This window comes from Pleurodeles waltl, chromosome 12 (assembly GCF_031143425.1).
Source record: "Pleurodeles waltl isolate 20211129_DDA chromosome 12, aPleWal1.hap1.20221129, whole genome shotgun sequence".
Lineage (NCBI taxonomy): Eukaryota > Metazoa > Chordata > Amphibia > Caudata > Salamandridae > Pleurodeles > Pleurodeles waltl.
The window spans coordinates 253,322,265-253,394,353 of NC_090451.1; positions in this window are offsets into that span (position 1 = coordinate 253,322,265).

Sequence of the window (72,089 nt, forward strand, 5' to 3'; positions counted from 1 at the left end):
CCTGTGTCCTCTCCCAGTGTGTCTGTCACCCCTCCTTCCAAAGTACACAAACACAAGCACCCACCCACCCAACAGCCATCCACCTCACAACAGCATCCAGCCCATGCACCTTCACCCAAACTCAGCAGACAGACACCTCCTACAGCCACTCCCTCTTCCTCCACTCCCAAACCCTCTCCCTCTTCCCACCCCAGTATGTCTAAAAAGCTTTTCCTGGCAAACATTGACCTGTTCCCTACGCCCCCCCTCCAGCATTCAACTCAGGCCAGGGTGTCCAGAACCCAGGACAGCACCTCAGCCACCAAGTCGCCGTCTGCTGTGGAACCCACAACTCCCAGAGGCTCAAAGGGGGCACCCGTCAGGACAGCCAGTGTGCCACCAACCCCTGCAAAGGACCAAACCATTCCGCCACCTGCCAAGGTGAAGAAGGGGACAGCATGCAGCAAGGGCAAGGAGCACGACCCACCCAGCAAGGCCTCCTCCAAAACCACAGCTGACAGAGCCAAAGTCACAACAGCATCTGCCAAGGTGAGGAAGGGGCAGAAAACTGAAGGCAAGGCACTTCAGCTGACGGAGGCTGCAGGTGAAGCCCTGGTGCCCACCAGCAGAACCGCAAGCCCCGCCACCGGCACCTCATGCAGCACCAACAGCAGCCTCGCCACAAGCACCGCCACCTGCACCGCCACCTGCACCGCCGCTGCCACCACTAATGTCAGTAGCAGTATCCCCACTGGACAGCCGTCCGAGGCTGCAGGCGAAGGGCTGAAATCTCCATCCACCACTGGCAGCACCGGCACCTGCACCCCGGCCAGCATCTCCAGCAACCCCGACCGCAAGCACTGCCACCCGCACCGCTGACAGTAGGACCACTACCAGCACCAGCAGCCCCATTGGGTGGACGTCCGAGGCTGCAGGAGACGGGCTGGAGCCTACCATCACCACTGGCAGCACCCCCACCAGCACCGGCAGTACCACCACTTAGTAGCCTTAGGTGCTGCAGGAGTCTAGCCCTGCCTCCATGAACTATCATGCTACCTGTTCCCTGCAAATCTTGTGCCTCAGACACCAAGGTGAGGGAATGTGAGCTAGCACAACCCAAGTGCTGCATCACTGAGCAACAAGCCCCCTCCAGAACCAGTGGAGAAAGGCATCCACTCACCCTATCCTTGGCAGGATGAAGCACTCTGGGCACAAATCCCCCTCCAGAACCAGTGGGGAAAGGCATCCACTCACCCTATCCTTGGCAGGATGAAGCACTCTGGGCACAAAGCCCCCTCCAGAACCAGTGGGGAAAGGCATCCACTCACCCTACCCTTGGCAGGATAAAACTGACTGGGCACAAAACCCCCTCCATAACCAGTGAAGAAAGGCATATTCTCACCCTATCCTTGGCAGGATGAAGCACTCTGGGCACAAAGCCCCCTCCAGAACAAGTGGAGATATGCATCCACTCACCCTATCCTTGGCAGGAGGAAGCTGACTGGGCACAAAGCCCCCTCCAGAACCAGTGGAGAAAGGCATCCACTCACCCTATCCTTGGCAGGATGAAGCACACTGGGCACAAAGGCTCCTCCAGAATCAGTGGAGAAAGGCATCCACTCACCCTATCCTTTGGCAGGATGAAGCTGACTGGGCACAAAGCCCCCTCCAGAACCAGTGGAGAAAGGCATCCACTCACCCTATCCTTGGCAGGATGACGCACTCTAAGCACAAAGCCCCCTCCAGAACAAGTGGAGATATGCATCCACTCACCCTATCCTTGGCAGGATGATGCTGACTGGTCACAAAGCCCCCTCCAGAACCAGAGGAGAAAGAAAGGCATTCACTCACCCTATCCTTGGCAGGATGAGGCACACTGGGCACAAGGCCCCCTCCTGAACTGGTGGAAGTAGGCATCCACTTGAGAGGCTGTGGCTTTGCACACCCCAGGACCAAACAGTGGGCAACCCACCCACTAGAGAGACTGTTGCTTTGCACACCCCAGGACCATGAAGTGGGCAACCTACCACTAGAGAGACTGTGGCTCTGCCTCCCCAGGACCAAGCAGTGGGCAACCTACCCACTAGAAAGTCCGTGGCTTTGCACTCCCCAGGACCAAGCAGTGGGTAACCCACCCACTAGAGAGACCATGGCTTTGCACTCCCCAGGACATCGCTGTGGGCATGTAGCCCCCTCCAGGAGCAGTGGCGTAGTACCATCTTCCGGATGAGGTGCCCCCCTTCCCCCTGAGGTGCCTGTGTGTTTTCGACCTGATGCCCCTACAGTGTTCTGTCTGTATTGAGGCAGGAGTCAAGTGTGGGCTTGGCCAATGATTTTTGGCCCAGAGGCCCACGAACATTTGTGAAGGACAATGTGCAGCCTCCTGTACATATTGTATATTTTTGGAAATACTGTTTTTCAAATTCTATAGTATATCTGCCTATTTCTAAAATATCACTGGTTTGACTCAATTCCTTTTGTCCTTGCATTCTTCCAGGGGGTTACGGGGTGAATATGTAATGTTGGTGGATCTGTTTGTGTGTATGGTGTTGGGGGTGGGGGTGTTGCGTGTTGCGTGTGTGTGTCACTCTATTTTTCCTCCCCCCTTCCCTCCTCCCCTGTGTACTATCTGCAGTACTCACCGTTGTCATCACCGCCATCTTTGGTGTTCCTGGTAGATGAGGAGATAGACCAGCATCAGCAGGACCTGCAGCTCGGGTTCCATAGCGTCCTGGTTCTTCGTAGAGTGTCAAGAGGATAGTGGTTTCCCTTCCAAACACTGTTTCCGCCGTGCTTTTGATGGCGTTGGTACCACCCCGGAAAAGCTGGTGGATAGGCGGGTTTTGATGGGGTGGGCGGTACATTGTGTTCCGTCTGTCTGTTGGCGGTGACCACCGCGGTGTTTGTTGCTATCGCCGTGGTGGTCAGAGTGTTAAAGTAGCTGTCTGTGTTGACGGTTTCCACCGTGGTCGTGATCCCATTTTTTTTTCCTCCGGCCTGTTGGCAGTATTACTGCCGCTTTAACACTGACCGCCAGGGTTGTAATGAGGGCCTTAATATCTTATTTTTATTGCAGTATGGTGGGGGTTTTCATATCCAAAACACTCATTGTCACAATTTTGCTTTTATTATCACTCATTATTCTGATCATTGCAATTCATGGATTTAACCGTAGATTGCAGTCTTTTCAATAAATATATTGAAAACTCTCCTGCATCTCCTTCATTGTCTATGTGTGTATGAGGCTTATTGCTAATGAGAGAAAAGGGTCATTTCTGTTCCACCACGACTCCCCTGAGAAATCTCATCTAGAGTCCATTAATAAGGCTGCCAGAAATCACAGTTACTGTCTTAATTTTGGTGAGGTAGTGCTTGTAAGCTTGAAGGGTTGGGCCAACAGTTCTGACTTGTTGTAGGAGTGACTAAGTCACCTACAAACATAAGTGCTTCTGCCCCTAAACCAGCAGTCTTGCTAAGGAGCAAGAGTCCAACTACGACAGTGGATATCTGTGTGCATGTTGGGGTAGTGTCTGCAGGTATGGTGGATGTGGTGGGGTCTGTGTGTCTGTTGTGGTGGTGTCTGTAGGTATGGTGAGTATAGTTGGTATGTCACTGACTGTTGTGATGTTGCCTATGGGTATGTTTGATGTGGTGTGTGGGCCCGTGGGGGGGTGAAGGTGTCTGGGGAAGTGGTGGCTGATGTGTTTGTGGGTGTATGTTGAGTACTTACTTGCTGGTGTGTTTTGTGGTGTTTGTGTAAATGTGTGCTGCTGTTGTGTGTTGAGGTGGGTGTGTGCAGATCTGTCTGTGTGCTTGGGATAGGTAGGGGAATGGGGGATTTGGATTGTGAAGATGGAGGTAGAGGGGGGCCGAAGGTGGGGGGTCAATGGCTGCCATCAGTGAGGAGGCCAGAGCCTTAAAAGATCTCTATAGGCGATACATGACACTATGAATTCCTTCCAGGATAGCATTAGTCTGCTGAAGTTGGCAGGCCAATCCCTGGATGGCATTCACAATGGTAGTCTGACCAGCAGAGATACTCCTTAGCAGTCAATAGCCTCCTCACACTAGGGCAGCAGGGGTAACAGCGGCTGTGGTGAAGGTGCTTGTGGCGAAGGAGACACCAACCCTCTTGGGTGAGTGGGTGTGGCCAACTGGGTGGGGAGCAACAGGGAGGGTGGCAATAGAACTGGGGGTGGCAGACAAAGATGGTAAAGGAGTACGTACCGATGGGTTCGCCACTACTAGGGAGTGGCCACTGGAGGTAGAATCTGATGGTGAGGATGTTGATTCCTTCTCCTAGGTGGCACTCCCTTCACCCTCCAGGCCACTGGGTCCCCCTGTGTCGGTGGTGTCTTGACCCAAGGTCCCAGGGGCAGATGCTTCCCCTCTTGGCTGTGTCCTGCCTTCTTCCTTTCCCTCGATGGATGCTGCAAAATAGGGTCATCCCAATGTCCATGATCACACTTGAACAACAGCTCTGATTAGCAAACATTACCATGATGTCAAGTAGGCCCCAGCAAAAAACCCCACCTAAGTGACCCTTACGTGTACCATACCATATGCATGCGTGCCATCTGAACTGTCAGCAGTTGCCCACTGAAAATCAGGATCTCAAACAACTACAATTGCATGGGTGAAGTTGTGCAATCACAGTAACCATTGAACAAGTAGGATACCACATCACTTTCAGTGCGTTGCCTCATGGAGCATACCTCAGTTACCTGTTGTCATACAATAGCAGGCCAATGCCAATGCATTCCCCAGATCCCACACAAGGGCCTGTAACACTGCAGAGTAGTGGTCTGTTGCATAGAATTTACACCCAGTACAACAGACAGGAATTGATTGATCAGTGTACACAGCCATATGATGTTCCTGGAGACAAACATGTTTGTGGATTGTACACAGTTATAGCCTAGGTCCCTGGGCCAATAGACAAGGCACATCAGTATGCACCACATGACATATCCACATAAACAATCACTCATCTGTTGTGTTACACATGGCTCCTCCCTAATCGTCAGGGGGAACTGTCAGAACTTAACACATTCACTTGGCAATGTGAAAGGCAGGAATATGTCCTGTACTCAACCCCTTGTGGCTCCTGTGCTGTCCTCAAATGCCAATTTAGGTATTGGTAAGCCACAGCCAGAATGCGGGCCATTAGGAGGGTCATGGTCTGACGTGCGCCCCGTCCATGTTGGAAGTACATCTCCAGCTTGACATCTGCGATCTTCCAGGCTCAGCGTCTCAGGTCCTCCCATCTTTTCCTACAGTGGGCACTCTGCCAGCTGTGGACCACCCAGGGTTCAAACCTTCCAGGCTACGGCTCTCCACATCTCCTTCTTCTGATGGGCATTAACCTGCATGGATGCAAAAGCCAGATCAAGAGAATACAATCACACTTTTTTAACCAAATGGTTGAGTCACATACTTGTCAGAAACACCAACCTAGAACTTTTCAATTTGTGAACACTCCACAAGTGTGAAACATACAAGCCAAATAAGTACAAGGGCACAACTACACACTTTTGGAGTCATCTGCAGACTAATTCACTACCCTGCTCATGGCCTATAATGACTAAGCAAGCTTTCTGGTATCAGGTAGCCCATGCTCCAGCAACATGTACTGTGATGTGAGCCACAATGAAATATTACAGACATAGGTGGTAAACTGCTTAGGCCTGAGTGGACAAACACATTCACACTCTTCTAGATTGACTCACTAAATAGAATCCCTACAGGCAACTGCCATAGAACAGACTTCACCATTACACTTGAGTGACAATGAAGGGGCTGGCATGGTGGGAACAGAAAGTGTATTTTTTGTGAATGTGTCGACATGTGGCCTACCAAATGCAGACCCATGCCCCTTCAGGGCGTGGGTTCTGTGGTATGTACCTGTACCACAAAACACTTGTTTAGATATATGTGTCTATCGTACAGAGATAGCATCCAACATACAAAGGTATGCATTGTACAATTTCTGCTATGTAACCAAGGTACTGACTCACATACCAGGGCCTCCAAGGAATCAACACACTGTCTGCTCTGTGGGACTGTCCTTTGTGCAATAAGCCAGCACAGGACACATATGACCTATGTGAAGGTGACAACAGAGCTGTGAGAGTAAGGGACCTGCCATAAGACAAGAACACACATTGACAACGGTGCTAAATGCACATATGGACTAGTTTAGAGATTTACCTCAGTACCCAATTCTAATCTAGGCAATGGATTGTGGCATTCAGGGCACGTTTTGCCACTAGAGCATCATATTGTCCACAAGCTAGAATCTGCTGGTGTACAGGAGTGGGCAAAGTGCCACAGCTGCATATCCCACAGCCTAGACTCAGCCCCATACTGGGAGATTCATTTGACAGGCTCTGGTCTCTGCAGGCTGAGCATACAGAACCTACATGACACTCCTTTTCCATCACTTCCATGCATGGCAGTATATCATGTGGCCATCAGCAATTTGGCATGTGATGTGTGTGGCAATCTAAAGAGCAGAGTGAGTCAGGATATGGATTTCAGACTACAGTTTGGCAAGGCAAGATGTGGGGTGAAAGACCTGTGGTACTATACAGATTGCATACAAGATTCTCAAATGGCTCAAACAAGATGCATGCACAGCTCATGTTGTAATGCACATACATTTTGTCCAACATTTACAACAATCAGGAAGAAAAAGATGTCATTGGATGACAGTAAAGTCTCCTTACCTAGTTATTTGCAACCAACACAAGGAGGATCTAGGACCTCAAAAACATCACACAACACAATGTGACTGAACTTACATATAGTACTGACCACCAACACCTGCCCATTATACATTCCATTAATGCCACATAGACTGCAACTACAGGCACACAAGAAGTCACATTGTAAATTGTAGCCTGTGAAAAGGAAAAGTATGGTGATGTACAGAGAAAATGGTGCACATGAGGTGTTTTCCTGCTTCTCCGCTGAGCCATAGAGCAGTTCATACAGGGGAGGACCTCATTGACAAGCCTCTACAGCTCCTCTGGAGAGAAAGCATGGGCCCCATCACCTGCTGGAGATGGCATGATTGCTCCCAGAGGTGGCACACAGCAGGTTGGGTCATAGAGGTGTTTCTGATAGCAGTGCCAGGAGTCAAGTGAGTGAATGTGCACAATGTGGCAGTCACGTCCACCATGTATGTGGTTGTCCCCACCAGCAACAACATTAGCCTATAGCTGTGTCTGCTGTGGTTGCAACTGCCTACTGCCGTGACGACTTCCTCCGATGTTCAAGGGAAGTTCACTTGTACTAATGGGTTTGTGTGTAATGGTTGCAATCCTGAGCTCAACACTGTCTACTTGTAACGTATCCCTCCTTGCACAAGTAGCTTGTGTCTTCATCATATGGTTCACATGGTCTCACATTTCAACTTAGAACAAATTTGAAAAATAAGCATCAACAGGTCGAGCTGCCACAGAGCACACACAGGCCACAGAAGAGACTTCCACTCTGGATGAAGCCCTCAGTGAAGAAGACGCTCCTGGACATCTGGACCTGCAGGATGGTTCTGACCCATCTGGGGAACCTGGTCAGACACCATCAGTGAGTCTCACTGTTCCCACATCAACACCTCCCAGCCCGGTTGTTGATGTAAAACATACAGGGGGTCATTCTGACCCTGGCGGTCATTGACCGCCAGGGTCAACGACCGCGGGAGCACCGCCAACAGGCTGGCGATGCTCCCAAGGGCATTCTGACCGCAGACGTATGGCCGCGGTCAGAAAGGGAAAACCGGCGGTGTACTGCCGGTTTTCCGCTGCCCTCAGGAATCCTCCATGGCGGCGCAGCTTGCTGCGCCGCCATGGGGATTCCGACCCCCTCACCGCCATCCTGTTCCTGGCGGTTTTGACCGCCAGGAACAGGATGGCGGTGAGGGGTGTCGTGGGGCCCCTGGGGGCCCCAAAAAGATTTTCAGTGTCTGCCATGCAGACACTGAAAATCGCGACAGGTGCTACTGCACCCGTCGCACCCTTCCCACTCCGCTGGCTCTATTCGGAGCCGGCTTCCTCGTGGGAAGGGGTTTCCCGCTGGGCTGGCGGGCGGCCTTCTGGCGGTCGCCCGCCAGCCCAGCGGGAAACACAGAATAACCGCGGCGGTCTTCTGACCGCGTAGCGGTATTCTGTTGGGTGAACTTTGGCGGGCGGCCTCCGCCTCCCGTCAAGGTTGGAATGACCCCCACAATGTTATTGGCTGTATTGTGACGTCTAACTCCTACAGTTTAGTGTTACAGTAAGCAAAGACCTTGAACAACGTTAAGTTGCAGTTAATCCTATTGTGACAAGTACTAAGGTATTAGTTGTATTGACATGAGATTTGTGAAGCATGCTGTTCCATTTAACTCAAGCAGCTGCTGTAAAGTTCAGTCCATTGGCACTGAGGATGATGGCCTGAGAATGCCATCTTGCCACCAGTGCGGGCAGCTCGACCTGTTGATGTAAAACATACAATGTTATTGGCTGTATTGTGACATCTAACTCCTACAGTTTAGTGTTACAGTAAGCAAAGGCCTTGTACAAAGTTAAGTTGCAGTTAATCGTATTGTGGCAAGTACTCATGGTATTAGTTGTATTGACATGAGATTTGTGAAGCATGCTGTTCCATTTAACTCAAGCAGCTGCTGTAAAGTTCAGATCATTGGCACTTGGGAGGATGGCTTGAGAATGCCATCTTGCCACCAGTGCAGGCAAAACAGTGGCTAGGCAAGAAATGGCTTCAGACATTTTGAGGCCAAGTAGGTTGTGATGCAGGTAGACCCAGGACTTTGTTGTATATGTGACTGGAGTCATCATGTGGTCAGTGCAGTGTGAACGTGTCTGCTACCAATATCATTGTGGTTATGCATCATTGAGCCTTAATGATCATTGTTCTGCACACTGGGTAAGGTGTCATTTCTGTCCTCAAAAATGTCATCTTGGGTTAGCAAGTCAAGATGGATCTATGTTGACAGATACGTCTGTGATTTGGGCCTAATCTGTGCTTGCTCACTCCAGGGTGAGTATACATTATTTGAGAATTGAAAAACAGATGTTCTGTAGCATGTGACTACTAGTCTGGTGTTTGGAGTTGGAGAAACAGTACCTCCTGGGAGTTGCAGTCATATCATTTTCTATACTACACACACTTGGTCAAATGTTATCCTCTGAGGTGAGTAAATGCCATTGTAAGTTACCAAACATGTGTATTTATGCAAGTGATCACTGGGCTGGTGGTTGGAGCTACAGAAACACTGCCTCCTGGGAGTTGCAGTTAGGTTACTCCCTCTACTTCCTACCACTAATACAAATTGTATCCTCCCAGGTGAGTAAACGTCATTTGAGAGTTCACTAATGGACATATTTGGACAAGTAAATCCTGGTCTGGTGTTTGAAGTTGAGCCCTCTTCATTTGTGAGTTACCAAACAATGGCATTTGGAGAAGAGTGGGGTAAAAGTAACAGAGCCTCCTGGCCTTAGCAGTCATGTCACTCCTTGTACTACACACACTAAACACATGTTATCTCCCCAGGTGATTACACTTCATTTGTGAGTTACAAAACAGGGGTCCTTGGACAAGTGAAAACTGGTCTGGTGTTTGGAGTTAGAGAAACAGTAACTCCTGTGAGTTGCAGTCAGGTCACTCTCTCTTATGCACACACTTGACCAATGTTATCCCCCCAAATGAGTGAACCTCATTTAAGAGTTAACAAACAGATGTATTGGGGCATATGGCCAATGTGCTGGTGGTTGGAGGTATAGTAAACAGGGCCTCCTGGGAGTTGCAGTCAGATAACTCTCACGCACACACTATATAGATGTTATTCTCCGAGGTGAGTCCACTTCACTTGAGAGTTACCAAACAGATGTATTGGGGCATGTGACCACTGTGCTGGTGGTTGGAGGTACAGTAAACAGGGCCTAGTGGGAGTTGCAGTCATGTAACTCTCTGTACTACAAACACTATAAAAATGTTATCTCCTCAGGTGAACAAACTTCATTTGTGAGTTACCAAACAGGGGTACTTAGACAAGTAAACACTGAACGGCTGTTTGGAGTTACAGAAATAGCACCTCCTTGGAGTTGCAGTCAGGTCACTCCCTCTACTTCCAACACTTGACAAATGGAACCCTCCCAGATGACTACACTTCAATTGAGAGTTGCCAACAGGGGTATTTGGACAAGTGAACACTGGTCTTGTGCTTGGAGTTCGAGAAGCAGTGCCTCCTGGGATTTGCAGTCATGTAACTCTCTGTAATACACACACTATACATATCTGTAGCCATACTGCATTCAGGTTTGGGCATACTTTTACATGTTGAGACATATCATGAGTCCTAGGATTCTTTTTGCTTATTGCAAGAATTACAGGACTTACAGGCCCCATTGGACATATGGCATGTGATGGGCCTTGGTAACTGTACCGTTGGGTCCAATCATACAGATTGACAGTGTTATATCTCACATACTCTGGGTATTGAATGTTGGTGAGATACATGAACATGGATGGCTTTGCATTTTGGTGACATTTTTCGTGTTGTGACTTACCAGACTCCACTCCCCCGGGTATTCCTTTCAAGTCCTCAGGATGCAGGATGGCCAAGACCTTCTCCTCTTGAAAGGGCCACCGCCAGTATTTTTGGCCTACAGCTGGTGCCTGGAGACCAGGGAACGGACCTTGCCCCTGAGGTTGGTTGTTCTATCTTTTCCTAAGGTCCTCTTTTGAGTGCAGCGTGGTGCCTACTGCATTGACTCTGTTGACAAATTCTGTCACACATTTCCATTTTCCATTTTCCTGCTGAGAGGATTGTGCTGGAATTGTGCTCCAAATAAATGTGGCTCTACTCCTATGATTTCATCTACCATGAGTCTTAACTCATCTTTTGAAAAACAGGGATTTTTTAAATGTGACATGGTGGTAAAAATGCTCCTGGCGATGGGTGACAGTGACTCACTAAACAGGGGAAGTGTAAGAGTGTGTGAATAGACAAAAGTGTGTGCAGGGTGTTCTATGGGATGGTGAAAAAAGGTGTTCCTAATCTACTTGTGAAAAAAAATGCTCTGACTTCTGTGTTTTGTATTGTAAATGCAAAGGATTGTGGTCTATGAAGGGGTGTGTTTTATAATGTCCTTTGCAGATGCGTCCACTGTGGCAATGTGTGTCAGCTGCGTTGTTTTAAAATTCATCCAATGTGCAATTTGTGTCCTTCAAAAATCCTTGCCTGCTAGTGGTCAGTTCTGCCTCTTAGACCTGTCTTTTTTCACCTTGGGAGCAGCACAAAGTACTGTGTAATTACGCTATGTCCTGTTTATCTCTTCTGAAGGGGACTTTTACTTTCAGTATTGGCCTGTTTGCCTTGCACTGTGGATGTGTGTTCAGTCCCTCCTCCCCACCAGCTCCCTCTGTAAACATAAACCAACATCAGAGTGTGGCTTTTCCCGGGCCAGCTCACTCTTGCTCTCTTCCTCTTGTTATTTTCAGTCTTTGTGGCAATAAAAGTCCAGTCAGTAATTTACAATGCCATGAGCTCTAACTCGAGCAAACATGAGAATATTGCATTCCAAGTGCTTGTTTTCCTTGCAATTTGCGTGGCAAGAAAAGTCGGGTTAGGAGTTTACAACGCTAATGGCTCTAAACCGAGCAAATGCGAAACCTGTTGCACTGAAAATGCTTGTTTACAGATTTGCCCCACCCTTTTTGAGTACTTTCTGTTTCAGTTACTTACTTACTGGAATTGCAAGCTGACAGAAAGTGTGGATTGTAAAGTAAAGAGTAAACACATTCATCTTTCACTTGTTAAAATATATTTTCTGTTGCTTTCATTTAGAAGCATTTTACTTCTTGGTAAGAGATGGCAGTTGATTAGATAAACAGAACTTATTTTGTTATGCATTACGTCTATGCCGTTATGGTCGCTGCTGTGCTGATTTGCGTTTCCTGTCTTCAGATGTTTCTTTATTGCAAGAATTCTAGCATCGCTGTCTGTAGATTCAAACATCAGTTTATCATGATATATTTACTTCTTGTGTAGGGGTAGGAAGTGTAGTCCATGTTTTGTACAGCAGGTAGTTTGCTATGTGTTAGGTCACCGCATTCTGTTTCTATTATTCAACTGTTTTTGCCTTCTTTTCAGGCAATTGAGTCAGACCTAACATTCGTAATTTTTGTCCCAAAATCAGTTCAGGCTAATACATATCAGTTTATATACATTTTGTCTGTATTCAGGATCGTACATTGGTCAGTATGAGGTGGGGGGGCCTTCACATGATCTTGCTAGCACATAGGGGGTCATTCCGACTCCCGCCGGCGGCGGTAACCACACGTCCGGCGGGAGCCGCTGAATGACCGCACCGCAGTCAAATGACCGCGGCGGCCATTCTGGCTTTCCCGCTGGGCCGGCGGGCGACCACCAAAAGGCCGCCCGCCGGCCCAGCGGGAAAGCGCCTTCAACGAGGAAGCCGGCTCCGAATGGAGCCGGCAGAGTTGAAGGCGTGCGACGGGTGCAGTGGCACCTGTCGCGATTTTCAGTGTCTGCTTGGCAGACACTGAAAATCAATGTGGGGCCCTGTTAGGGGGCCCCTGCAGTGCCCATGCCATTGGCATGGGCACAGCAGGGGCCCCACGACACCCGTTCCCGCCAGCCTGGTTCTGGCGGTGAAAACCGCCAGAACCATGCTGGCGGGAAGGGGGTCGGAATCCCCATCGCCGCCATGGAGGATTCACAGGGGCAGCGGGAAACCGGCGGGAAACCGCCGGCTTCCCTTTTCTGACCGCGGCTTTACCACTGCGGTCAGAATTGCCCCGGAAGCACCGCCAGCCTGTTGGTGGTGCTTCCTCCGTCCCCAACCCTGGCGGTCTCGGACCGCCAGGGTTGGAATCACCCCCATAATGTTGAAATACATTATATGACAAGCTGGCGCACAAGAGGGGGCTTAGGGGCAGCGGAGAGGGAGAGGAATGCATATTAGTTGTGAAAGAAAGCACATTATTTTATGAAATAACCAAATAAACAAATTGAGGGAAAGAGTGTGTGTGCGTTTTTGTTTGTGTGTGTGCAAAATTCCTGGTGAAACTGGACGACTCCTCACCCGACTAAAACCCCCGTACCCAACTATTTATCACAAGATATATTTGTTAGGGGTGTGTAACCCCCCTCTCTCATGCCCATGGAAAGCTGCACCCACGTCTGTATTGATGTCAAATAGATGCCTTCCGCCTTGCAGAACCTGAAGATGGGCCCCCGATTGTCACATATCTAACAGAGATCAATTGGCCTTGGACGGAATGGAGACGCCTTGAAAGGTTCCCGCTCTCCAGGAGCCTGCATTTAATTCAAATGCGAAGTCTTTTAATCCCTCTCCACTCCCACATTAACCATTGTCTGTTTCGAAGTGAAAGCGCAAGTACCACATACACAAAAGAGACACAGTCCTGCACAGCATGTTCTGTAATCCTTCAAATCTCCGCCCTTCCCATCAAAGTATGGTGTACTGAGCTAATGTCCTATTCACCCCATCGATCAACACAGCAGGTTCTGTCCCATAAGATAACAAAGGAGATGCACGGCAAAACACAATGCTAGAGTTCATCTGTAGATCATAGGTGCATTAAGAATCGAGTCTGAAGTACACATGTCCTTTGAAGCTGCAGGGTATGGTCTGTACCCGTGCTTGGATGTGCCCAGTACTGATACGAGCAGTATCAAAAATTCTTGTCTGTGGCCATACTCTGTGACTGCGAACAGTGGAATGGTCTTCTGTCATACTCTTTGCCCATGCCCTCGTTTTTGTCCTGTGCTAATGACAGCTCAGTTTCTCAAAAACAAAGCAATAATAAAAAAACATATATACACTGGGTTTTGGTCAGCGTTCTTCATCCATTGATCTGTTCATGTTTTGCTTATGCCCACAGCAGAATACAGCCTGTGGTAGCAGGTCAGCCCAATTGAGCCTTTGACTCTCCTCACATAGGATACATTTTTAGGGTCGAGCCTGCACTACCATGTGCTTGCGCATGTGTATTGCTTGCGAGGCGCTGTAGTAGTTAGAAAAGGGCTCGGAGCCCCGTCCATGTTACGTCAGTGTCTTTCATTGGTTTGTGGGCTTACCTTTTAAAATCTGCTTGCTTTCATTAGTGGAAGGCATGCATATCTCATGCCTTTTCCGGTGGTTAGACCTCCTCAAGCGCAGCGACCAATACTGAAAACATACGAGGCTTGCTGTTTTCCGTACGGTTTGTGGACTACTTTTTCTCACAGTTCGTTCTCGCTTGGCAGAAGTAAAGCGCTTTGCATGACATCGACCCTGTTACATAGTTAATTCCACTTTTGCCGGTTACGTAGATAATTGCACTTTTGCCGATAGGTTTCAATACCAGTGAACTGTAGCAGCGCGATCGCACTCTTTTTTTCCATTTAATGAGGCAAGAAAAATCCGGTTGGGAGTTTACAACTGAAGCCGATGACCATGTCTGTGCGATGGTGACCCCATGCAGGGAGCGTCGCCTAGTGGTAAACTTCTCTATTCTAGCAGTTTCTCTGAAAACACCACCTGAAGACACTTGCAGGACGCTCGCACTTTGAACCCCAAATGTATGTGTCCCAGCTACAGACCCACTCTGTCCCTGAACTGCCCAATGCCACCTCGGCTCATGTTGTTCTTTACTTGTTTTATGGGACAGCCAAGCCAATACCGTGTATATATGCATACATTATTAATAATGAAGGCACGATATTTTCTTCCAGCAGAATTATTAGTATTAGTGTATGTAAATGTGCACCAGTGTTCCAGCGAGTAATAAAATGATTCTGCGACTCTCTTTGAATAAGACAGATGCATGTAAGAGCAACAGAGCTCTGTGATTCACATTTAATTTAATCAGGTTTTTCAAAATGCAGTAGAACCGAAGTATAACACACGGAATGAGAGGTACAAAAATATGTAACCTGTATTTTTTTTTTATAAACTCTGCAAAGGCTCTGAATACACCAACTGTATTTCAGTACAGCAAGGATACCTTTGTAAGTAACTGCTCCCACGATTGTCCAAGGATCACACATTTTGGTCAAGTGGGTTAGCCGGGTTTACAAATCGCATGTTTTGGAACCACAACTGACAATTAGTAAAATAACTGTACATCTCAATAGGGCTTGGGATATGTATGAATTTATCTGTGTGCTAGAGATCCTTCTTACACACACACACATAGTAAACGCTTTTATTTCCTTAGGTGAAGAAGTGGCCTGAGCCTTAGACAGCACGTGCGATACACATCTGAGAAGCATCTTTCCAAGAGTATACGGAAACATACGGTTGTCATATCAAAGCAGGCCGACATATTTATAAAGCGTACATACAGCTCATTTCACTGTGTCCAAAGGCATACATAAAACCCACACTGGTTTATTGATGTATTATTGGTAAGCTTTTGATTACTTTATACAAGGACATGTCCATTTTTGCAGGTGCAGGGAGATTAAGTGATTTGCCCACAATCACAGTATGTTGAACCAACGCCGAGACTCGAACTCGGTTTCCCAGCTCCATAGATGGCAGCTCTGGCCAGAAGGACACTGTTTGTTGTGGCTACCTAAGGGCTGCCTCTTCCTGTTAGTGGGAGCAGCTGTGCGCCTTTGGAATGGCAGGTGACCGTGATCACCTTTTTTAGGGTCGAGCCTGCGCTAGCATGCGCTTGCGCAGGCGTATCGCTTGTGAGACGCTGTAGTAGTTAGAAAAGGGCTCAGAGCCCCGTCCATATCACATCAGTGTCTTTCATTGGTTCGTTGGCTTATCTTTTAAAATCTGCTTGCTTTCATTAGTGGAAGGCATTCATACATCATGCCTTTTCTGGTGGTTAGCCCTCCTCGAGCGAAGCGACCAAATACTGAAAACATACGAGGCTCGCTGTTTTCCGCCCGGTTTGTGGACCACTTTTTCTCTTTTTTCGCAGCGTGATCTTGGCAGAAGTCGAGCGCTTTGCATGGCATCGACCCTGTTACATTGTTAATTGCACTTTTGCCGGTTACGTAGATAATTGCACTTTTGCCGATAGGTTTCACTATGAGTGAACTGTAGCAGCGAGATCACGCTCTTTTTTCCATTTTAATGAGGCAAGAAAAGTCTGGTTGGGAGTTTCAACTGCTAATAGCACTAACTCGGAGAAATGCGAGACCCATTGCATTGCAAATGCTTGTTTACTTAGTGGTCGGTGGTCCTGTTCATAACTCATAATACGGTAGTTTGAACGACCTCTAACATGGCAATCTTTTGGGGACCACCAACATGGCCGTTTGACCCCCAAACTCGTAATGAGGCCCTAAGTCTGAAGTTAAAACTTTGGACCAGGACAAGGCAGCAAATTTATGCGACCTGCAGGGCAACCTCACTGGCTACAAAATCCAGGTTTGTCCCGTTTGGAGATTGTACATTAAAAACCAATGGTTTCAGCAGAAGCTTGACAATAATATATATACATTCAAAGGATCTTTGACAACCACAGCCTTTATACTTTATAAGATTTTGTCTTTCATAAAAAAGACGAAGGGACTGATTTAGCTGTTGGCTGTAATAATCCTGCTGTTGACATTTTGACTGAAAATCTGTCTGCTGCCGCAATGGTTCTCCAGCCATATTTAGAGGTTGGCGGTCCCATAGACGAAAGTCCACATTCAAACCATGTCTTCGCCAATAAATACTGCCAGTGTCAATGGAGCAATAGGGAAAAGTGACTGACGGCGGAACCCCGAAACCATTCCTACTGTGCAGATTAGCATGTGCCTTACCGCCAAGACAAAATGATGGTCTGACCTCCATGTTTGAGTTGGTGGATTGGGGAAGAAAGGGGTGTGAAAACTCAACTTTTTTCCACAACCCCCACCCCCGTCTTTGACGGGATACTACTGGACAACACCTGCCAATGCTGCCGCCACCAACTGACAGAGAAAACATGACCCGTCCATCACCAGAACTCAAAGGTAGGGACGCCGCATTGCAGGGTACGTTGGGTGGGTACTGCATGGGAGGTCGGGACCACTGCAGACAAATACATGTCACAATCATTTTTTTTCAATCACTGTGTCATGCATATGTCAGGGACACCAGTGGGTTAGACATGGATGGGGACACATTAGTACACAACACATATCGTACACATACACAACTGTCAGTATGGTGCCAGTATTCATGGGCAAGTGAATGCTGGCACCACAGTGATGGTGCATTCACACCTGTCAACTGTGTCCATGTGTGCACATTGCCAGGGGACCTGTACCTATCAGGTTGTGCTGCAAGTTGTGCATGTGAGTCAGTACATGTATGTGTGTGTGCGATGCGATTGGCTTGTTGAGGTGGATGGAGTAGGTGATGTGGTCATGTCTGTATGTGTGACACTTGAATGTGAGATTGATATTTTGTATGTTGTGTTGCTATGTGACACATTCAGGTGAGCGTGGTTGATGTGTGGCAGACAATGTTGTGACATGTGTAGTTGTGTGCGCATGTGAGTATGTTTGTGTAGATGAGTGTATAGTAGTGATGGTTGTCGTAGTTGTGTCCTGTGTGGGTGCAGTGTTAATGGTGTGTGTATGATGTGTTATGTATGTATGTCAATGTGTGTTTCATGCATTTACAGGGTGTGTTGTGTTAGAATGGCAATGTGTTATTGTGTGAATGTGATGTGTTGTGCAGTTTGTAGTGCAGGGGTACACATATGGCTAAGGGACAGTGTGTGTGTTTCACCTAACTCTATTCCATAGCCCCTGCCATTGTACGAAGTACATTGGATTCCTCCACCTTCTCCCTCCATCAGCAATCCGCTACCATTCAACCGGCATGCAGAATTGTAACATCTACACACAGTGGGGGAAACACAGTTGGCTTGGTGGTCTGTTTGGGTCTGCCGTCGATGCAGCTTGACGGTGTGATGGCCTAGATCTAAATCAGGCCTCAAGTCAGAAGGTAAAAATTTAGGCCTGATTTAGACCCTGGTGGGTGGCCTTCCATCTGTCAGGGTGGTGGAGGTCATCTCCTCTTCTACTCCTTGCTGGACTACTACCTGCCTAATGAAATGGTTACTGCTGTCCCTATTGGGGTCTTTGTTCCATCAGAAGAAATGCTGCAATGGCAGCTCCTGTAAAGGCACTGGAAGTTTGGTGCTCGACCACAGTGTTTTAGGCTGTTGTGCACCAAATTTTGAAGCAAGAGTTTGTTCCTGAAAAACTAAAAAACAAATGGCTCCCACACCCTCAGAGCTTTCTTCTGGTAGTGTGGACAGATAAAAGGAAAATTAGACAGCCCTCTCTAAATAGGGCAGGCTGTCTGATGCCATTACTCTGGAAGTCCCTACTCCTTTGAACTGATGGAGTAAGTTGTCTGATGGCACAGCCAGTGTGGCTATCACTGGCAAAAAACTGACAGTCTGTCGGGCTCAAAATAGAATGGACAGACCCGGGCTTTGATGGACAGGGTACTTTGTTACATTTGTGACTGAGTACTTGTGCCTACCAAACTCTAAATCATGGCCTTTTACTGGGAGGTCCCACTTGGAATATCCAACCTCCACTCCACAGCAGTTCGCCTGTATTTGCAGATAGGTCCCTGTCAACCATGAGCAGAGACTTTTAATTGTCACTTTACTTATTTGTGGCTCTTTTCGGCCTAAACTCTAAAAATTAATATGCTGTTCCCCTTAACCTATTTTAATGACCCTCATCTGTTTTTTTGCTCATTAACATTTTCTCTATTTTGTAAACTGGTTTAGAAATTTGATGGTGTTATGTTTTTAACTTCATAATCGTTTGTCCTGCTTAAACTTAGCACACACTTCTCAGGGGATTGCTTGCTCCTTGGCCATATCTACAAAGAGCTGAAATGAGATTCTCTCAGAAGTGTGTTTTGACCTAACCAGGTTGTTTTTTTTGAGTTGGTAGGGGTACCACTCGAAATTAATCAACCCATTTCTGATAGTGAATTTCTAAACTAAAGGGGTGGTGTCATAATAGCTAGTGCATATTAGTTATAATAGTCAATAGCGTGGGTCATTACCCCCATGATAAATCTGACAGTAAGCTCCTTAAAGTGTGGTTTGTTTTTTAAATGTACCAGTCAATGTTTTGGGAAGCTAGTTAAAAGCAGTGCTATTTCATGCTATGCCCTGAAGGTAGGTATTATTTCACCATGCTAGGCTTGCTTGCCTAGAATGAAGCAAGACTTTGGATTGACAGTCTGTTATTTGTTTATGTCTTTGACATACCGTGGTGAACACAGTAGGGCTGTGTGGTTTTAGCTCTGGGACGTATGGTACCTGCCCTAACTGACCTTTATTCCGAAGTATTTACTTTGTGGGCAATGATTCCTTCACCAATAGGAAAAGTAAGGGAATCTCGCTGATTGAGAGATAGATAGAGAGATGGAGTTATCACTAGAGATATTTTCCCAAAATGTAATGAAAACGTTTTTTTCAGAATCTCAGTATGATTTCTATAACTCATTGGCATGACTACACCTTAGCAAATATTTGGGAACCCTTGTATTATATGGTGCATTTTAAGAACAATGGATTGTGAGCATTTGGTTAGGAGTTAGGTGACTTTTAATGTTTTTTTCTCCGAGGAATTTTAGGTTATTAGTTCTAAACATAAGGTCCATGGACCCTAGTGGGTGGCAACAACTACTCAGAGGGTCGACAGCTGCTTTAAAATGAATTATTATTAGCAAAACAATAAAGGACATATACATTGAAAAGCAACATTGAAAGGGAAAGTTTTAAAGCACTCTGTAAATGCGTAGGAATTTAAAACTGGAAGCTAACAATTACGTTGGTATCTTGATCTTGACTGTGGGAGCAGCACAAGTACAGGAAAGGGAATCTAGAATGATGAACTGTTGTTCCCAATTGAAGCAGCAGTGGAATGTGCCGAAAAAAAGAAAGCATCCATTAGGAGCTACTGCAAAAGTTCTAGTATTATTGACAGAGCAAATAGGTGGCCGTACCGAGATGATAATTCAAATAGAACACACGTCCCAACACTTCACTTAGAATACATGAGCAGATAGACAGAGTTGCAGGAATATACACGAGATACAGAGTGGGCCATATCTAAGTTCCGGTGACATCTGGAAGTGACTGGGGAAAGTCATTGGATCCTGTGGTATTTGTTTGAATCAATTTTTGCAGACATTTTCATTAAGTTTGTTTTGGTATCTTAATAAAGATAATAATTTAAAGATATTTTGCATATGTGTAATACATTTAAATTACTAAGGGCCAGATGTATCAAAGTTCCGAATTTTAGGTAGTCCCCATTTAGATAATGCAAAATTGAATTTAACAAAATAGCGATTCCCGAATAGTGACTACTTAAAATTTGCAATCACTTTTAGGGAATAGTGATTGCATATTTTAGCCCTCGAAAGCAGCAAACTGGACTACGCAATGCCCTCTACCCTGGAACTACTGCCAAATTCCAGAAGAGGCTGCAACGCATCCAGAATGCCTCCGCACTCCTCACCCTTGACATCCCCCGCCACTGGCATATCACAGACCACTTGAAAAATCTGCACTAGCTCCCAGTCAACAAGAGAATCACCTTCAAACTCCTCACCCATGCTCACAAAGCACTGCACAACACCGGACCAGAATACCTCAACAGATGACTCTCCTTTTACACCTCAACCCATCATCTCTGCTCCGCTGACCTCGCCCTCACAACCGTCCCACACGTCCGCAGACCTTCAACCGGCGGTAGATCATTCTCGCACCTCACCGCCAAAACATGGAACACTCTTCCCACCCACCTGCACCAGACCAAAGACCTCCTTACATTCAGGAAACTTCTCAAGACGTGGCTGTTCGAGCAGTAGCAGCACCTCCCCCCCACTTTATCCCCCTCCCCTCCTTAGCACCTTGAGACCCTCACGGGTGAGTAGTGAGCTTTACAAATTCCTGATTGATTGATTGTTTGAATGGCTATTAGGGAATGAGACTCCATTCATTCCTATTGGCCTGAAGGCCCATAGGTGTGAATGGTTTTGAATTTCCTAATATGAAAATTCCTTTTAGGAATTCACAAATTGGGAAATGTGAAAGAAAGAGTGCTGAGAGCTTAAGGCCCCCTTTGTTGTACCTCCCCAAATAAATTGTGCACATGTAAAGCACATACATGCCCTAGGGGCATGTGTGCTCTACATGGCATTTAAAAATGCATTTTTAATGTGTTTTTTAAAAATGCACATGGTTACCACCAACTTGGAGTTGGTGGTAATTGCTTCCCTAAATGCCCAGTTCGCATTTAGGAAAGGCTTGATACATGTACATTGGGGATCTAAAATAGGAATTCCATATCTGAGGTTTCCTATTTAGGGAATCACAAATTGCGATTCCCTATTCAGAGGTGCAATTTTAGGGAAGCACAAAAAATTGCGATTCCCTAAACTGAGACAGGTATGCCTTTCAATCATTATGAAAGGCAATTTTCCATTCACAAATGATGAATTTACTGATTTGCACCGTTTGAAAATGATAAATCCTTTGATACATCTGGCCCTATATTTTGTAGTGTATGTTATGGTAGTAGACATTTTTTACTTGCTATATTTTTCACTGTTGATATTTTTGTTGTCAATATCATTGAATTTTACATTGCAGATATGGAAGGATGATATTTTCGATTTTAATATTCCTACCTTGCTATTGTGGTATAACCATGTTTTGTGGTTGATGTTGTAACATACACCAAGGAATTAAAGACTCAGTTTCTGTAGACTGTGGAGATCATTACGACTTTGGCGGTCCCAGGACCACCATGTTGGTGGTGGCGGTCGTACCACCAACAGGCTCGCTGAGAAGACTGCCAAATTATGACCATGGCACTGTTCCCAACAGAATAAAGCCAAAGCACCGCCACTGTGGTCTGGCAGCCACGGACAACAGTAGCCACCTGCAGACCAGCAGAGACCATGTTTCAACTGTACTGATTACAAGTTTGCACACTGCCAAGGTTTCTGCCGTTGTCGCACCACCACAGAAACCCAGGTGAAAACCAGCTACATAAAAGGAGACACTTACATTCAGCAAGCCATACTCGTCCGGAGCCATCATGGAACCAGAACTACATGTCTTCCCACTGCTCCTGCTCACCAAAAGACTACAGAATCTGCGACAATGACAACTACAGCAACTGTGAGTACACACATTTATCTGTTATTGTTGTATATTATTGCTTTTTGTACACACACGCACAGCAAACATTCGGGAAGGGTGTGCAAAGGTGACACTCACACATAACTGCACACTAACACGCACACTCACATACAGCCATACAAACACACCTGTATATACACAACAAACATGCCACGGCAACCACACACACACGCATACACATGTCACTAACAAACACAGGTACGCATGGAAACACTGCACAGGCCCACACTCACACAGTACCACACAACACCAAAACACTTCACAAACACAACACAAACTCACCATCTCCAGTCACTGGGTAGGGGCCCACAGGGGACACTACCCAGGAACACATCACACATACTTCACAACGTAACACCAACAGGCAAAAACTCATACAAATACACAATCATACTACTTACTGATCGGCCTACAAAAAGCTCTATGTCCAACATTTCATGTACATAACACACACACTGTCAACACACACAGCCACACATTACATCAACAAACACATCAGAACACAAACAACACACAATACCAACACAACAAAACCCCTTGAACACACAAATGTACATCACACAACACATACCCTACCACTTTCAGACAAACTCACTGGACACAACCTCACATACTGCCTAAACAAAACATGTAGCCCAAGAAGAACACACACATACAGATACACAACTAATGTCAGCCAGGAACAACTCCATACTAGTGAAAGAAATGACAATGATGTAACCAGCTAACCACCATCTGGTTGGTTCAAATAATTATTTTGTGCATTAAATATTAAAAGCAAAGACCACAGGCCAGTCTATAACTCCAATGTCTCAATGCACACAGTGCACATATGTGTGCCTGAAACTTGACTACTGACTGCCATGTAACCTCCACATGAAGGGGCAACTATGGGGCAGGAAGGCACCTCAAGGGTTATCTGGGAGGGTTGAAAGGGGGGTTGGGTTTAGGTTTTGGAGGGGCCTTTGGGATCTGGCTTGGAAGGGGGAGTTTGGCTTGAACTTCGGTTAATGGAAGGGTTCACTTTTAGATGGAGGGGTAGACTTTGTGGTAGGGGGAGAGCCATGAGAACATGCAGGGGAGGTTTTGGAGGTGGAAGGGCCAGACTTGGGGAGGGACACAGCACGTTTAGGGGTATCACAGGTGGGAGAAGAGTAGGGAAATAGGCAAACTCTGAAAGGAAAGCTTTTTCAGACACATGGGGCTGGTCATAGCAAAAGGGTTTGGGTGTTGAGGAAGAGGGAGTGGTTGTCTGAGGTGTTGGTGTGGATGTCTTGGGTGCAGGCTTGTGGAAGGTATGCCTGTGCGTGGTGGGTGTCTGTTGGGTAGGTGAGTGTGGGTGTTTATGTGTCTTGGGAGGAGGGGTTGGAGGTGCTGGGAGATGCTGTGGTAAGTGGGTGAGGGTCTGTTGGGGAAGTGACTGCAGATATGGTAGATGTGCTGCATGTAGGTGTGTCTGTGGTTGTGATGTCTGTGGATGTGGTGACTGGGTAGGATGTCTGAGGGTCTGCTGTGGTACTGTCTGTGGGTAATATCAGTGTAGTGACTGAATCTGTGAATGTTGGTGTGGGGTCTATAGGTGTGTCAGGTGTGCCATCAATGATGCTGGGGGTGGTGGGGCTGTCAGGGCAGTGTAGTGAATCCTAGTTTTTTTTAATGGGATAACGGGAGTTAGCTTAGCCTTTGGCTTGCAGACCCATGTCCGTTCACCTAGGAACTTTTATCCTACTTAGCTTGCTCTGTCTTAGACCATGTATTTAATTAAATCTTCTAAGATGGCTGCCGTGTTTATAGTTAGGCCTTTTTGTTTAGAGTTATGTTATCAGTGTCACCGCACTAAGGCGTCAACTCATGCAAAAAAGACAAACAAACTGTAGGTCCTCATATAAGAAATTACCGTCCCAAGCATGCAGCGTTATCTATTGTTTTGGAACAACCTACGTCAGGGGTCCAAGTAAATCTGTATAAATTCATCACACTTTAGACAGATAATCAGAGGGGTTCCAGGCAGATACCATTGCTGCTATCGATGCTGCACGTCGCCTTGACGCTGACCCGGACTTTGTGTTCTTCCGAAGTCTGAGCTCAAGACCTCATTCAAGGTAACCAGGATTGGGGGCTCCTTCCAGGGACATGGCATTGGTAGATTAGGTTTACATACCCAGCTCTCCTCTATGTAGGAGGTTAGGCCTATTATGATAGGGTATACGGGCATATGATACAATTTATGTCTTTCTATGCTAATACAAAATGGTGGGGGTCTTCATAATCATGACCCTCATCTTTACAATTCTATCTCTTGTACTGTTTATTATCTTAATCACTGCAGCCAATACAATTTACTGCATTGTATTAAATAAAAACTATTGAAACGCTACTGCCTCTTCGTTATTGCCTGTGTTTGGTTGAGATGTAATACACCTGTGAGAGAGGGGTAATCTCCGTTTAACCACGACACTCCCTGAGATGTCATACTTCTGAGTCCATGGGTAAAGGCTGCCACAAATCACCTTTAACTGTTTGGGTTGTTGGTGAGGTACTGCTAGTGAGCCAGAAGGGTTGGGACTATAGTTGCAACTTGTTGTGGGATAGGCATAGTCACCTACAAATATAAGTACTGTCATCCTTAAACCAGTAGTCTTTCCCCGAGCAAGAGTCCAAACTACAACAGGAGGCTGTGAGTGTTGATGTGTGTGCAGGTGTATGTTGCTTATGTGTATGCCGGTGGTGTGTCTTGTGGTGTTTGTGCTTGTCAGAGCTACCCTGGATGTTGGGGTGGATGCATGCTTGTCTGTCTTTGTGCTTTGGTTGGGTCGGGGAGTAAGAGGGGTTTTGGATTGGAAAGAGGAAGGTGGGGGGGACAGGAGACAAAGGATGACTGGCGTGGAGGCCAGAGCCTGAAAGGATCCCTGTAGGCCAGCCAGTGCACCATGAATGCCCTCCAGGAACGCAATACTCTTTTGGGCTTGAGTTGCCAGTCCCTGGATGGCATTCACGATGGTTGACTTACCCACAGAGATGGACCTCAGGAGGACAATAGCTTCCTCACTGAGTCCAGTGGGGCCAAAGGTTCCTGTGGCAAAGGAGACGCCCACCATCTTGGGCATGGACAACTGTATGGGGAGCTACAGGGAGGGTGGTGGTAGTAAGATGGTGCTGGGAGAGTACCAAATGGGTCTGTCACCACCAGGGAGTGTCCACTGGAGGAGGATTCGATGATGAAGAACTGGATCCAGTCCCCCATGGCACTCCCCTTGCCCTCCTGGCCACTTGGTCCCTCAGTGTCAATTGTAGCAGCACTCTGGGTCCCTTGGCCAGAAGCTTCCCCACTCAGCTTTGCCCCATTTCCCTCACCTGCCAATGGTTATGAACAGAAAGAGAGAGAGAGAGGGTCATCACATTCTTAACATATAAAAACAGTATACCATTTGAAACATTAACAACACATCTATGTTTAATAAAGCCCCAGATAGGAACCATTTGGAGCCTACATCATGTCACAACTACATACTTCCAATATTCCTATATGACCACAGTTTCACCCGCAACATAAGCCAACCATCACAGCTCTGCATCACCATCCCATCAATTTAGCAGGGTCAAATCATGAACAAGATGAATTGGCTACTAAAGTATCTCCCTATACAGAGCATCACTGGTTATCAACAAATCATCCTTAGGAAATGCTGTTAACTGACAACACAATATCATGTCCCCTAATCCACACTTGCCCAGCCCATCACCAGTAGTCATGTAACATGAAAGTAAACCTATCTCAATTAAAATACAACACAGCATGTTGCTTTACAGTCACATACCTAACATGTGCCTCTGTCTATATCATTCACAATGTCAAATACCTCAGATGATGGCACAACATATGGCATACCCAACTAGTGTGCCTCACAAAAAAACACAGCATGTCATTGAAAAGATTTAGAAAGAGTTTCTGGACCCATGTTATCTAACTCATTGACATATAGACATCAAACGTATATCTTGCCACAGGGGCCTGAATAACACACATAGTACAACCACACATAACCACAAGACGCAAACCAGCACCCCCAAAACAATGGACACCAATCATGTGCAAGAAGGCCACATACTATTCCACTATATATGCTGAGTAGAATGCTACATGACTACATCAAAACACCTATTTCAATAACAACTGTCCAGACATGTGAAACTATTACCTTAGTGCAGAAGTAACACTTCCATAACCCACTATCATGTAACCATGAATGACACTTACACCTAGAGTCCATCGAATTGACTGACAACATATTGCTTAACACCAACATATGTATGTCACATGGAACACCTGCTACACAGTTAAGTCAGGAAGAAATGAGCTGATCCATTACTAAAACTGTCAAAACAGCATCAGATCAGCAAAGGTAAGTCTGGCAAAGAAGACATTTCAATATAATAGACATGAAGTATCAATTGACGCATGACGTAAGCACAAAACAGTGTAAGTTTCACCCATATAGGTATGATACTGCCCTTTGTAGCATGGACAAAATACATGGGCTAATGGATCAGCAGGTTAGCCACTCAGCTTCTCAACACCATATATGTAAAAACATGTTTTGAACACATGTCAAAGATATTTCTTGTGCTGTCGATGTATGATTACCACCATGATTTTCACTTTGTAGGATGTCCCGCCTGATCAACCTTCACATTTCTTAATGTATGGTTCTGACATAACAATGGAGACACATCCTCAAAGCTCATAGGGAGTATATTATTCGCCTTATTAAAATCCTGATTGGGATGACAGCCTCACATGAAGATTCCATCTATTTCAGGACACAGGATTACTTGGCTCCCTGTTACTCATTTATCAGACTCAATGTTGCCCAAAGAGCAAGACCCAGTGGAATTGCACTTGTCAGAGACCAAAGTGCTTTACAAATTACCAAGTGGGTATATGGACTGTGGTACAGTAGGTGGGAAGGATGACACAGCAGGTTACACATATGAAAGGCTGAGTAGAGTTACACATATGACACAGTCACATGTGCATCACCACATGCCTTCATACTATTTATTTGACATAGGTGGGTAACATGTCCCTATATACAATACAATGCCCACATGTGTGTTTCAATTTGCCAACTGTAGTACTATGTCTTCCAAGGAGACCCTTAACCTGTAGCACTTACCACATTGTCACAGCTGAGAAACTTAAACATCATACACTTAAGTGGCAGAGGCATGTGCATGTGTTTTTCCAGGAATTACCCCTTTGTGACTTCGATGCTGCCCTCAAACACCCATCCACCTCAGGGTAGACCACTGCCAAAATGCAGGCCATTGGGGGGTCAAGGTCTGACGGGCACTCCTCCCTTCTTGGCGGGACATCCCCAGCAGGGCCTCTGCAGTCTTCCAGGCCCAGTGTCTCAGGTACTCCCACCACTTCCTACAGTGGGTGCTCTGCTGACTTTGGACCCCTAGGGTCCACACTTGCTTAGCGATGGCACACCAGATTCCCTCTTTTTGATGGGCTTTGACCTGCATGGATGACACATAAAAAAGCAAAAAGAAATGTCCACATGCACCATACCAACAGTAGTGGACAGAACACTTCAGTGACAGCAAGTAGGTGTCAACACCAGGGCAGTGCGCGCTCTATTGGTGACTTGAATAAAAAAAAAACAGCACTCACAAAACAATGTAATTTATGCATTGTGATGATATGTTGTTGTTTAACCTTTTGCATTGCAGAGTTTAATCCTGAAGACTTATTTTTAATGTGTTTACAAATACTGTTCATTTGCAATGGATTGCTGCAGGCTTTCAGAGTGTGTTAGGGTGTGGTCCCTTTCCAGGGCCTTCCAGAGACTTTCCCTGCAGCATGCCTGGGTGTGGTTGTGGGCTGGACCAAGACTCTATAAAAGGGAGCCAGCCCAGCTCCAAGTGCTCTCTATTCAGAGGTCCCGGTGCAGAGCAGCAGCTACTTCCTGAGCTCCTGTCCCGGTGGCCTATTTGATCTTCCAGGCCTCTGCCATTCCTTCTTCATTGGTGATCCCTGTTCTGGGTGGTAAGACCGTGGTTGGGCTGACCTCCTGACGCCGTTATCGAGAACTTTCATATTCTTGACCTAATTCTTTAATGATTAACAGATTACTTTGCGCGCTACCATTTTTTGACATTTGCATGGTGGCTTGCAAATCGGCAAGATGCGCGATTCGTTTTATACTGATTTGATCTTGTTATTCATTGCGCACTACCATTTCTTGACATTTATATGGTGGCTTACGAATCAGCAAGATGCGCAATTCGTTTCATGATGATTTGACTTTGTTATTCATTGCGTTACCATTTCTTGACATTTGCATGGTGGCTTAAGAATCGGCAAAAGACGCGCGATTCGTTTCATGGTGCTTTAATCTTGTTATTCATTGCGTGCTGTTATTTTTTGGCGTTTACATCGTGGCTTACGAATCGGCAAGACACGCGATTCGTTTAATGGTGATTTAACCTTGACATTCATTGCGTGCTTCCATTTCTTGACATTTTACATGGTGGCACTCGAATCGGCTAGACGCACGATTCTCTCTTCGAGCTTAATTCATGTTGTTCATTGTGTGCCATTTATTCTTAGACATTTATTAGGTAATATTCGAGTTGACAAGTTGTGTGATTTGTTTCCTGAATCCATATTGTGTTATTCATGGTGCACAACCCTTTTATGGTGTTTACTATATATATGAAAATCTGAAATGTGCGCAATTCGTGTTAAAACATTTCAAGAGAACACAGAAGACCATAGTTTCTAGATGTAATATTGCATGGTCCTAGTATGCAATCTCAAAAAAGGATTCATATGACTGGTTTAGAACTTATTCAGAATTGTTTCCTGATTCTCATGTAAAGGACAGTACTTGAAATTGAAAGATTCATTTAATCCATCTTGATTCCCTTACAGGTACCCGGCCATCTTGAAATTTAGTCATTTTAAGCCTAATTCTTAGGTTGTTCATGTTTTCAGAATGACTAGGCTTAGAGTCATAGTCTAGTATTGATTTAATGAGATGTAATTTTCATATTGTGTGTTTTAACCTTTTTCTTACTACAGGACTCCTTCCCAGCTGCTCCCTTCCTAATCCCCTCTTCCCCTCTTGAACTCTCTTAGCCTCTGTGATTTATCTATAAGAGTATTGGCGCTGTTCAGTGGTGGACGTGTTGGGAACGTGCGCAGACCCTGAGGATCTGGTGACTCTGACAGAATAGTGAGCCAACAAATTATTATCCTCCTGGTTTGTGGAGGTTCTCAGCATGGCCACGCTGGACGAGTTAGTCAAGGCTATCACCCAGCTCCAGGCAGAGGTGGTATCGTCCAAAGAATTGACAACTAGCCTAGCTGAGAGAGAGAGTCAGTTACAAGATAAGGTAGAGAAGAAGGAACAAAGTCCCACAGGTGTGTCTTGGCTTGGTACTTCTTCTCAGACTTCTGGAAGTAATCCGACAAGCATTTCCCTCAATGTCCCTTCCGCAATTCCTTTAGCTCCCCCAGAAAGTTTTTCAGGTGACCCTTTGAAAGCGCAATCTTTCCTGGTTCAAGTGGAACTACACTTCACCTGTAGACCACATACTTTCCTAGATGCCCAGTCCAAAGTAGCTTTCTCATTATCATATCTGTCTGGGGATGCAGCTACCTGGTCAATTCCTCTTGTGCGTAAAGATAGTCCCTTGTTGTACAACTGGAGAAATTTTGTTTGTGAGTTTGAGAGAGTTTTTGATCGTAGAAGTGTAACACAGTCAGCAGATCATGAATTATTAGATTTACGCCAAGGGAATCAGGACCTAGGGGGTCATTCTGACCCTGGCGGTAATTACCGCCATGGCGGAGGTCGGCGGTAGCACCGCCAACAGGCTGGCGGTGCACCGCTGGGCATTCTGACCGCTGCGGTTCAGCCGCGGCCAGAAACGGAAAGTCGGCGGTGTCCCGCCGACTTTCCGCTGCCCTTGAGAATCCTCCATGGCGGCGGAGCGCGCTCCGCCGCCATGGGGATTCTGACACCCCCTACCGCCATCCAGTTCCTGGTGGTTCGCCCGCCGGGAACAGGATGGCGGTAGGGGGTGCCGCGGGGCCCCTGGGGGCCCCTGCAGTGCCCATGCCAATGGCATGGGCACTGCAGGGGCCCCCGTAAGAGGGCCCCAAAAAGAATTTCAGTGTCTGCCTAGCAGACACTGAAATTCGCGACGGGTGCAACTGCACCCGTCGCACCTTCCCACACCGCCGGCTCAATTCTGAGCCGGCGTCCTCGTGGGAAGAGTGTTTCCCGCTGGGCTGGCGGGCGGACTTTCGGCGGTCGCCCGCCAGCCCAGTGGGAAAGCCAGAATGACCGCTGCGGTCTTTCGCCGGGAACCGCGTGGCGGGCAGCGACCGCCGTCCGCCGCGGTCAGAATGACCCCCCTAGTGTCTTGTCTAGCCAACTTTAACTGGCTGGTTGTTGAGACATCCTGGCCTGAAGAAAAACAAGCGGTCTTGTTTTACAAGGGACTCAAAGAGGAACTAAAAGATATCTTAGCGCAAATCGACCCACAACCTACAGACTGTCAAGAATTAATAAACCTTGTCTTGAGGCTTGATCATCGTTTATCGGAACGTAAAGGAATGCGCAAAAAGACTGAAAAATATTCATGGCGTGTTCATGATAACAGAGACTCAAGAACTCCGAAAGAAAGAACGCCGAAACCGATGAGAATTGGAACCATCAGATGACCTTTGACCAAAGATGAAAAGGACCTACGCAGAAAAAATGGACAATGTCTTTATTGTGGGCGGAAGGGTCATTTTGCAAAATATTGCCCATTCAAACCAAAGAGCAAGCAAGGCCCAGTTCAGAAGGTCGCAGCCAATGCACAGTTGAGTTGGAAAACTAAAACATCTGAGATGCAGAGAAGGGTTGCTCTTGGGTGTCACCGTGGACCATTCACAATCTAGACATCTTAAACTAGAAATAAGAGTTCAGGTGAAGAAAAAGATCTATTTCAAAAAAGCTCTAGTCAATTCTGGGGCTACTGGGAACTTTGTTGACGCCCAATTGGTTCGTGCATGGGGGATCCCATGTATTGAAAAGAAGTCCCCAGAAATCATCCAGGCAGTCAATGGAAAACTCTTGACTGGAGGTCCAGTAACTCTTCAGACTATCCCCTTTCGATGATTTGTGAAGATAAGAATCAAAGAAAGAAACATAAAGAGAAAATCATCCTTGACGTGATCCATGCTCCCCAATATGGGATTATCCTTGGCTTGCCATGGTTAACTCCTCACAATCCAGAGATCAATTGGGCAGAATGAAAAATCATATTCTAATCTGTGCTATGTAAAGAACAATGGGGGTCATTCTGACCTCGGCGGTAAAAGCCGCTTACCGCCGGTCAGAAGGCCGCCACAATACCGCCGCGGCCGCGGTCAGCCGCCACGGACATTCTGACCCACAACTGCAAAACCTCCAAATATCCGCCCTCCACTGCAGTCCGCCAGCGGTAAACTGGAGAAGACCAAACCTCCACCGCCACGCCAACAGAAATACGCCCATCCCATTATGACCCGCAAATCCACGCGGCGGTCATTCAACCGCGGTATTCCATTGGCGGTACACCCCGCCGCGGTCAAAATACCACACCTTTACAAACCCCTACCACATTGGACAATTTGAAAGGCACACACCTGAAACACATACACACACCACTCCCACACATCCAATACCATATAAAACACACACCCACATCACCCACAAACCCCTACCAACAAAAACCAGAGACGAAGGAGAGAGAGACACATCAGAGAATAGATAGCCAGACACACAGAGGCACACCACAACATCACACACACCACATAGAAGCACAAAGCACCACACACCAACACACACATCATCACATACACCACCCCACACCTCATACACACCACCCCATGGCACCACAAAGGCACCCACGCTTTTCGGACCAAGAACTCCGGGTCATGGTGGAGGAAATCATAAGAGTGGAACCCCAGCTCTTCGGCTCACAGGTTCAGCACACCACCATAGCAAGGAAGGCGGAGCTCTGGCAGCGGATCGTGGACAGGGTCAACGCGGTGGGACAGCATCCCAGAAATCGAGAGGACATCCGCAAACGATGGAACGACCTACGGGGGAAGGTGTGCTCGATGGTCTCGCGACACAACATCGCAGTGCAGAAGACTGGCGGGGGACCCCCACCCACTCCACCCGAATTCACAACATGGGAGCAAGAGGTACTAAACATCCTGCATCCTGATGGCCTCGCTGGAGTACACGGAGGAATGGACTCTGGTAAGTACAAGGCCAACCACTTCACCCCCCCCCCAGCATGCTAACCCCCACCCTCACCCCCAACCCCCCAGCACACATCCTCCCTGAGAATGTCTCTCCAGCACAACCCACCCAACACCAACCCCTGCATGCCATCCCCAAACTATGGACACCCATCACCTAAGCATGACCACTGCACATACCCATCCCCCCCCCACAAAACACCCTCAGAACACCTCCCCCAAGGGAATGCCAGCACTGGGGGACAAGGGCACCCATAAAACGCAAGCTAATGCACACACAGAAACAATAACCATACCCTCTTACCCCATGCAGGACCCGAACGACAACACACCGGTCAGGAGGGACCAGAAATGTCCATCCCCCCCCCGGAACAGGCCCCTAGTGTGGACAGCAGCTCTGTCGACCTGGAGCCTGACGACCAGCCCGGACCATCGGGGACCTCTGGGCAGTCGGTTCCCCTCACCCAGACACAGGCCACTGCAGACTCAACCCCCTCTGGGAACAACAGCACAGCTCCCACCCAGCGGGCCCATGCCTCTGTCTCTAGGACAGGTCAAGCAGCGGTGTGTCTACCACTACAGGGCCCCCAGGGTAACCCACCAACCCAACAGCAACAGGGACCTGGGGGCAGTGGGAGTGGGCACACAGTCCAGGGGACAGAGGCCCAGGGAAACAGGGCAACTCGGAGGGCTGCTGTGCGACGGGGGGAGGAGAGGCCCAGGGAACCCACTCTCCAAGAGGCCCTCACCACCATCATGGCAGCCTACCACCACTCACAAGAGACGATGGCGACGGTACTGGCCAGGTTCCAGGAGATCCAGGCACAGCAGGAGCAACGCTACATGGGGTTCAGCGACCAACTCACCAACATCTCAACCGCTATGGGGAGCATAGTCCAGGCCCTGAACCGCATAGAGGACACGTTTCGGGACCATGTGGCATCACACAGGGCCCCTGTCACTAGCCAGGAACAGGAACAGCCTACCACCTCCGCCGGTGCTAGTGGACAGGAGGCCCCACCACAACGACAGCCCACCAGAACCCCACCTCCTGCTGAACAGCAACCACCCCGCAAAAGGAGCCTGAGATAAAAAAAAACGACAGAGTAGGATGTCAAGACCCCCGCCAGTATCACATACCCCCTGAAGTCCTCCCACTGTTCCACATTGCCACCCTGTCAAACCTTGAACTGCCCCTGCTCCATCCTGCCACAGGCATATGGACAATGCACCTGTGACACTGAGAACTGGACTCTGCCATGGACATTACTCCACCCCCACCCATCACTGTTTCACTATCATGTACCAATATCTATGCACTAATAATAAATCACACATTGCACTGAAATCAATCAGGACTCATCCTGTCTTATTTACAAATGTATGACACATTACATATCAATTACGTATTATTAACATTGTGAATTACACATACCAAGGTAACTTAGCATTAGTCCATGGGCCAACCAAGCCGAGGTCACGCAGTGGCTCATACAGCACAGAAAAGGGAAGGGAAAATCAAACATCATGTTTATAGTTCTGGGGGGAAATCGACAAAGTTGAGATGCAGGAGGCTTTCAGGAAATGTAAAATGGCATGGGTGATTATTACCTGTGTGCTACTGGAAATACTGTTCTATTACTCTGTCCCTGTTGTCTGTGTCGTCCTCTGAGTCTTCCTCCTCTTCACTCTCCGCAGGCTCCACAGCTGCTTCAACACCACCATCTGCACCATCCTCCTGCAGGAAAGGAACCTGACGTCGCAATGCCAGATTGTGAAGCATACAGCAGGCCACGATGATGTGGCACACCTTCTTTGGTGAGTACATCAGGGATCCCCCTGTCATATGCAGGCACCTAAACCTGGCCTTCAGGAGGCCAAAGGTCCTTTCGATGATCCTCCTAGTTCGCCCATGGGCCTCATTGTACCGTTCCTCTGCCCTGGTCCGGGGATTCCTCACTGGGGTCAGTAGCCAAGGCAGGTTGGGGTAACCAGAGTCACCTATTAGCCACACACGTTGTCTCTGTAGCTGCTCCATCACATAGGGGATGCTGTTATTTCGCATAACATACGCGTCATGCACTGACCCTGGGAACTTGGCATTTACATGGGAGATGTACTGGTCAGCCAAACAGACCACCTGGACATTCATCGAATGATAACTTTTTCTGTTTCTGTACACCTGCTCATCATCTTTTGGGGGTACCAAAGCCACATGGGTCCCATCAATGGCACCAATGATGTTGGGGATATGTCCAAGGGCATAGAAATCACCCTTCACTGTAGGCAAGTCACCCTCCTCTGGGAAAATGATGTAGCTCCGCATGAGTTTCATCAGGGCAGACAACACTCTGCTCAAAATCTTTGAAAACATAGGCTGAGACATTCCAGATGACATGGCCACTGTTGTCTGCAATGACCCAGTTGCCAAAAAATGGAGGACTGACCAAACCTGCACCAGAGGGGGAATCCCTGTGGGTTGGCGGATGGGGGACATCAGGGCTGGCTCCAGCTGGGCACACAGTTCATGGATAGTGGCACGGTCAAGTCTGTATCGAAGTATTATATGGCGTTCTTCCATTGTCGATAGGTCCACCAGCGGTCGGTACACGCGAGGATTCGTCCTTCTCCTCGCAAGTCTCAGCGGACGGTGCCTAGGAAGGACAACATGGAGAACAGAGTCAGGCAAACCACAGGTACGTACAGACAGCTTGCACAGTTAAAGAATGGCAATGGGTTGAAAGGCGTGTATGTGTGGCAATGCAAGGCCTAGGCCTGTGTGTCGCAGTCAAAATTAAGCCATGTAGGCCCTTGAAATGGCGGCTGCCTGACCTGTGAAGTGGGACAATGGGATGTGAGGTCAATGCGCTGGCGGGGCACACCGTGGCGGTAGGCGGTCGAAGACCGCGGCGCAAAGCCGCATTGGTTAACATTGAACCCTATGGGTTTCAGGAGCCAATGACGATGTGCGCCAACGGTCGCGGTACGCACCGCCGCGGTACGCACCGCCGCGGGCGTGACCGCCATTTCCTAGCTGATTGATCACTCGAGACCTGATCATCCACAGGAGAGGACCTATACTGCAAGTGCTGCTGTGACCTCGGTCTGGAAGTGACAATGGCTGCTGCGACTGGGGAAAGGGCCCCTGCCTTCACGTCTGAAGAGTTGGAGAAGCTCGTGGATGGGGTCCTCCCCCAGTATGCGCTACTCTACGGTCCTCCAGACCAACAAGTGAGTACACCGGGTGCACATGGAATGGGCTATGCCTGTGTGGACTGCGGGTGGATGTAAGTTGGTGGGGTGGGGGGCGAATGAGGAGTGCAACGCACGACAGATGAGAGCATGTGCCATATGGCCATATGGCAAAGTTGGTGGGGGGGTCCAATCACATCTAACATGCAGGTCATTGATGATTTCCTCCTTTCCACCCTGTACATGTCAAATAGGTCAGCGCCCATCAGAAGATCGAGATTTGGCGTGCCATCGCTAAGGAAGTCCGGAACTTGGGGGTCCACAACAGACGGGGCACCCACTGCCGCAAGAGGTGGGAGGACATCCGCCGCGGAACAAGGAAGATCGCAGAAACACTGCTGGGGATGGCCTCCCAACCTAGGAGGGGTGCCAGTCGCACCATGACCCCCCTGATGTCCCGGATCCTGGCGGTGGCCTACCCTGAATTGGATGGGCGCTTTAAGACATCACAGCAGACACAAGGGGGTGAGTATCAGCACATTCTCATATCTTTCTGCGCAGTGGAGGCATCTGGGTGGGGGAAGAGGGCTGTGGGTGACATTAGGCCAGGGCGCTTTCTGTAGTGTAGTCCTCTCCCTTAGGCATGGCCCTGTGCCCCCGGCCCCCACCTCTGTAGGGTGACAAGTACAGCCATTGATGGTCCAGCATCACTCATGTGCGCGTTTGACGTCTCTTGGCCTGTTGTCCTAGTCAGTAGTACTGAGTAGTGTACCCCGAATGCGCGGCTTAGTGCATGAGGCTCCTGTGTCTGTCCTCTCCGCCAACGGTGTTGACATTGCATGCACTCAACCTGGTCTTCTTTTTTCTCCTCCCACCCTTTCTCTTCATCTTCTTGTGCATGTGTGCATTAGCATCATCAGGCGGAGGAGATTTGGCATCGGAGCACGAGGGAGCTGCAGGACACAAGGCCCCGGTGGGCCCAGGAACAGACACCGAGGGCACCAGTGATCCGGAGGGCGAGGGGAGCACCACGACGGGGACCGCTGGTGAGAGCAGCGACAGCGACACGTCCTCGGATGGGAGCTCCCTAACGGTGGCGGCAACATCCGGGCCCCCCCGCCTCTACAGGTACAGTCGCCACCCAGCGCACCAGCACCGCCCTCCCAGCAGCCCCTCAGCCTACGCTCCGTGCCCGCTCGCCCAGGAAGGCGCGCGTCTCCTTCGCCCCAGGCACCTCAGCCCCTGCCCCTGTTGCCCCTGCTGCCCTCAGTGCGGAGCTCATTGACCTGGTGAGGACGCTCATTGTTGGGCAGACGACCCTTTTGAATGCCATCCAGGGTGTGCAAAGGGAGGTGCAACAGAGCAATGCCTACCTGGAGGGCATTCATTCGGGTCAGGCTGCCCATCAACGAGCGTTCACTGCTCTGGCCTCAGCACTGACGGCAGCCATTGTCCCTCTTCTTACTGCCTCCAGCCTGTCTCTGTCTCCTGTTCCTCAGCCTATCCCATCCACACCATCAGACCAGCCTGCACACACCTCAACACCCAAGAGCAGCTCATCCAGACACAAGCACCACAGATCCCACAAACACTCACCCAAGCAACACCCAGATGCAGACATTCCAACAGTCACAACCACCTCTGTGTCCCCCTCCTCCTCGTCTCCCTCCTCCCTCCCTGTGACGTCTACACTCACACCTGCATGCACCCCAACATCAGCCAGTGCTTCCATCACCACCTCACCCTCCAGTACAGTCCACACTCGTGCAGTCACCACCCCCACTGCCATTTACACGTCCCCTGTGTCCTCTCCCACTGTGTCTGTCACCCCCTCTTCCAAGACACACAAACGCAGGCAGCCACCCACCCAACAGCCATCCACCTCACGTCAGCCTACAGCACCAGCACCTTCACCCAATGACAGCACACCTGACTCTCCTACAACCACATCCTCTTCCTCCACTCCCATCACCACTTCTCCTACCCTTTACCTTGGACCTAAAAAGCTTTTCCTGGCTAGTCTTGACCTCTTTCCCTCCGATGAGCTCCCCCCTCCATCTGCAAAGAGTCCCAAGAGCACCGCAGCCACCACCAGCCCAGCTTCGAGTGTCACTGTTGTGCATGGGATCTGGAGTCCACCCTTTGCCAGCAGTGACACATCGATCAGCAGCAAGGACACGTCCAGCCCCCCCCCCCGGCAAGAGGACCCGCAAAAACAAGGGCCGCCGTGCGAGGACTGACAGGGCTGCCCCCAAGGAGCAATGTGCGGCCACTTCACCAGCCACACCATCTAGGGGAGGCAAGGGCCCGAGAGCCCCATCAAAGGAGCGGAAGGGCAGCAGGAGCGCGGAGAAGGTGGACCCCACATGTCACATCCCAGCTGGGAAGGAGGACACTAAAGAGGCCAGGAGTCCGTCCCCGAAGGGTCCAGAAACGTCACGGTCTGAGGGCGACTGAGCAGGGAGTCCAGGCCAGGTCTGGCTCCCTTGACCTGCTGGATGAGCACCGCTGAACAGTGCCCGCGGTGCAGAAGAGCACCGCTGAACAGGGCCCGCCGTGGAGAAGAGCACCGCTGAACAGGGCCCGCGGTGCAGAAGAGCACCGCTGAACAGGGCCGCCGTGGAGAGGAGCACCGCTGAACAGGGCCCGCCGTGGAGAAGAGCACCGCTGAAGAGTGCCCCGCCGTGAAGATAGGCACCGCTGAACAGGGACCCGCCGTGAAGATAGGCACCGCTGAACAGGGCCCCGCCGTGAAGATAGGCACCGCTGAACAGGGCCCACCGTGGAGAAGAGCACCGCTGAAGAGGGCCCCGCCGTGAAGATAGGCACCGCTGAACAGGGCCCCGCCGTGAAGATAGGCACCGCTGAAGAGGGCCCGCCGTGCAGAAGAGCACCGCTGAAGAGGGCCCACCGTGGAGAGGAGCACCGCTGAAGAGGGCCCGCCGTGGAGAAGAGCACCGCTAAACAGGGCCCGCGGTGCAGAAGAGCACCGCTGAACAGGGCCCCGCCGTGGAGAAGAGCACCGCTGAACAGGGCCCGTCGTGGAGAAGAGCACCGCTGAACAGGGCCCGCGGTGCAGAAGAGCACCGCTGAACAGGGCCCGCCGTGGAGAGGAGCACCGCTGAACAGGGCCCGCCGTGGAGAAGAGCACCGCTGAAGAGGGCCCCGCCGTGAAGATAGGCACCGCTGAACAGGGACCCGCCGTGAAGATAGGCACCGCTGAACAGGGCCCTGCCGTGAAGATAGGCACCGCTGAACAGGGCCCGCCGTGGAGAAGAGCACCGCTGAAGAGGGCCCCGCCGTGAAGATAGGCACCGCTGAACAGGGCCCCGCCGTGAAGATAGGCACCGCTGAAGAGGGCCCCGCCGTGCAGAAGAGCACCGCTGAAGAGGGCCCGCCGTGGAGAGGAGCACCGCTGAAGAGGGCCCGCCGTGGAGAAGAGCACCGCTGAACAGGGCCCGCGGTGCAGAAGAGCACCGCTGAACAGGGCCCGCCGTGGAGAAGAACACCGCTGAACAGGGCCCGCCGTGGAGAAGAGCACCGCTGAACAGGGCCCGCCGTGGAGAAGAGCACCGCTGAACAGGGCCCGCCGTGAAGATAGGCACCGCTGAACAGGGCCCGCCGTGGAGAAGAGCACCGCTGAAGAGGGCCCGCCGTGGAGAAGAGCAACGCTGAACAGGGCCCGCCGTGAAGATAGGCACCGCTGAACAGGGCCCGCCGTGGAGAAGAGCACCGCTGAAGAGGGCCCGCCCTGGAGAAGAGCACCGCTGAACAGGGCCCGCGGTGCAGAAGAGCACAGCTGAACAGGGCCCGCCGTGGAGAAGAGCACCGCTGAACAGGGCCCGCCGTGGAGAAGAGCACCGCTGAACAGGGCCCGCCGTGGAGAAAAGCACCGCTGAACAGGGCCCGCCGTGAAGATAGGCACCGCTGAACAGGGCCCGCCGTGGAGAAGAGCACCGCTGAACAGGGCCCGCCGTGGAGAAGAGCACCGCTGAACAGGGCCCCGCCGTGCAGAAGAGCACTGCTGAACAGGGCCCGCCGTGGAGAAGATCACCGCTGAAGAGGGCCCCGCCGTGAAAATAGGCACCGCTGAAGAGGGCCCCGCCGTGCAGAAGAGCACCGCTGAAGAGGGGCCCGCCGTGAAGATAGGCACCGCTGAAGAGGGCCCCGCCATCTCAAGGACCGCTCCGCTGGGCCCTTCATCTCAAGCACCGCTCCGCTGGGCCCTTCATCTCAAGCACCGCTCCGCTGGGCACCGCCGTCTCAAGCACCGCTCCGCTGGGCCCTTCATCTCAAGCACCGCTCCGCTGGGCCCTTCTTCTCAAGCACCGCTCCGCTGGGCCCTTCATCTCAAGCACCGCTCCGCTGGGCCCCGCCGTCTCAAGCACCGCTCCGCTGGGCCCCGCCGTCACAAGCACCGCTCCGCTGGGCCCTTCATCTCAAGCACCGCTCCGCTGGGCCCCGCCGTCTCAAGCACCGCTCCGCTGGGCCCTTCATCTCAAGCACCGCTCCGCTGGGCCCTTCTTCTCAAGCACTGCTCCGCTGGGCCCTTCTTCTCAAGCACCGCTCCGCTGGGCCCTTCATCTCAAGCACCGCTCCGCTGGGCCCTTCTTCTCAAGCACCGCTCCGCTGGGCCCTTCTTCTCAAGCACCGCTCCGCTGGGCCCTTCTTCTCAAGCACCGCTCCGCTGGGCCCTTCATCTCAAGCACCGCTCCGCTGGGCACCGCCGTCTCAAGCACCGCTCCGCTGGGCACCGCCGTCTCAAGCACCGCTCCGCTGGGCACCGCCGTCTCAAGCACCGCTCCGCTGGGCCCTTCATCTCAAGCACCGCTCCGCTGGGCCCTTCTTCTCAAGCACCGCTCCGCTGGGCCCTTCATCTCAAGCACCGCTCCGCTGGGCCCCGCCGTCTCAAGCACCGCTCCGCTGGGCCCTTCATCTCAAGCACCACTCCGCTGGGCCCTTCTTCTCAAGCACCGCTCCGCTGGGCCCCGCCGTCTCAAGCACCGCTCCGCTGGGCCCTTCATCTCAAGCACCGCTCCGCTGGGCCCTTCTTCTCAAGCACCGCTCCGCTGGGCCCCGCCGTCTCAAGCACTGCTCCGCTGGGCCCTTCTTCTCAAGCACCGCTCCGCTGGGCCCTTCTTCTCAAGCACCTCTCCGCTGGGCCCTTCATCTCAAGCACCGCTCCGCTGGCACCGCCGTCTCAAGCACTGCTCCGCTGGGCCCTTCATCTCAAGCACCGCTCCGCTGGGCCCTTCTTCTCAAGCACCGCTCCGCTGGGCCCTTCATCTCAAGCACCGCTCCGCTGGGCCCTTCATCTCAAGCACCGCTCCGCTGGGCCCCTTCATCTCAAGCACCGCTCCGCTGGGCCCTTCATCTCAAGCACCGCTCCGCTGGGCACCGCCGTCTCAAGCACCGCTCCGCTGGGCACCGCCATCTCAAGCACCGCTCCGCTGGGCACCGCCGTCTCAAGCACTGTTTATGGTTCACTGTGCCCACCATGCCTCCTCCTTGACCAGTGGAGACTGTCATCCACCTGATGGACTGTGGCTTTGCACTCCCCAGGATGGTACAGTGGGCAGCCCACCCACTGTAGAGACATTGAGAGACTGTGGCTTTGCACTCCCCAGGATGGTACAGTGGGCAGCCCACCCACTGTAGAGACATTGAGAGACTGTGGCTTTGCACTCCCCAGGATGGTACAGTGGGCATGGTGGCTCCTCGTGGATCTGGCGTCATGGACTCATGTGGCTGTGGTGCCCCCCCTTCCCTTCCCCCTGAGGTGCCTGTAGTTTTTACATCTGATGCCCCTGCAGTGTTCTCTCCAAAGGACTCAGGTCTCCTGTGTAGGCTTTGCCCTTGTTTCTCAAAACTTTGGCCCACGGACATGATGAATTCGTAGGATGTGCAGGACTTGTTACTTCAGTTATACACTGATGTGTATATCATTTGTTTTCTTGTAAATATCTTTCATGGTTGTACGATAATTTTCAGGAGCTTTTTGGTACATAAATATTTATTCCAAATTTGATTATGTCATAGCATTTTTCAGGGGTGTTTGGGTGGTGTCACTGTGACTTGTTGCTCTGCATTGGTGTGTACATAGTTGGGGGGGGGGTCGCACATGTGTGTGCCCGTAACCTTTCGTCCTCCCCCCTCCCGTGTGTCGTAGGTGCAGTACTCACCGTTGTCGTCTGCGCCGGACTTCGTACTCGTGGTAGATGAGAAGGTAGACGAGAGCAGGTAGGATGTTTAATTCGGGTTCCATGATGTCCTCCTTCCTCCTGGAGTGCGTAGTGGTGTGCGTTTTCCCGTTCGTAGTCTGTTTCCGCCGTGTTTTTATCGGCGGTGCTCCCGCCCCGGAAAAGGTGGCGGATTGGTGAGTTGTGATAGTGTGGGCGGTACATTGTCTGCCGCCTGGCTGTTGGCGGTGACCGCCGTGATGTTTGTTTGTACTGCCGTGGCGGTCGGAGTGTTAAAGTGGCTGTCTGCGTTGGCGGTTCCCGCCAGGGTCAGAATTCCATTGTTTTGACCGCCAGCCTGTTGGCGGGTTGGCCGCTGCTTTAACACCGACCGCCAGGGTTAGAATCACCCCCAATGTCTTCAAAAGATTCAAGTACCAAAAGTCTGCAACTCTTACATGGCTACTGCTGCAGAGAAAGAAATTCAGCTGCCCAAATGTATTCATCTTACAAAGATGTATTTGATGAGAAAGGAGCTGAGACCCTACCTCCTCATCGATCTTATGACTGTCAAATTGATCTAGCCCCAGGTGTGATACTTCCCAAATGTCATGTGTATGCCCTGTCAGAACATGAAAATCAACATTTACGAAAATACCTAGATCAATTTTTGGAGAATGGTTTCATTCGCCCCTCTAAGTCTCCTGCAGCTTCGTCTTTGTTTTTTGTTTCAAAAGCTAATGGAGAACTTCGAACTTGTATCAACTATAGGGAATTGAACAAAGTCACCACCAAGAATAAATATCCTTTACCCCTAATTCCGGTTTTATTGGAACAAGTAAAGAGAGCAAAAATCTACACGAAGCTTGACCTTCGAGGTGCTTATCATTTGGTCAGAATGAGAGAGGGTGATGAATGGAAAACAGCGTTCAAGACAAGATATTGCCTTTTTGAATACACAGTCATGACTTTTGGTCTGTGTAATGCTCCAGCAGCATTTTAATTTTTCTTGAATGACGTTCTTAGAGAGTACCTCGACATATTTGTCATAGTATACATCGATGACATTTTGATCTACTCAGACAATGAAAACAAACTTGTCCAACATGTCAAGAAAATTCTTGCAGCCCTTCGAAAACGCCATTTATATTGCAAACCAACCAAGTGTGAGTTTCATGTTACCACAGTTGAGTTTTTAGAGGTTATTCTTACCCCTCAAGTATGGTGATGGCAGAAAAGAAAGTAAAAGCTGTATCTGATTGGCCCACCCCAAACACTGTTCGTGATGTACAATGTTTCCTGGGGTTTGCAAATTTTTACCGGAGTTTCATAAATCATTTCTCCCAGACAGTGGCTCCAATCCCTAAGCTATTAAGAAAGAAAGAAAAGTTTGTATGGTCCACAGAAGCTGACCGAGCCTTCTCTACTTTGAAGGAAGCTTTCTCCACTGCCCCAGTCTTGACTCATCCTGATGCGAATCGACCTTTCATAGTGGAAGCTGATGCTTCAGATGTAGCAATAGGAGCCGTCTTATCGCAACGAAATAAAGACACTGGTCAACTCCATCCTGTAGCTTATGTGTCTCGGAAGTTGAACGAAGCCGAACAGAACTATGTCATTGCTGAAAAAGAGCTTCTGGTGATTTGTGACGCCTTTAAAGAATGGAGACAGCATTTGTCGGGTGCCAAATACACTGTCACAGTATATACTGATCATCGTAATCTTCAATTCATGAGTTCCGCCAGACTTTTGACTCCTCGGCAATTACGCTGGATGCTGTTTTTTGGCAAATTTGATTTTGTAGTAACCTTCCGGCCTGGTAAAGATAATCGCAAAGCTGACGCCTTGTCCCGCCAAGAGTCTACCACATTGCCTGCATTTCAAGCCTCCAGAGCTATCATTGCTCCTGACAAGGTTCTATGTATCATAAAAACTGAAGATTTCTTTGAAGAAATTCACAACTCTTTCACTGTTGAGAAATGGCAAACATGGGCCCAAGCAGACCCCAAAAGGTCAATCAAGCAAGGACTACCCTTTCACGACGCTCGTTTGTTTGTTCCCACTACCAAACTTCGCAAGATAGTGTTTCATTGGTTGCATGTTATACCTACGGCAGGTCACCCAGGTACTCCTAAAACTCTTCAACTGAGCCAACGCTATTTTTGGTGGCCTACCCTAACAAAAGATGTAAAAGCAATGGTAAACAACTGCGAAGTCTGTGCTCGCACTAAAACTAGTATTTCAAAACCAAAAGGGTTGTTACAGCCACTTCCAACCCCAAGTTGTCAATGGGAACACATTTCTTTAGACTTTATTACCGGTCTGCCAGTGGTTCAACAGCATTCAGTAATTCTGGTGGTAGTAGATAGTCTCACGAAATATGGACATTTCATTGTCTGTAAGAAATTGCCCACTTCTAGTGAATTGGCAACTATTTTACTGAACAGAGTGGTTCATTATCATGGAATGCCAAAAGTTATCCTCTCCGATCGGGGTTCGCAATTTGCCTCCAATTTCTGGAAGACATGGTGTAAAACACTCCAAGTGACATCTACACTATCTACTAGTCACCATCCTCAAACAGATGGTCAAACGGAGAGACTGAATCAGACTTTGAAACAATACCTACGTGCCTATGATGAAAAGGCACTTAATTCTTGGACATCTATGCTCTGGTTAGCTGAGTTAGCCTACAATAACTCATTCCACACTTCTATTGGCGTCACACCCTTTTTTGGTTTATTTGGCTATCATCCTGATACCTTGCCCATCACAATTCCTCAAGAAAGTTCTCTTACTCCAGATGTGCCAGAAACCATTCAGCATTTGCATCAAACCCAGAAACTGATTCAACAGCATTTAGAAAAAGCCAAACAAAAATACAAAAGGCATTATGACAAGAAACATTGTGAGGGACCTCAATATCAACCAGGTGAGAAAGTGTGGCTTTCCACAAAACATATAGATTTCAAGAAAAAGCACATGTTTAACCCCAAATTCATAGGTCCTTACACTGTCCTCAGGCAAATCAATCCGGTGACCTATAAACTACAATTGCCTAGATCCTTACGGATTCATCCAGTGTTCCACACTTCCCTCTTGAAGAAGGCAGTCCAAAGGGTCCACCCTCATCCAGCTCCTGTTCTAGTACAAGGGGAAGAAGAATACGAAGCTAAGCAAGTGTTGGATTCTAAACTGAGAGGGTGTAATCTATGGTACATAATCTCATGGAAAGGTTATGGTCCAAAAAGTAACTCATGGGTTTCCCCATCTGATGTTCATGCTCCAATACTTGTGAGACGCTTTCATCGTCTTAATCCAGGCAAACCAGGCCCTGGAGCGCGTCTGGGAGAGGGGAGTAGTGTCAACACCAGAGCAGTACGCGCTCTATTGGCGACTAGAATGCAAAAACCCAGCACTCTCAAAACAACGTAATTTATGCATTGTGCTGATTTGTTGTTGTTTAACCTTTTGCATTGCAGAGTTTAATCCTGAAGACTTATTTTTAATGTGTTTACAAATACTGTTCATTTGCAGGGCCTTCCAGAGACTTTCCCTGCAGCATGCCTGGGTGTGGTTGTGGGCTGGGCCAAGACTCTATAAAAGGGAGCCAGCCCAGCTCCAAGTGCTCACTATTCAGAGGTCCCGGTGCAGAGCAGCAGCTACTTCCTGAGCTCCTGTCCCAGTGGCCTATTTGATGTTCCAGGCCTCTGCCCTTCATTCTTAATTGGTGATCCTTGTTCTGGGTGGTAATACGGTGGTTGGGCTGACCTCCCGACGCCGTTATCGAGAACTTTCATATTCTTGGCCTAATTCTTTAATGATTGACAGATTACTTTGCGCGCTACCATTTCTTGACATTTGCATGGTGGCTTGTGAATCGACAAGACGTGCAATTCTTTTCATGCTGATTTGATCTTGTTATTCATTGCGCACTACCATTTCTTGACATTTGTATGGTGGCTTGCGAATCGGCAAGACGTGCGATTCATTTCATGATGATTTGACTTTCTTATTCATTGCGCGCTACCATTTCTTGACATTTATATGGTGGCTTATGAATCGGCAAGATGCGCGATTCGTTTCATGATGATTTTACTTTGTTATTCAATGCACGCTACCATTTCTTGACATTTACATGGTGGCTTAAGAATGGGCAAAAGACACGCGATTTGTTTCATGGTGCTTTAATCTTGTTATTCATTGCGCGCTGTTATTTTGGGGCGTTTTCATTGTGGCTTACGAATCGGCAAGACTCGCGATTCGTTTAAGGGTGATTTAACCTTGATATTCATTGCGTGCTACCATTTCTTGACATTTTACATGGTGGCACTCGAATCGGCAAGACGCACGATTCTCTCTTCAAGCTTAATTCATGTTGTTCATTGTGTGCCATTTATTCTAAGACATTTATTAGGTAATATTTGAGTTGACAAGTTGTGTGATTTGTTTCCTGAATCCATATTGTGTTATTCATGGTGCACGATCCTTTTATGGTGTTTACTATATATATGAAAATCTGCAATGTGCGCAATTCATGTTGAAACATTTCAAGAGAACACAGAAGACCAGAGTTTCTAGATGTAATAGTGCATGGCCCCAGTATGCATTCTTAAAAAAGGATTCATATGACTGGTTTAGAACTTATTCAGAATTTTTTCCTGATTCTCATGTAAAGGAAAGTACTTGAAGTTGAAAGTTTCATTTAATCCATCTTGATTCCCTTACAGGTATCCAGCCATCTTGAAACTTAGTCATTTTAAGCCTAATTCTTAGGTTGTTCATGTTTTCAGAATGACTAGGCTTAGAGTCATAGTCTAGTATTGATTTCATGAGATGTAATTTTCATATTGTGTGTTTTAACCTTTTTCTTACTACAGGTCTCCTTCCCAGCTGCTCCCTTCCTAATCTCCTCTTCCCCTCTTGAACTCTCTTAGCCTCTTTGATTTATCTATCAGAGTCTTGGAGCTGTTCAGTGGTGGACGTGTTGGGAACGTGCGCAGACCCTGAGGATCTGGTGACTCTGACAGTAGGTGAACATTCCCATCCTCGCAGTTCACACTCATGTACAAATTAGCATCTGCATGCATCAACACCGTCACTACTTTACATTTCAGGTGCACCATCAAAAACCACACCTTTCACACATTGGTATATCATTGGACTCACCTGCTCCTCTGGTGCACCATATAGCTGCACATACACGGGTAGGACCTCCTCCACAAGCTTGTCCAGCTCTTCAGGGGTGAAGGCTAGGCCCTGTTGCCTGCAGGACATGGCATGATGGCTCCCAGAGGCAGTACACAGCAGCTCAGGTAGTGGAGGTCTTGATGGCAGCAGTGTCAGGAGCCAGGTGAGCAATACTGCAGAAGATGGCGGTCACATCCACCACGTACAGGACCACCACCGTTGGCAGACATCACCATTGGCCTCAGTCTGCCGAAGGAAGCAATGTGTTCCAATGGCAATTTCCACTGCTCTTGTGACTGCCTACCACCATGACGACATCCACCAGCAGATGGAGGTCACTTCCACATGTCCAATACAGTACAGTAGGTCAGGCAGCTGCCATTTTGAGCACATTTCATGTATGGAAAAGGTTTGGAATCTGCGTCATAAACTAAGCCCTATATTGTGAAGTATATCTGTAAGTACTGCCTTCATGTTTAGTTGTCTATTTGTGCATGTGAGTAGTAAAAGTTGTATAGCTGAGGGATTTGTGGTGATAGCAATGTACACCTCCTCTCACAATTCTATATGCATTGTTAATGCAGACAATGTGCAAGAATATGTGTACAACATGGAAAGTCGGTTAGACTAACAAATACAGATAGTCACAGATGAATATGCATGATCAGTACATTAGGTAATTCAGGGAATGTGCACCAAGGAGAGTGTCATTGGATGCATAGCTTTGTGCTGTACTGTAAATGTCAGAGGTTGTAACTGACCTTGACACCAGATATGTGTGAATTGTATATGGGCATTTACATGATGTGTGTATTATTCATGTCACATACTATATTTACATGTTTACATACAGTTACCCTGCCATGAGGAGAGAAAGACAACCACCAGTGCACTGTCACTGGTAGACCTGCACACCATGGAGGAAAGACATACTATCCACACATATTGGCTAAATCAGCATAATATCATGGATCTTTGTGATCAGTTGGAGCCAGATCTGATGCCTGCCATTTGCAATCCCTACAGCATACCTCCCATCGTTCAAGTCATGTCAGTGCTACACTTCCTGGGTACTGGGTCCTTTCAGAATACAGTGGCCCTGACTGCAGGGGTGTCTCAGCCAATGTTCAGTCTGGTTTTGAAGTATGTACTGTGTGCATTGTTGAAAAGGATTCAACAATTGGTGGATTTGGCCTATGTGAAGGCAGAGTTTTATGCTATGGGACACATTCCACATGTGGTTGGAGCCAACTACGCAAGGGGAAGTCTGCCACAATGAGGCCAACTGGAGGGCAAGGCATGTTGTGGAGCAGAATTTTGGGCCCCAGAAGGCAGGATTGAGGGGCTTGGGCATTTCAGGAGGAGCCCTCCTCTACTCACCCGACAAGGTATGTCAAATAATTGTTGCTTGCTGCATGCTCCACAACCTTGCCTGAGACATCAGATACCATTCCTAGCTGAGGAGGCGGGGCCAGCAGAACCTGTGGGTGGAAATGCAGATTTGCCAAGTGATGAAGAGTCAGAAGAAGATGAGGCAGGATACTCCAGGGCAGATCTCATCAGTCAGTACTTCAACTGACTGAAAGGTAAGTGATGTCTACTAAATGTTGTGATTTCATTTTGTAATCTACAGTTGATGGGTAGCATGTCACCTCTTTTTTGCATTATCAATGAGGCAGTAGGTAGCTCCAATGCATATGAGTGAGCTGTGCATGCAGACTGTAATTTGTATTGTGTACTGGACAGAGTGATCTGCAGTGTTATGTTTTGTTATAGCAAATGCAAAGTCACACTTGTGAAGATGACTTTTCTGATTCCAGGAATATTTTCTGCTATGTCCTATCCCTCATCTCTGTCAATCACAGATTCACGGTTCCAGTTTGGCTCCTCATCCTTGGCAAGTGACAGAGAGTGTCAGAAGCTGATGGGAATTGCAGGCAGACATGACAAGTGAAAATGGTTAAAACCAGGTACTAATTGCCATGAGTACGTGGAGTGTAAGTAACATAGCCAGACTGTCAGGTCACTGTGGTGGAAATGTGTTTTTCCGTCAAGTTCACCTGTAGGGTAAAGGAGGTGGGCAAATGTTGTCATTTGTGTCTCCTTATGTGTCTGGCTCATGTGTAAATGTAGAACCATAGCCTCTCCCATCACAATGGTTTCTGTTGTATGTATTCTTCCTTGAACCTAGCTGTCAGTGTGGCCCTACTTCGCAGATCAATGTGCATGTCACTGTGGACTGGCATAGGTAAGTGGCAAGCCTACAGATATGTGACCAATGTAAGTGAGAGATCCCTGGACTGGGGACATCAGTGCTGATTTCTGTCTGTGCCATGGGACATGATTATTTAGAAGCTAAGGTATGGGTATGTGATAAGGCTTTACCAGGTGCTACAAAGGATGTATCTGTGTGCTGTCTGGCTTGTAGGAAGACTGACATGTCCCTAACTTCTATATCCTGTGGTTTAGCATTGTCTGACTCCTTAGCAAACATCCTGATGTTAGTTTCAGTTAAACTCTATCTGCTGTTTGCATATCTACCAATAAATGTGTGTAGTTGTAGTATACAACTTTTTTTGAATCAGTCCATGTTACAGTCTGAATGCAATGAGTCTCCTGCTGATAGAGTCCACTTGTGATGTCCATAACAAAGGTTGTACAATCCAGAGAGATATATTCATACTAGAGTTGGCATGCATAACAATTGTACATGGCTGATAAATGACACATGCACAGGACTTGTGTTTAAGTGTAACTTATTGTGGACAGTGAAACAATATGTGTGACTAGTAACTTAAGTAACACAAAATAAACAGTGAAGGGTTCAGCCGTGGTTGCTGGAATCATGAGGGTAGCTGCTACCCCATTAGGCTACACAAATCCATTGTCCGTGCAACATGGGAAATGGAGATTGGTGTCTGAACAGTCAAAAGGGTGTATCTTTGGCACACAAGGGTACAAGTCAGGAGAGGTTCAGTTCCTGGCAGTGGGTTCGATCTTGGCATCTGCCCCTGCTGGATGTCTGGGTGGACGTCACGTTTGCAGAGGAGGGTTCCTCTGCTACAGAGGTTAAGGTGTCTAGGGCATTCCTTCCCCTGGCAGGGCCTCAATTCCACTAGCAGCCACGGATGTTGAATGGCCTGAAGAGTCATTACTAATGGAAGAGGCCTATTGTTGTGTTGCAGACCTACTCAGGGCTGTGTTGATGTCCCTCAGTACCCCCAGCAATGGAAGCCAGGATTGCATTTTGTGCCTGCCACACCACTGCTGCATGACTTCCTGGTGGTTGTCCCGCTGCAGCTTTTGGATTTCCCACATCATAGTGGTTACCTGGCCCATCATGCCTTGGAAATGTTGATAGGCTCCCAAGACTTGGGAGGTGATTTCCTAGTCAGTATTGTCCCTTAGAGCCCCCATCCCCTGGCCCACAGCATCCCTCACATGCACTCCATGCATTGGAAATGTTGGTAGGCTCACAAGACTTGAGAGGTGATTTCCTAGTCAGTATTGTCCCTTAGAGCCCCCATCCTCTGGCCCACAGCATCCCTCCCACGCACCCTACACCCATGTGCCTCTGTCACTGGCACAGTGTGCCCACTCACAGTGGTTCCTCTGCTACAGAGGGTAAAGTGGTTAAGTGATGTCCTTCCCCTGGCTGGGCCTCAATTCCACTAGCAGCTACAGATGTTGAAGGGCCTGAACAGTCATTACTAACGGAAGAGGCCTAATGTTGTGTTGCAGACCTACTCAGGGAAGTGTTGATGTCTTTCAGCACCCCAGAAATGGAAGCCAGGGTGACATTCTGTGCCTGCCACACCACTGCTGCACGACTTTCTGGTGGTTGTCCCTCTGCAGCTTTTGGATTTCCCCCATGATAGTGGTTACCTGGCCCATCATGCCTTGGGAATTTTGGTAGGCTCCCAAGACTTGGGAGGTGGTTTCCTAATCAGTATTGTCCCTTTGAGCCCCCATCCTCTGGCCGACTCCATCCCTCCCACACACCCTATACCCACGTGACTGTGCCACTGGCACAGTGTGCCTACTCCCGCGACCATCATTGTCAGGGGTGACAAGAGAAGACAGTTACCTTCACTGTCTGGCACACTATGAATGAGACAGTCTTTGGGACACAGCTTTGGGGACAAATGGTTGCCTGTATTGTAGATGCAACAGGGCTGGGAGGAGTGGATGTGGGCAGGGTGAGACTGAAAGTTGTTGACTGACCAGGTGTCCCTGATGAGCCAGGTTTGTTGTCAGTGTCCAGAACATCAGGGGTATTGTCCTCACTGGGGACGGCATCCAGAGGGGTAGTGACAGTCTCTGTTATCCTGTCCATGGTGATACTGACAAGGTTACATGTGTGAGAAGTGAAACGCAGAGTTCAGGTTACATTTTGGGGTATTGTTTCAGTTGTGTGAGATGCAGACAGTGCCTTAACTTGATCCCCAGAAATTACAATGACAGCTGCTGCACAGAATAACTTAGTACAACATCATGCTCTGTGACTTGAATTCCATACCCCATGTTTTGAGTTGTTAAACTATGTTGGTAGAGATTGTACTGCTGATGCCATCTGATGTTGTCTGATTGTTGACATGGGTAATCTTCTTTGTTACCTAGTGAACTGTCTGGCATGATAAATGGCACAAACAAAAGCTGTACAATGCATATTAGTGTCATTGTAGGGACACAGTATGTGAGTAAGCAAAATACATTGATCTGTATCTGGATGTACTGCATGTGCATCCACTTTGCTATCTGGCTTTCCTCCCCAGGTGAGTACATTTCTATCTTAGGATTCTTTATTCTATGGCTATTATCAATGGGCATTCAGTTACAGCTATATTCTGCTTGTGATGACATTGGGAGTGGGCCATTGCATTGCTGTCATTGCCATAAACTGTTCCACACTTGAACATTCTATATGGGTTAGATTGGTATTTAGTTTTACATGCATGACATCTCATATTTGGTGCACTGTTCAGGTTTTCACAATGATGGAATATTGCATTCTTGTAGTTGTAGTGCTATGAGTTGCAGTACTTTCAATCCATTTCCAAGGGATATGGGGCCAGGTGAGTTTAGTGGATATGTGGCATGCCTGAGAGAGGTATTAGGTCAATTGGACAGAGGTGTAGTGGGTGGTGTGCTAATTGAGGTGGAGTAAGGTGTTGAGGGAGCATGCAGTACATGACAATTGAGTGACATGAATATTGTGGGGACTTATCCGACTCCACTCTCCTAAGTATTCCTGTCAGGCCCTCAGGATGTAGTATGTCCTAGACCTTCTCCTCCCAAGATGTGCAAGTAGGGGGGGGTGGAGGCCCACCGCCAGTCTTCATTTCCACCAGCTAGTGTCAGGATGCCATGGTATGTTGTGCAGGTGTGTGATGTGTTCATTGTGAAATGTTTATGGTTGCCTAGTTTTACTTTGTGTATCTGTGTAATATGTTGGTTGTCTGTGGCTGTGTGTGACGTTTTGTTTTCAAAGGATTGGGGTTGTGTAGGGGTGTGTTATGTACTGCAGCGAGTAGGTGTGTTGGGTGTGTGGATGTGTGTCAAGTGTGGGGTACTCAAACCATCCAATGTGGTGTTTTGTTCTGTGTGATTGCCACGGTTCGCACTACCAATGGATGTCTGCCATGGAAGAACTACTGTTGTGATTTGTTGATCATAATATGATGGGTGGATTTTTGGTGGGCTGGTGGTGCTGGTGGTGGGACGACCTCCTCCAGTTTCCTGGCGGTTTTGGAAACTTGGCTTTTTTTTGGCAGACTTCACAGTGTAACTCTTAATATGGTGGTCGGATTACTGTGAACATGGCAGTCTTTTTGCAGCTGCCACCGTGGGACCTTCTCATGAAACCGCCAAAGTCATAATGAGGCCCCATGTCTCCTCTAAATGAACACGAATCATATTTTAGGACACAAATCCTGTAATTGGCAGTCTGTTACTCCTCAGATGTTTAGTGCTACAGATATTTCAATATGTAAATTCAAACATGCCAGGGAGGTATCATGCACTAAATTCATTCACTTACCATGGTCTGCTCCTTCCTTGTCAATGCCCAAGGGACAGTATGGTAGTTTTTCCCTGATCCATTGTCAGTATCAGCTTTCATTTCTCATCATTCCAGTTTCAATTATGCAGTTTACTATATCCATGTCCCCTTGTCCCAGTATCAATGTGGCACTGTCCAATTTTCAGTGTAAATGGTTCTACTTGTCCCTGTGGCATTATCTTGATGTCAATGCCCCTATGTCAGAATTTGTATGTATTTGCTAAAATAAGTGTCCTGATGTCATTTTGGTGCATGTTAAAGTGTGTAAAAAATATAGTCTGACACAAATACCATCAGACAAATATAGTAATGTCAAGGCTATCGTGGGAAAGAATACCACAGGTAAGAATATTGTGATTTTAAGTAATTAATATAATTTTTAAGTATTGTTGTATAGACTATTGAGTTTTAATTAGTTTGTAATGTTTTAATATTGTATGTGTTATAATAAGTAAAGAATATTTTATTTTTAATGGATTGTCATTTTTAGTGGTTTATTGATTTGGAAATGTTTTTAAAACGTTTTGTAATTTATTTTCTTTGTTTTAGTTATTAGTGGGCGGTGGTATTTGTAAGGGATAGGTTAGGAAGTTTTTTAATCTGTACTTTACATTTTACACTTATTGGTTTTTACTTTAATTAAAATATTAATATGTAAAATCTTTATTGTATACATTATTTAATTATTATTTCTCTAAGTTGTTAATTAATACCTATTTTAATTGATTTGTTTGATTATTAGTTATGCACAATATTTAATTTAAACATTATTTGTGGAATTTCTAAAACTTGCTCATTTATTTTAATGGGATAGCTAAAATATTAATTATTTAAATCATCTAATTGAGTCATTAGTTTATTTTATTTTTAAGTTTTTTTTTTCTAAAAAATATTTAATACATTGTGTATTAGAATTTTAATTTTGGGTGATTTCTTTAATCTTTTAGTACAATTTCAAAATTGTTTTGTGAGTTGTTGGTATTGTGGGAGAGTAGGGTAGAACGTGGTTTTGCTATATTTTTGGTGTTTTAATCGATAATTTTTTTTTAATTAATTACTTTCTTCCAATTATCTGTTTAGGTAATTTTTTTGAGTATGTTGTTGTTAAATTGTAATTGTAATAATGTTATATACATTTTAACAGATTTGTTTTATTATATTAGTTTTTATGCTGTAATTTCTAAAACATATTTTATGTCAATTATTATGCACTTACTATAAAACTACTGCTGCATTGATTGGAGGGAAATATTAACTCTTATTCCCTCCAAAGTCCAATGTTTCCCCCACTGTTGCTTAGATTGGAGTGGTGATAATACATCTGGAACCTCCAAAGTCCAATTATTTCCTTAGAGTTTTGTAGGTTGGTGTGAAAATAGTAAATATGCCCCCCCCCCCAAACACAAATACTGTTCCTAAATTGGCTATGTATGAGTGGGATTAGTAAACTAACCCCACTGAAATTGAGAGCTTTTCCTGCAGTTGCTTGGCTTAGAGTATGAATAATACATTTGATAGCTGCATATTCCAAACCTTTTCATGTATTGCTTTGTTTTGGAGAGGGAATAATAAATCTGACCCTCCAAAGTCCAACATTTGAACAGATGCTGGCTAGAGTGCGAATAGTAAATCTAATCCCTCATCATCCAACTTTTAGCAAATTTCCTACTGTGCATAAATTGGAGTAGGAATAATAAATATAACTCCTCTAATGTTCACTCCTTTACATTAATGTTGTTTATGTTGGAATGGAGATAGCACATTTGACCTCTCCAAAGTCCAGTGCTTTATCTACTGTTGCTTAAGTTGGAATCTGGTGTAAAGAAGTGATGCCTTCGATGTCCATTCTTAGTGCCATCAAAGGCTTAGACTAATTCTGATGAACTCTGGGTCATCTGAGCACCTCTGTCATCCTAGAACTATGTTTGCTAAGGTGTAAGTATTTTCACAGTAAGCGCTTCCAAAGTGATGTGAATCAGAGACAGAGACAGTCTGCAGTAAAGGGAGTTATATGCTCAGGTGGCATTGGTGGACAAATTCAGGGGATTATAATAATGGTTAGTTATGTGTGACTTTACTTTCCTGTCATTTCAGGTTGGGACTATGGGGCTGATTACGAGTTTGGCAGTTGGAAAAACCCGACCGCCAAACTCCAGATGAGGAGACTGCCATGGTGCTAGCTGTCTCCCCACCAGCCCCATTACGCGTTTTCCACTGGGCTGACCAATGGAAACCAAGGTTTCCACCTGTCAGCCCAGTGGAAAACATGCAGTGGCATTGGACTCGGCTCCACATGGAGCAGAGTCGAATGCCGTCACACAGGGTGCCTCCCTAGCATCTTTGGAATGTGCACTGTCTGCAGAGCATGCATTCTGACGGTGCTGGGCTGGGCAGGTGGCCCCCTGCACTTGTTCTCCACCAGCCTTTTCATGGCAGTTGGACCGCCATGAAGAGGCTGGGGGAGAACATGGTTGTAATTAGCACGGCAGTGCTGAATTCAGCGCTGCTGTGGCTGATTACAGCCATGACCGCCGTCATACTTTGGGATCATAGATCCTTGCGAAGATGGCGGTCTTTTGGCGGCAGTCCTACTACCACTGCGAGTCTGGTGGTCAGGTGACTGCCAGACTCATAATAGGGCCCTATGTTTCCCATGATTCAATGTGGGCAGAGACACGTGCAGCCTTCTTGGTGCGGGGTATGTGTATAAAGATGAGCCCCAGCCTGGGGTCCACAGTAAGGGACACTCAACACCTTTTAATTCTCAGCCGTGCTACAGCAATTTTGCTGAAGTTCAGCTGACGGTATGGTCCTGATAGCAGGAATGAGCGGCAGCTGCCTCACAGATGAATGAAAATATTTCCCTTTGTGATTATTCATGGGAGAGTGCTACCGAGTGAAATGCATGCTAAAATTAAAGTTAACTCAGATGCTTGCTGATTCACTCCTGTTTAGGAGTATCATAGAAAGATGTTTATCCAGGATTTGATAACAACATAACCAGGGCAAAGTAATATTTCATATTCAGGACACAGAGAGGAAACTACTTTCATCACACAACGCATTTATATTGCACTTATGCTGTTTTCATTTGTGAGATAACCAGGGAAACCACTAGCTCTTGTACTTAAAACACAGTGGAAACTAACATCTCTGTTTAACGTTTGGGAACATCTGAAAGTATGTCAAAGAGACACTGATGGATGTGGAACAAGGCTTGCGGCTATGCTTGTGGTATGAATGCTGTTTCTGGATGCTGCTAGTTTGATGGTGATGAATATGAGATGGTTGATGTCATGATTTGCAGGTGTTTTTTATTTTACAACTGGTGCTGGCACAGTGTAGTAACATATTCCAGTTTGGGGAAGATTTCATAACAACAACTCACACAAACCACTTCACTGAGTAATTACTGTGTGCATCATAAGTATTTCATTCTTACATGCGGACTTCAGCAACTTCTAAGGCTACACAAGAATAATGTTTTAAAACTAGATATTGTTTTATTACAGGTTTCCTTCCCCGCTGTTCTCAACCCTCAACCCTTCCCTCACTTGATTGCTTCAATTTTCTGTGCCTTAATGATAAACAGAATTAATTCTGAGGAGCAACAACCACACATCGCCATAAGAGAGAGATAGTAAATATCCCCTCCTCAAAATTCAAACCTGCTCACTACTGTTGGTTAGGTTGGAGTGGGAATAGCAAATTGTATAACTCCAAATTTTTACTTTAAAAAAATATTGTTGGTTTTGGAGTCGTAATGTTAATTTTCTTTTCTTTTTGTTTTTTGTTTTTAATTTCTATTTTAATGAAGTTACATTTTTGTTTGATATATATTTCATATTTGTCATGTTTATTAATTTGGATATAGAGTTGTGAATATTTTTTCTTTTTTTATCTTTTTTATAGTTGAATCTATTTTCATTATTTTTAGTAGAATATTTTATATTACAATGTTGTTAATTATGGTTGTTTTTATGTTGATGATTTTTAGTTTTTTTGTTTTTACACATAATTTGTGATGCTATTTTTTTATTATGTTTCTATTACAATTTACATGTATATTTTATTTTGTAACTTTTGTGAGTACTAGGAATTTTAGTTAATTTGAGTGATTTAATATTATTTTTGTATTGTACATTTTAAGTGTTATTAATTTGTTATTATACATCTATGCATAAATGTTGTGTTCAAAACATTTTCATTTTTACTTGTAAAATATTATTTAATTTTTCTATATAATATTTTTTTGTTACATTGGTCATAGGTAAATATATAATAATGTACACATATATATATAAATAGATACATATATATTGGCTTGTCAGCGAGTATAAAATAAGTATATATATATATATATATATATATATATATATATATATATTTACGTATGTATATATATATATATTCACTTAAAAGACCAAAGTGACAGGGACGTTATAGTTCTTCTGAATTTACCCACACAAAAACATGGAAACTCAGCTGTTCGAAGTATTTCAAATAACTATGGCCCTCATTATGAGTTTAGCGGTCCCACCGCAGGACTGCCAAACTCACGAGAAGAACGCCACCACCATGGTGGTGACGTCCTCCCCAAGCGTATTACAATGTTCCTGCTGGGCTGACCATTGTGAACATTGTAATACGCGTTCCTGCTGGTCAGTCTGGCAGAAACAGTGCTACGATATAAGACTCGGCTTCCTCAAGGGAGCTGAGTCCTATACTGTAACACAGAGGAGGACAACAAGCACCCTTGGAAAGTGCACTGTCTGCAAATCAGACAATGTGAATTCCAACAGTGCTGGGCATGAAGACCCATGGCACTGGTTTTCACCAGCCTTTTGATGGCAGGGTTCCCGCCATGAAAAGGCTGGTGGAAAGTGGGGTTGTGATCAGCCAGGTGACACTGAGTTCTGCACCGCCCTGGCTGGTTACTACCCCGACCACTGTCACCACGTCAGGAGCGATGTTCTTGGCAGGGACGGCTGTCTTTAGGCAGATCCGCCCACCAAAGTTGTAATTTGGTGGTCAGACTGCCTGGAGTGCGCGGTCTGACCGTTACAGCGAGGCTGGCAGTCCTATGACTGCCAGCCTGATAATGTGGCCATATAACTATAACTTGTGCCCCAAGGTAACTATAACTTGTTCCCCTGCCATGCAGTTTTCTCATCAATAATTTTATTGCAAATGTTGCAGTGAGAATATCAATAATGCCACAGAAGATGTCATCAATGATGTAATATGTGGGATAATAAGCTGGTGAGGGTGTGGCCAACTCTTACCATGCATCTACCATTTGTATATATTTGTAAGTGCTTCCCATTGAGGTTTAACTTCTGTGAAATAAGCATCAGTCCCAGAATGCATCCTGACCTGCTTATTTATCCAAGCTGAGGCCACAGTTATGTACAAAATGTCTACCGAACTAGAGTACTTTCTACTGGCTAATTAGTAAGTACTACCTCATTGGGTGTATGTATTGTGCATATTCCACACTAAAGCTGCATATAGGACCCCAAGGTCATCTCTTATGTTAGCAATGTGATTGTTTCTCGAGAACCTTCATATGGAAATCTGCAAAAACATGAATCCTCATGTGGAGAAGATGACAAGACTACAACAAGTTGAATCTCCACCTGATGGAAAGTGGATTATTGGTAAGGGCAGGTAAGAACCTGCACTTAGCATTAGGTCATTAACACCCACTAGGTCCAGTCAAGTCTCAATAAATTAATCCCAGCTCAACCCTTTGTAGTTTGGCAACGAGCAGATAGGCTTAACTTGGGAGACTGGTGTGTAAAGCACTAAAAATCACAAAAAAGTAAATAAATAAGATACAGAACATAATAGAACTCCAACTCCAATTTATAAAAAATGATTATATTTGTATCTTTAAAATGATACCACATTAACAAAAATCCAATAAAGGGAACCAGAGATATGATTTTTTTATAGAATAAATGTTTTTACTGCATAGAAACTAAAAGCGCCAATCTGAAAATTTGAGGTCAACTGTGATGAAGCCCTGCTGCAATACAGTGAGCCGGAGGCCTCAGTCAAAGTTTTACCCTCTGACTTAGAGGCTCATAATGAGTTTGGCAGTCTGACTGTCAGATCACCACAGTGGCGGCCACCTAAAGACCACCATGTTGGCGGTCATACAGACCGCTCTATTATGAGTTACACAGCCAGGACTGCCTAAATCCAGTCAATATCCAGACATCATCAGGACACTGGAGGGCGGGAAAGAGGTGGTTCAGCCACAAGCACCGCCAGCCCATCAACCAACCACCAAACCTATTACGACTCACAAACCAGAGTAGCATTTCTTCCATGACAGTTTTCCAATGGCAGTGTGAACCGCAGTGGTCGGCGGTCACCATAATGCACAGCACCACATTGGATGGATTCAAATTTGATAGAACTGACACACATCCACACACCTGACACACCTAAAAACAGCACTATAAAACACACCCCTTCACACACCACAATTCTTTGCATCAACAACGCCACACATAGAAGCTAGAGTCCAAAATAAGAGTCACAGTACTATAAAAACATGACGTTTCACAGACGACAAGTTAATAGTCATGGTGGATGAAATTATCAGAGCAGAGCAACACTTATTTGGAGCCCAAGTCCAGCAGACTACAATTGCTAGAAAAATGGAAATGTGGCAAAGAATATTCAGGGTGAATTCTGTAGGCAGCTATCCACGCACAAGGGATGACATCAGGGAGAGGTGGAACAAACTCAGGAAGAAGGTGCATTCCATTGCATACAGGTACCAGCTGTCAAGTCCTCAAAAACCGGTGGTGGTCCCCACCTCCTCCTCCACAATTCACATCATGGGAGGAGAAGAACTTGGCAATTCTGCATCTAAAGGGCCTGACAGGAATACCTGGGGGCATTGAGTCGGGTAAGTCACTACACCAATAATGCCACCAAAATATATTGTGAAGCATTCTCACTGATCTCCTTTTGCCACCTTAATGTTCTACCCATGAACCACCCCTGTGTCCAAATTTTCGAATATCCCTGTCTAGCAACACACATGTGAAGTTAACTCACCTGGCGACACAGTATCTGTGTCAGGTGGGGGTAGTACAGGGACTGACAGCACTGCAACTCCCAGCAGGCTCTGTTCTACCAATTAGAAAACCAGACCAGTGTACGAAATGAAATTAGCCTTGATTGTAAACTAAATAATGAAGTATATGCGCAATTACAGCAATGCTATGGATATCTGCAAGTACAATACCACTAGCACACTGCTACAAATGTGTCCTCTGCTACTCTGTCTATACCACCTTCCATCACCTATAGAATTGTGTTCACCTAGGGGGATAATAGTACTCTGTGGGCATAGGACACCTATTGATAGGAATTGCAAGAACAGCTGCCACTGACATACCCCTCACTCACAGCTACAAGAGTATCCTCTGCTACTCTGCCCCTTCTACCTTCTATCACCTGTTGGACCCTACTCACCTGGGAGAGATCTCACATATATGCACTCGGTGTACCTTGTCACATAGGGCCAAGTACAATGGTTACTCTAAATCTGATGGGCAGGTCAGTGTGCACCTGATATTGTGCAGCTTTCTGTTGACACAAAAATGAAGTACTGCTAATTGGGAGGTACCATGAAACAAATTATTCTACACTGCTGCCAAGATATGAGTCAATGAACCGACATCCACTTGCCAAGATTGCCCTGATATCATGTAACAAGGTGACCTAAGAAGGAAATATTTGAAGCCCAAATTTCAGCTCTTCCTAATTGAATGCAGGTGTCACTGTCACAGAAGGGGATCAAGCAAAGTCAATCTGTATATGGCCCAAAGCATAGTTACTGATTATAATTGGTTCTACATGTCACGTTACAACCTGTAACTGTCTGTTTCACATCTTCAACAGTTTTAACTGCTACTGTGACCATGGAAAACACTCCTGAGACAGCCACTCTCTCCTGGATGAAGCCCTCAGTGAGGACGGAAATCCTGGACTGTAGACATTGGGGACAGCTCTGACCCATCTGGGCAACCTGGTAAGATGACAATTGTCTGCCTCACCCTGCCCACATCAACTCCTCCCAGCCCTGTTGCTTCTACAGGCAACCAGTCCGATCCAAACCTGTGTCCCAAGGACAGTAACAACCATCATGCACCCCCAGTTCAGGTCTTGGAGACACAACACGAAAACCCAGACAATGATGGACCTGGCACCAGTGGCAGTTGACTAACTGTGCCAAGGGTGCAGGCACATGGGGGTAGGGTGTGTGGGAGGGATGGTGTGGGCCAGCGGCATGGGACTGCTAGCCACTTCTAGCCAGAACACCATCTCCCAAGTCTTGGAAGTCTACCCAAAATCCCAAGGCATGATGAGCCAGGTACTTGCCATGCTGGTGGGTGGGGTGGGGTCAAGCAATTGCAGTATAAAAACCACCAGGAAGTCATGCAACAGTGGTAGGCCCACAATGCCCACATGGTCTCTCTGACAGGGGTGCTGAGAGACATCATTATCACACTGAGCAGGGAACATCCACAATACTAGACCCCTTCCATTTTCCAAGTTACACCAGCCCCTTCAACATCTGTGACAGCCAGTGGAATGGGGGCCCTGCCAGGGGAACTAAATGCCTCAGACACCCCTGCCTCTCTAGCTGAAGAACCCCCATGCAAGCAAGGATGTTCACCCAAACAACCAGGAGGTACAGATGGGAAGACAACAACCACTGCCAGGAATTAACCCCCAACTGATGAATCCCTTTTTTGTGCCTCAGATGCACCCTGTTGACTTTTCTACACCAACTTTCCTATTTTCCAGGATAGTAGGACACTAGACTTGGGACTTCTAATGTTGTGGCTGCTACTCAAATGATAATGTCCACCATGACTGATCCCTTCACTGTCTGAATATTATTTCTTTGCTCACATTCATCCTATTCTTCGGTGCAGATCAAAATAAACACAACTAATCCACTGTTTATGTATGATAGACTGGTATATATTTCATGCTCATGATTAACTCATAAGAAGGAAATATGAGGAGAGACATGTCATAGGTAGTGTCATGCAGGGGATAACTACCAACACAATGGCATAAGTGGACAATCACCAATCTATATTTATTTCAATATGCAGCGCATAGGCTGACCAGATGTCAGGATTGTCATAGTCAAGTATGTCTAAACATTTCTTGCTTCTACCTAGCTGTTAGTAAGTAACATCTCACTGACCACTGACGTTAGGGACATGTCAGACTGTGTCACAATGAATAGCCTAACAGGTTGATGGAAATTGTCATCAGCTAAACCTTTATCACATACCTAGACCAATCAACCTACCCCATAATACAGACAGATGACAGTAAAATAGTCCCTAGTCAGAGAACCTTCCACATACAATGGTCAGACATCTGTAGGCATGTCACTCATCTATGTAAGTGTTGACACACATGCAAAGTGCCCTGCAAAGAGGAAACACTGTGACAGCTACATACAAGTCAAACAGGATCATTGTCAATATAATGTGAAGGTTACATGAGTGGATTATACAGGTTGACGTGTCAAAGACACGATCACACACATGACACTATTGGACAAACATACCAATGACAAACAGGTCTATTATGTAGCACAAAACTTTGCAATCCCACTGTCCTGACAGCCTGGGCATAGGACTCATATAGGCCAAAAATATATAAGACAGTACCTGGATCAATCCATGTCTACTTCAAATGTCAGACCAACTACAGCCACCTACAATTGACACAATCCAGAAATGTCCACATGAGGATGGCATTATGAAGGACCTGTAAGGAAAAAGTGGTAAACAAGGAGTTTATTCAGGTGAAGGCTCACATGAGCTAGCCAAATCTGTTCCGCATAGTATTCTTTTTTCAGATTGTGCATTTTGCCTACCCCAAACAAAGGAGAGCCTCATGAGAGTCACAATTCCAAGTGTAAACTTGCCAGACAACCTGAGCTGTATACTACAAAGTATCAATTGATCTGTCTGATGATCACACAAAGACCCTTCTCAACCAATCCTGACCCCTATAGTACCCCACGTAGTCAGTGAAATTACAGAACATCACATACTCACACTCAGGTGAAGTACTGACTAATGAGATCTGCCCGCATGTCTCCACCTTCATCCTCCTCACTCTCATCCTCACTTGGCATCGCTGCATTCTCACCTGGTGGAACTGGTAGCTCCCACTCATCTAAGACGTATGAGATCTGTAGCCACAGGGCAAGGTTGTGGAGCATGCAGCAGGCCACAATGATCTGGCACACTTTAAGAATTGAGTAGAGGAGGACTCCACCAGACTTATTGATGCTTCAGAAACTTGCCTTTACGAGCCTAAAAGCCCGCTCCATGACACGCCGTGTCCTTTTTTGGGCCTCATTGAAGCAGACTTCCCCTGGCGTTGTTGGGTTCCTCACTGGTATCAACAACCAGGGATAATTTGGGTAGGCAGAGTCCTGTGTAAGGAATCGTGACATGTGTGCACACGAGTCCAGGGCATCATCACTTTTGGCAGCAGACATAGCATACAAACACACATAGTATATATGTAACATACCAACCAGCCAGGCCCTCTCTATGTACTGTTGAGTCATTAGTTGTGGGATAGAGCTGTTCCGCAAGATGAAGGCATCATGGACTGAACCTGGGTACTGTGCACAAACTTGGGAAATTTAGAGGTCCACCAAACAAACTACTTGGACATTTATGGAGTGTTAGTTCTTCCTGTTCCAATAGACCAGTTCATTGGCATGTGGGGGAACCGAAGCTACATCGGTGCCATCATTGGCTCCCACTACATATGGGATGTGTACCAAACCATAGAACTCTGCTTTCACATGGGCAAAATCTTCACATTGTGGAAATCGGATGTAGCTGTCCAGACTTTTCAACACTGCATACTTCAAGACCAGACTGAGCAAAGGCTGGGACAGCCCTGCAGTTCGGGCCACTGTATTTTGGATGAAGCCTGTGGCCAGGGAGTGCAGCACTGACATGAATTGAACAATGGGTAGTATGCTATTTGGATGACTGATCACAGGCATTCCATCTGGCTCCAACTGATGACAGAGATCCTTGATTGTCTGCCTATCCAGGCTGTAAATTTGTATGACATGTCTATTCTCCATGGTCTGCAAGTCTGCTAGTGGACGGTACACAGGAGGTTGTCTGACCCTTCCCATTCCAGGGTAACTATTGGAGATAAAATAAGAAGGTATGTCTATCAATCATTGTGTCCCTTATAAGTGACATGACATATGTCACATAAAAACTGTGACATGCCTTTTGATACAGTGAAAACATGACATACAGCACATACCAATGGTAAAAGTAGCACATTAGTTACATGTCATCCCCTTGCCTCAATTAAGATATGTATATATTAACTGATACGTCAACGAGGCTATGGATACTAATTTCAAACAATGCCTGTGATTAAAAGGCCAAAATACATATTTGCAAATGGCCGAGAGGGTGGTGATGGTGCCACCAATGATTCCTGAAACTTAGCAGGACAACATGATCCTTCAATCAGGAGGAATATACATCTTCAGACAATACCAGCACAGAAGTTTATGCCGTAGAAATGTATCCCACATTGTGATGCTTCAAAAATGTACTTTTCCGTCCATCGAAAGGCTTTAAAATGTCTACTGCCTGACCTTAAACACTGGCCAATAGGAAACGACTGCGACCGCTGGCGGAATTCGTTATGGTGGTAGGTGGATGCTACCACAGTGGATACTGCCATTGGATTACATTACTGCCTGTGGCAGTCCTGGGCCAATGGTAGTGTTAGCCGGATGTGACTGTCGCATACGTGGCAGATGTGATTGCCATTTCCTGCTTCTTCTCTCACTTGACTCCTGACACTGCTGCCAGCAAGACCTCCATGACCTGAGCTGCTGTGTACTGCCTCTGTGAGCAATCATGCCACATCCTACAGGTTTTAGGACCCCTGTCTTCTCACCAGAAGAGCTGGAGAAGCTTGTGGAGGAGATCCTACACCTGTATGGACAGCTCCATGGTGTACCAGAGGAGCAAGTAAGAGTACCATGTGAACATATGTTTCTCTATCTCTATTGAGCTATGATTTAGTTAGCCTAGGCTTATGGGCAACATGTCAGAATGTGTCCTTAAAGCCCTGTACGTGCCATCTGCGTGCTTAAATGATTGAGTCCCTGGGCATGTACCTATGTGAAGTGACAGGTTTAGAGGCCTGAGGCATTGTGGAGAGTGTGCAATGAGTGTTCTCTGACCCACCTTGTGGTTGTTGCAAATTGTTAGCTGAGGTGTCATGACAGCCATCACCAGGTAAATCCCATCATCAGATGTGTTTAATTTGTGGTCATATGTGCTAACATGACAGCAGAAGGTGTTGATGCATGTTGTTTGAGGGTTTCTCACCATACTTGTGCCCTTTCGGTATCTGCACATACATCTGTGGCCACATCAGGCATTGTTGTAGTGTTGTACTGATGCCAGCTAATGATACTCCATGGCCCTAAGTTCTGCACAGTGTCGGCCCTTGCCAATTGGCTATGGCATACATAAAGTATTATGATGCATCTAACCTTTTGGGAAATGGTATTATAGCCCTCATTATGACATTGTCGGTCTTTTCAGAAGACCGCTGTGGTGACGACTGCCAACAGACTGTCACAGAGGCAGTAATCTACCCACCTGCTAATGAAACACAAACACAAAACTGACAGAATCCAGCCACAACCACAATTGCGCCAGACCCAACGGAGGTGAAAAACTGTCGGACCCACCACCCTCCCCACTACGCCAGCAATACACCGCCCTCCAAATTATGGACCACAAGTCATCATAGCGGACACTCAACGGTGTTCAGCCATTGGCGGCGCACACCACTGCAGAAGAATTGGGCACCCAACACCAGTAGAAGCCAACAATGGCCAGAATGAAAAACCCACACCTGACACATATACACACATGGTACACACCCACAGCACTATAAAACAAACTCTCCCACAACCAACAATCCTTTGCAAACATGAAAAGACTGCTACACCTTGCCAGGCCATACCTTTAGAGAGCTGCACACACATACCACATCCACCTATACACCTGTCACACACCACACACCCTACCTCTACACCTAACACCCTCTGCACAACACACACACTACACAATAGGTATGTCCCCACAAAAGTACCCCTGTTTCACTGATGAGGAGTTGCGGGTGATGGTGGAAGAAATCGTCAGGGTAGAACCACAGCTGTTTGGTGCACAGGTCCAGCAGATCTCCATTGCCAGGAAGATGGAGCTATGGCAGAGGATCATGGACAGGGTGAACTCCAAGGGACAATATCCATGCACAATGGACGATATTCAAAAGAGTTGGACTGACACCTTGGGGGAAGATGCGTTCCATTGCATTAAGGCACCAGGTCGCCATCATTAGGACTGGCGGTGGACCCCCACCTCCTTCCCCACAGTTGACAGCATGGAGGAGCAAGTCTTGGCAATCCTACATCCTGAGGGCCTAACTGGAGGGCTGGACACTAGTAAGTCACCATTACTACCATGGCTCCACCGATACCTTCATGGCATGTCACCCCTCACCCTGACTCCCTACATCCCACTGCATCCCATACAGCACCCCACCCCAAAAACCACCCTCAAGTGTGTACCTCTACATGCCCTACCCACTGCAAGTACACCCCTCCCAGCCCTGCAAGCACAAAAGGCATGGGCAGCATGTAGCACTACCAATCCCACAATCTGTCACCACACACTAACCAAAGGTGGGACGACAACACCAAGCCCATAAGGAAAGCCAGAAATGCAGAATATGTGACAGACAATGACTTCAACAAATCACTCACATCTTCACAAGTGCCCCAGCCAATATCAGCGGTGAGCAGGTGCCATGGCAAACCAGTCCTCCACCAGAAGGTGTTGTCAGTGATGACAGCAACTCTGGATGTCCCGAGCTGTATAAACTCCCAGGCATCATTGTACCTATTTTCTGCCCCTGTCCTCAGATTCCTCACTGGGGTCAACAGCCAGGACAGGTTTGGGTAGCCGGAGCCACCTAGAAATAGTGAGGGACACACATTACTCATGTACAATGGCATGGAGTACAACTCCAGGTAGCATACTCTGACATACATTGTGTGAAGACTCAGGCTCACCTAAGAGCCATACTCTGTGCATCTGTAGTCATGTCATCACCTGTGGGACGCTGGTATTCCTCAATACATAGGCATCATGCACAGATCCAGGTAACTTGGCAGTGATGCGGAAGATGTATTGATCAGCAAGGCACACTATCTGGACCTTTAGAGAGTGTTTAGTCTTCCTATTCCTGTAGACCTGCTCATTTGCCCTGGGAGGGACCAAGGCAATATGGGTCCCGTCAATGGCCCCAATCACAGGTGGTAGGTGTCCCATGGTGTAGAATCCAGCCTTCACAGTGGGCAAATCTTCCCTCTTGTGGAACAAGATGTGGCTGCTCATGTTTTTGAGGAAGGCAGCCAAAACCCTTCCAAGCACAATCGAAAACATTAGCTGAGACATTCCTGCAGCCAACCCCACTGTCACCTGGAAAGAACCACTTGCCAGGAAGTGGAGCACTGACAGTATCTGTAATCAGGATTCAGATCTGCTCTAATTGTTGACATAGCTCAGTAATTGTGGCCCTGTCCAGACGATAGGTGAGCATGATGTGCTGGTCCTCCAGTGTAGCCAAGCCCAATAGGGGTCTGAGCACGGGTGCTTGCCTCCTCCTTGACAGTGGGAGGTATCTAAGTAAAACAAACATGAGATGTGTGTGACTGCAGGAAGTATGGACACACAATATTACAGTACACAGAGCATGTATGTATGTAGCTTAGTGGAATTGTCTTGGTGTGTACAATTGATATCTATGATGCACATTCAATTGTCCAACCTAAGTACCAGCATTAGGAAATGACAACCCTCGTCTTGTATGCAGGGACAGGTGGAAGTGCCCTCACTCTGCCGACATTTGGCATCATGGCGGAAGGCGGTCTGCACTGCTGTGCAACTCCTCATTGGCTAACATGGAGCTCTATGGGGCACATGAACCAATGATGATCAACGCTGGCGGTGACGGTGTTCACCGCCGTGGACGTGACCGTCATTTTCTCTGTACCACTTCACTTGATTCCTGACTCTCTACGGTTCAACACCTCAACTACATGTGCTGCTGTGTCCTGTGTTTGGAACCTGCAATGGCCCGTACTACAGGGGAAAGGGCCCCGGCCTTCACATCGGAGGAGCTGGAGAAGCTTGTGGTTAGGGTCCTACCCCTTTTTGGGCAGTTGTATGGGCCTCCAGATCAACAGGTGAGTACATCATGGGTATGTTTGATGCGACATGGCTGCATGAAGATGTATGTGTGTACTGGCAGTTTGTCATTTGAGGGGTGGTGTTTTGTCTGCATGCAATGTGTATGCAGGGGTACAGGTTGTGTGTGTGCTTAATGTGGGATCGATGCAGTATATAAGCCATTTCTGTTTCAGAATGGAGTGTTGAGTTCATGGTTTCCTTCTGTCTGTGTTCCCTATGCAGGTCAGCGCCCATCGGAAGAAAGGGTTGTGGCGTGCCATCGCATGGGATGTGCGGTCCCTGGGACTCCATAGCTGGTGGAGCACCCACTGCAGGCAACAGTGGGAGGACCTGAGAAGCTGGGCTCAGAAGACTGCGGAAGCCCAGCTGGGGACAGCCGCCCAACGAGGGAGGGGTGCCTGTCAGACCCTGACCCCCTAATGGCCCACATACTGGCAGTGGCCAATTCGGAGTCTGATGACTGCTTGAGGGCAGCACAGCAGCCACAATGGGGTGAATACAGACTGCGTTGTATTAAGTTTTGCTGCCTGCCATGGGGTTTGTGTACAATGTTCTAGTCAGTGGATGTCCAGTATGCCGTCTTAGCTATTCGTGTGGCTTCCTGCTTACCAATGTAGGGTGGTTTGTAAATTTGGTATTGGTAAGTAGCTAGCATACCATGGCAGACATGGCTTAGTGAGTCTCAGTGGGTGTGCAGATGGTAGTGTTTGGGTTCTTTATTGCTCTTGTACCAAGGTAATGGTTTGTCATTCTGGTCCATACTGCACAGTGTTAGTCCCAGTGAGTGGTTGTGATGTGTATGCCATATGTGCTGTTGTTGCTGTAATTGACCCTGTGCTCCCTTTCTTTTTTCCGCACCCTCTCTCCTTTTCTCATCCTGTCCTTTTGTACATTAGCATCATCTGGCGAAGGAGCAGGGGCACTGGTGAGTGGGGAAGCTGCAGCTCATGGGACCCAGGAGGCGGAAAGCACAGACACCGAGGAGACCAGTCAGTTGGAGGCCGAGGGGATTACCACGGGGGAGACTGGAGCAACAACATCTGACTCAGATTTCTCCTCTGTTGGAAGCTCCTTGATGGTGTTGGATCCCTCTGGGGCCCCGCTGGCTACAACATCTTTTGCCACCCCCATACCAGCACCTCTCTCCCAGTAGCCCCCACCCAGTGGCCTGTTCCCGCTCACCCAGGAGGGTGGGCGTCTCCATCACCCCAGGCACATCAGGCCCTGCCCCATTCAGTCCTGCTGTTCTCACTGAGGAGGCTATTGACCTCCTGAGATCCATCTCTGTAGGGCAGTGAATGCATCCAGGGGCTGGCATTCCAGATGCAGCAATGCAGTGCCTACCTGGAAGGCATTCACAGTGGCTTGGCTGCTCTATAGAGATCATTTCAGGCTCTGGCCTCCTCGTTGACGGCAACCAGTATCCCTGGTCCTTCCGTCCCCCCTCCAACTACCTGTTCCCAGTCCCAAAGCCCTATCCACCAACTCATCCCACGCACACAATCAGACAAGCATGCACCCAAAACAACACACAGGACTTGCACAGGCACCACACTTCACTCCACAAGCACACACACAGCCAACACACAGAAGCACATACAACAACAGTCACTGCCTCCACTGTTTCCCCTCCTCTTCCTTCCTCACAGTCACATCAACACACATACCTGCATGCACGGCGTCATCAGTCCCTGATCCTGCTACCTGTACAGCCTTTTGCACAGTCACCACAACAGCAGACATGCAGACTCAATCAATCAATCAATCAATCATAACATTTGTAAAGCGCACTATGTACCCGTCAGGGTTTCGAGGCGCTGGTGGGGGGGCGGGGGGGTGGGTGAGCTGTTAGCGGTCGAAGAGCCAGGTCTTGAGGAGTCTCCTGAAGGCGAGGAGGTCCTGGGTCTGGCGCAGTGAGGTGGGGAGAGAGTTCCAGGTCTTGGCGGCGAGGAAGGAGAAGGATCTGCCGCCGGCGGTCTTGCGCTGGATCCTGGGGACGATGGCAAGGGCGAGATTGGCAGAGCGGAGTTGACGAGTGGGGGCGTAAAAGTTGAGTCTGGAGTTGAGGTAGGTAGGTCCGGTGTTGTGTAGAGCCTTATGAGCGTGGGTGAGGAGTTTAAAGGTGATCCTCTTGTCCACGGGGAGCCAGTGGAGGTCCTTCAGGTGAGGGGAGATGTGACATCGGCGGGGTATGTCAAGGATCAGGCTGGCGGATGCATTTTGGATACGCTGGAGTCGTTTGATGTCTTTTGTTGGGATGCCTGTGTAGAGTGCGTTGCCGTAGTCAAGTCTGCTACTGACGAGGGCTTGGGTCACCGTCTTTCTGGTTCCTGTTGGGATCCACTTGAAAATTCTGCTGAGCATTCGAAGGGTGTTGAAGCAGGAAGAGGAGACGGCGCTGACCTGTTTGGACATGGTGAGGGCTGAGTCCAGGATGAATCCGAGGTTTCTTGCGTGACTGGCTGGGGTGGGTGGGGGTCCGAAATCGGTGGGCCACCAGGAGTCGTTCCAGGCCGAAGGGGTGCGCCCGAGGATGAGGACTTCCGTCTTGTCGGAGTTGAGCTTCAGGCGGCTGTCGTTCATCCACTCGGCGATGGCTTTTAGTCCCTCGTGGAGGTTGGTTTGGCGGTGAGTGGGTCTTTGGTCAGGGAGAGGACGAGCTGGGTGTCGTCGGCGTAGGAGATGATGCTGAGGTGATGTTGGCGGGCCAGTTTGGGGAGGGGGGCCATGTAGACGTTGAACAACGTAGGGCTGAGGGAGGATCCTTGGGGGACGCCGCAGATGAGGTTGGTGGCTTTGGAGCGGAAAGGGGAGAGTCGGACTCTCTGGGTTCTGTCGGAGAGGAAGGATGAGATCCAGTTGAGGGCTTTATCCTGGATGCCGGCTCCATGGAGGCGGGTTAGTAGGGTGCGGTGGCAGACTGTGTCAAAAGTGGCTGATAGGTCGAGGAGGATGAGGGCCGAGGTTTCGCCGTTGTCCATTTGGGTTCTGATGTCATCTGTGGCGGCGAGGAGAGCAGTATCGGTGCTGTGGTTTCGTCTGAAACCGGATTGAGAGGGGTCTAGGATGGAGTTGTCTTCGAGGAAGTGGGCGAGTTGTGTGTTGACGATCTTCTCGATTACTTTTGCTGGAAAAGGGAGGAGAGAGATCGGTCGGAAATTTTTGAGGTCGTTGGGGTCAGCCTTGGGTTTCTTGAGGAGGGGTTGGATTTCTGCGTGTTTCCAGCTGTCTGGGAAGGTGGCGGAGTCGAAGGAGAGGTTGATGATCTCGCGGAGTTTGGGGGCGATGATGGCGTTGGCTTTGTTGAACACGTGATGAGGGCATGGGTCCGTGGGGGAGCCTGAGTGGATGGTGTTCATGGTTGTTATTGTTTCGGTGTCGTCCACGTGGGTCCAGGCGGTGAGGTGGCAGGCGTCTGTGGAGATGTCAGGGGTGGGGTCTGGCGGCGGAGTGGCGTTGAAGCTGTCGTGGATGGTTGTGATTTTCTGGTGGAAGAAGGTGGAGAGGTCGTCGCAGAGTTTCTGGGAGGGCGGGATGTCGTTGGAGTTGGCGTTGGGGTTTGAGAG